Consider the following 56,088-nt stretch of genomic DNA (forward strand, 5'->3'; position numbering starts at 1 on the left):
CCAATCCCATCCTCAAGCCAAACCCAGAGACCACTAGATCAACGTCATAATTAAGTCATGTGAGGGCACATGACAAGACAACACACTGAAAGAAATAGAATCAGCTCAGAGAGGTTTTCCTTCAGTGATGGATTGATCCAGGCTAATAATCAATTTGAAGGTTTACCAGCAGTTCCCTTTCTCATTAAAATATTTTGTTTTGTTCCGTTAATACATACCACAATACAATTGTTCTCAGATGTCAATTATAACATAATACAATAATTAATATATTATAAATAATTTCTTTAAATTAACACAAAGTTACAAGAAAATTACTTCTTGCGAGTACAGCACAATTACAATTGAAGTTAAAGAATTCATTTTTAAGTACTACTGACTTAGAAATCCACAATGTCCAATAATAATGTACTGCTTAAATATCACAAGGTTGTATATTATTATAAATTTTTTTAGGTTGACAGTGATTATATCATACGTAAATGCATACAGAAACAATCCATAGTACGTGAAGTAATAATATGTATTTTTGTTCAATATCTAATTATAAGACGTATTATAACCTAAGCTGGCTCTCACATCTAAACCCGCCTCGTCTGCCGCACAGACATAAATCAAAACTTCCAAGAACGTCGATACGGTGTTGCATATGAAAACCACACAGATCTACCTAGCGACAGTCGCATGTAACCTTCGAAACGTATAGATATTTGGATCAGCGATCGGCGAGCCGGTATATTGGTTTTTATGCATCGTGGCTCGACTCGCAGTCCGAGAAGCGTGCAACTTGTCGATTGCAACAGATGTTTTTTTTTTTAATTAAACAGTCGCATTCGAACAATCTACGGTGCTCCATTTGGCAACGTGTGTTTTGTGAATAACGATGATGTCACATCGACGTATTCGATACGTTGCAGTCGAGACGAGTTTTGATGTGAGAGCCGGATAAGACTTCGGTTTACCTTCTACCATATAGGCAGAGACTTTTGAGATTAGATGAGTTTAAAACGACAAATGGAAATTATATTATTACAAAATGATCAAAAATACTATTTTATACAGTTGGCTATAATACTTTAAAATAAGGAATGGAAGAATGCAGAAACAAGTTCCGACATATAGAGACGATACACATTGATGTGTAAGCGCGCTACCGCTATATTATATTATGTTAAAACGGAGCTAGCAGCACCGGTGTGAATTCAAATGAAACTTTTTTAATGACCGTAAAATATATTATTAAATGAGATGTGTTTTATTACATTAACTGAACTAATGCATTGCATGCCTTACCGATGTATAATTATGTTGGTAATGGTAAGTACTAAGTTTTTGATAAAAGTAACATACAACCTTGTAGCATTGAAGCAGTGGCTAATTGAATTATACTTAAGTTTCTAGAAAAAATCCCAGCAAATATGATGCAATCAGTGGTCATGTTATTACATTATTTATAAGTAAGTATAAATATGTGGACATCAATATTAGTTTACAAACACACTATACCCGTTGTATTTCAAAAAGCTTCACATCCGTGTCGTACCAAATCGGGGGCTCCACATTTCTGTAAAAAAAAAAAAATTAAATATACATATTTCTATACATTATATAACACATTTTCTTTGTGTGTGTGTTCTGTGAGCTGGTAGATTAAAGCTCTAACAAAATTTACACATTTACCAGACACAATGATTATATCATTACATAATACAGTAATACCCCGACTTACGCGAACTCGGAGTTACGCGGTTCTTGATTTTTCAAATATGAGACGGAAACAACGCCAGAAACTGATAATGTCACTCGTGTGATAGAAGAAGTTGTTAATCTTGCCAGGCAACTAGATTTGGAAGTCAATGGTGATGATGTCAACGAGCTGTTAGATTCAGATAGTCAGGAGTTGATAATCGATGAGCTCATAGAGATGCATGAGCAAAACATCACTAATACTTCCGACACCCAGTTCCACCAGAAAAGCACATGACAATTACAAACTTGACAGAAGGTTTCAGCTCAATTGAAAAGAACTTAACAATTTTAGAAAACAGACTCCAACAAAGAACTCGTTATAGCTACTAAGCAAGGAATAAAAAAAACTACATATGAGACGTCTAATAACAAAAAGCGACAAGTCCACAATTCAATATTTTCAGGGAAACAACGTTTTTATGTTTCAAGCTACAATTATTTGTTTTAACGTGAGATTATTTTTTCCATTGTATTTTATGTCGAAATTAGAACCAAATGGCAATTTGTTTCAGCTGATAAACTCTTAAATGTAATAAATATAGGCAAAATAAAATTGGACGTATCGCTACTTGTACCTCACTTTTTAATTTATTCCGCATAAGGCACATATTTCCATCGCACTGTCATGAGTTTACCAGATGCTACAGCATGGGAGATGCCCTTTTCAATATTGAACGTTCCCTTATTGGTTGACTTAAATACGCGCGTAATCAACAAAGCTTTAAATAATATGAAACACGGACTTGGCGCTTTTTGTAATAAATCGAGACTTAAAATATTTTTTTTCATAGGGTTATGTCGCGTTTTGGAATTTATAGATCAATACATATTGTGTAAAATTATACAAAGAATACGTGCAAATTTTTTTATCGATTTTGACCAAATGTAGACTTAGACGCCTCATATTAGCTTTCCTACTAAGAAATTCTGCGAAAAAAAAAGAAGATATTGTGTTGTCAGACAAATTTGTTACATTTTATGAAGCCATCGGTAACGAAATAATTTTTTTACGTAACTATTTTTTAAATATGTAGTACATATTAATAAGTACAAAGAACTGCAATTTTATTAAATATTTTTCTTCAAAACTAGTGTTTTTGTCAGTCCTTGGTCCCAATTAAAACAAATTTATATGTATTTATATGCAAAGTTGTACCTACTACGACTTACGCCAATTCGAATTAAGTGATTTTCATCGGACCCACCTATCATGTAACTTCATAGTATTACTGTACACACTGCGACAAACTGGCATATATTTTTTAATAATCATTGTTTGTCAATGATCATATGTATGCCAATATGCTCACAGTGTGTTAAAATGTTATGAATGTATATTATGAGCGCATTTTGTATGTATCAATGAGATATGTAAGTTCCCAGTTTTGTAACTATTTAAAAAAGCTATAGATTAATTAAACATCATACCTGAGGTATATCACTCCCCACATATAGGTGCGGAACCAAGTTGTGGTTCCGGTGTTTGCCTGGTATTTCCTGATGAGGATGGGATGAGGCACTGGAAGCAAGCCCACCAGCGTTCCATGCTGCAGGAACTTCAAGATCTCACTTTCATCAGTCAAGCCCCTATTTAACAGCAACAATAAGCATTCCATTAATTTTGATAATCATTTTTGTCATTGATAAATATCAGTATGGTCGTCAGCCCATACAAATGAAGATTGACCCGGTATTGTCGAAAAACAAAAGTTTTTTGACTGATTCTGACTCAGTTGGGCAAACGACGCCATCTTGGTAAAATGGAGGCTAAAAACGGTTTTTGGGTAATATTTCAATAACCGTTATTCTTACAGAATTTTTATTCTGAGATGAAATAAAGATCGTTAAATCCTTCATAAAAAATGAATCACACATATTTTTGGTAAGTTAAATGGTTTTACCACAATTTCAGAAATTAGTGTTAGCATTTACATAGCTGTTATCTCATTTTTTCGATTTATGTTATTAATACATTGCTAGATGAGGACCTCCCATAGCTCAACCTACTCTTCTCGGTTCTATGTTCTTCGCTGCCACGTAATTCTACCGAACCTTAATATTTCATCAATTCAGTGTACCTTTGGCAGCCAACTGGATCATCGTATTCGTTCACCGACCGCCCTGTATATGAGCTATGTGTCTGCCCAATCATCATTAAAGGATTTTGGCGTAGTTCTGTCAATGTGTGTCTATTATTATTCCAATTATTGCTTTATACCAAAGCTAATTTCATCTATCAAGACCAATGGGACAGAGAGAGAGAGCAATAAAACACGATGTCTTGCGGTGGTAATAAAATGATTCGACGATGACTCACTTATCGATGCAAATCTTCTCAACCTGAGGCACGAGAACCTGCAGCAGTCTCATGATGGTCTGCAGAGGAAGCTTGCTTCTCCAAGAGTGCACCCAGTCGGCTGAAGGGGACCAGCTGGAGCCGGAGGCACTCTTCGTGGCGGGGACGCGAGAACCATCGGGGCCGGCCACTCGAATACTGCCACGCTACAATCGCAATCAACGATATGACATAAGAGTAAACTAGCTATAATGTTTTAAATGTGAATTTAACCGCTCCAAATATTGTGACATAGGGCCAAATGCAAAGCTGTCAACATTAAGTAAAACTAACTAACGCGCACTAAGCCGGCTCACACATCAGAACTCGCCTCATGCGCCGCATGTCGAATTCGTCGATGTGACGTCATCGTCATCCACATAATAAACGTTGTCAAATGGAGCTTCGCAGATTGGTCGAATGCGACTGAAAAACATCTATGTTGCAAAGCGACTCCACGAACATGTTGGACGCCGATAAAGCCGACCGCGTGCCTGCGCAAAGAGCTCGACTCGGCAATTTTGGCCATTCGTATCTAGACTTCACTGTTCGCCGGTGGCCGTTCTGCTGCGATAAATGATGCACTGTGCATTGATATAAGCCTAATTGACGGATGAATCCAATATTTTCGCCTTCTACTTAAATTTCTGCTGTACCGATACATAATAAACGCTGTTACAGCGTCTGATGACATATTTGCGTAATGGCGGCTGGCCAGAGTACTTATTATTTTGACGTCTCGAGAAGCGAGTGTCGCTTATAGATGTACGCGTTCGTCACACGCAACAATTTTTCGCGCGTCTCGGAACTCGGTCGCGGCGAACGAGGCGAGTTTTGATCTGAGAGCCGACTTATGTATAAAACCACTCATGGTAATTTCAAGGCAGGATTTCGTAGTATTTTATATTTTGTATACAATGCGCTGTTATTCTGTAATGGAAAAAAATCACTTTATTTTCAGGTTTATTTATTACATAGTAAAAGTAACATTTTAATTACCTGTGCAACTGATCTTTGGAAGTGCTGCACCGGTTTGGGGCACTCCATTGTCTGCTCGGCTGTCTCTAAAGAATTCTTCGAAGAAACCTTGTCATTTTCACCATTACTTTCGAGAGATAGTTGCGCCAACCCCTAGAAACAACAAAACTATTATTTACACAATAATAAACAAAAATTTTAAATCGTGTGCCTAAAGAATATGTTTAGATTACGCAATTCTATCTGCGCAAATGTTCAGATATTGTAACCTCTCCTACTCTACATGACATCACTTCCTAAGAAGGGAAGGATCTGATATAAAGTCACAAAATATTTTTTTATAATACTAATCATTTTCAATGAATTTGTTTCTTTAACAAATAGTGGTGGAGGGTGTAATTTAATTATGCAGGGAGGTAAAAGATTATGTGATGTAGTGTAACGATGGGAAGACGGGGGATAAAAAAAATAGCAAAAAACGTGTGATGACATTTATGGACGACTCCCAGTTATCTTCCACTCGGTAGAGAGCCGCCAAGCACTTCTAGTGGTCGGTGACTACAGAAACAACAAACAAATTCCGTATGGTTGATAACCCACCAACACATTTACTCGCAAACGATTTTACCAATAAAACACCATATTACCACACAGTAGAAAAGTACACACATAGAAAAGGGTTAAAGAGCCCTGAAAACAGTGGTGGGATGAATTTACATACCAAATTATTTTTCTAATGTAAACCCCGGTTCGGATTAGTCAAGTAATTATTTTATTCAGTGGCGAGTAATTTAGTAAAATCATTTAGTCGATTCAATCCATTTTGTTCTAATTTTTCGGTGGAGTAACACCCCCACCACCTCTCACTAAATACCAAACAAGCCACAAGACAAGCCTGAACATATTGTTATCTTTAGTCAAGTTCATTAGTTGTCGTAGAATTTCTTCCTCCAATTCTTCTGATAAAGCCATTACAAATGAAATTATTAACTTATTTATTTTTGCTTTGTTACGTTGTGTTCTGTTCATTTTGACACGTCACTCACTAATGTACTGTGTTCGGACACTTTTCAGTTACTAAATCATTTAGTGGTAACTAAACCATTCACCACTCGCCTAAACTACTCAACTAATCTGAACCGGCCTTAAGTAATGTACCTACAGTAATGAGGGTTAATTGTTTTCTACTTAAAAAGAAGTACTGGGGGTCATTTTTCATAGTTCAATACTTTTGAGTGTACAAATAAACATCTATCGGAATTTTTTGAAACTTTTAAATAATATATATTTGCACGAGGAATGAATTTTAAATATTTACAGCCATATTGTATCAAATTAGCTCCAAATTATAATATAAACTTAAAAAAAACTAAAAGCTTTGTTGAACTAACCGTTTCATCTTCTCCGTCCCCCCCTGATCTCTGACCTTCGTTGATTGTGAGGAGCTCTGCTTCATCCGGTTGAATGACAAGAGGAATGGAAGGTCCGACATCCAAAATCAGCTGCGTGGAAGGATGCGCCGACTCTCTTTCGGTCATCTGTCCGATTGCTGTTGGATTTGATGAAATTACAATTTGACACTTAAAGATTTCGAAGGACTAACTTTCATTTACAAAATTTGCAGTCGATTTCCACAACTATCGTATGTATTGTGTACTATTTATTTTCAAGAAAGTATGTATAATGTGTTCAGACACTTTTTACATAGCATAAAATATGTCTAATGAATAAAATAAATCGTTATGTATTCGAAAGATAGATAATATTTCCGTGAATATGTAGTAATTAAACGCTTTTCTCGAATATTCCTTTATTTATCAAATATACAGGTTGTTTTTAAAGCTATGTCAAACGATCTAAATATTGAAGAAATAAAACCAGTGCGGCTATTCTTAACAGTCATCACTTTAGCACCTTTCCGTTATTTTCATTGGTCCAAATTAACATGGAAGGCACAATAATTGGTAAATTCGTAATATGTAGACATGTCGGTCAAATTCGGGAATGTTCATGCTGGCGGATATGCTCGAACTCAAGAATTTTGTATTGACACAGACATATCAACATAACCTACAATTTTATTAGTCATGTCATTGCAATTACAGCGCAAATGTAATTGCAGTAAAACAAATATATTACTACTAGCTGCTACTAGCCACTCGATATTTGACAGCTCGAGGGAACTATAAATTAAGACGGCGGCCGTGACGTAATCATATTTCAAAACAGTCGGATCTTGCATCTCAATTTGTAAAATTGACGTACCCTGTCTCGCTCTAATCGTATGTGAATGTATTAAGTAACCGCCTGAATACGTAAAGTGATAAATGTAATATATCTATCACATGTAGCTCTTTTTGGATGTTAAGCGATATGTTAGAATAGCCTTGCAGTAATCATCTTTTTTTTAACTTACTATATCGTAAAAATATTAAACTATTTATTATTTGATTTACAATTTAAATTAGTTCGTTCATACATAAATTATTACAATTCATCAGAATTATTTCCATAACAAGTGTTCCTTCACAAGAATTTTATCAGATTCGTCAGTCATGCTAACACCTAGCTCAGAGGTAGAACGTCAACTCTGAGTCAGATTTTTTCATGCATTTGATTGCAATTATAATAGGAAACATACAAAAAAATACTGAAAAACTCTATGCTTGCACTCGAAAAAAAAAAGCATTTTAATGAATATTTTGTCCCAGCACAGAAATTATGAATGGAAAATATAATTAGTGGATAAAAATCATAATTTGGGAAAAGGGATGTAAATGTCAGTGTGTTGAGTTTTTATATGATAATAACAATAGATACAACTAAATACACGCTGTTTCAAAAGGAGGTAAGCCACAAATGTCAAATTATTATTTAATTTTGTGATAAAACGTGTATTAATTTCATCCTCGTAAAAAAATCCTCATTGATGACATTCATTCATCATTCAAGCAACATTTTACGGCAAGGATAAAGGTGGTAAGCGTTTTACGGCAAAAACGTATGAAAATATTCTGATTTGGGGGACAATATTCAAATAATAAAAAATAAATAAAACAATGAACTCTCGAATACTCTAAAGATGTAAAATAATTTTACCGGTAAATACAGAGTAAATACAACAAGGGCCCAATGCATAGAATGTCAATATTTTATAATTTTTGAATTGACATACAATGTTACTAATAAAATATGTGATATGAAAAATGTACAATATAAATTTAATGATTATAAATTAGTAGTTGATAATTAATTCCAACATTAAATATTAAATATTGGCTTTATCAGTGATTAATTAGCATGGATACAGTATACCTACAGTGTCTTCTCATTTGTATATTTTTTTATTGATATGGCAATGAAATTCATTCATAATTAAAATATCGTCTGTTTACATATGGGATGCTGACATAATAAATTATGTATCACGGTTACAGTATGCATACATACAGTATTCGTATATTTTAATATTAACATGGCAATGAAATTCAGAAATTATTAAGATGTCTGTTTACATAATAGATGTCAATAGTGTGAATAATCTAATATGTTGTATTTAATACGGCCAGTATTTCGTGTTTGCGTATATAATCAGTATACAAAATAATTTGTCTTTTTTTTCAGAAAAAACGTTAAAAACTGTATTGATATAATTTCTGCTTAAAATATGACATTTTTGTCGGATTTATAGGTCAAATTGCGTGTGCACATTCATTTTCCATTAAGAGCGTACTGCAGTGACTTCAGGTGCGACGAAATTTCTCACTAGTCGCCAATCGGAGACCGACAGTCGAGGTGTCGATTTGTTTTGTCATGGCGTCGGATGAAAATATTCTTAAATCGTGTAAAGATGACTAAAAAACTTTACGTATGTACTTAAAAAAAAAAACATGTCAATGAATATACTATTATTATTAGTAATATAACAATAAACATAACATTAAATGGACACATGCTGGATTTTTATGACAAATTATATTTCATTCGGCACGCGTCATTTGCACAATCCGCGCATCGCCTAGACACGATCTTTTTAGACCATGCCTCAACTGAAGTATAGCCTTAAGCATTTATTACTCGAAAAACAGCTGTTAATGTTTCGTGATTAGTGATCTATGCAACTGGGCCTAAGTCTTTGTGGTAAATACATAATAAGGGATGAATATTATATAACAATAATATGTATAGTGCATGACTAGCTCAATAAAATTAATTTGGACTAATTATTTCTGTGCTACAAATTAAATAAAGAAAACATTATGAATTAGTAAATGTGATAGAAACATGGCATACTTTTACAGTTCCTGTATGTAAAGGATGCCTGTTTCGATATGATTCTGTAACCTTGGGCACATCCTTCCGAAAGATAAACACAAAAAAACAAAAAAATTAACAAAAAAATATTTATATACCTACTAAATTATTATTCAAAGAATATGAAAAACTCAGATAAGAATTGTAAAGCATAGTGATTATTAGATCTATATACACAATCTGGTTGGTCATATAAAATTTTAATCAGGGCACACATAATGTTTCCCAGAATAAAACCCTAAACAATATTATATTTTTCAATAAAAAGAATGCTACATTTTTAAATCTCCAATAAATTCAGTCTTGAATAAAAAATAATTTAATTAAAATTATCGGAGTATCTAACAATTTAAATTTGGAGTAATCCTGACAGCATCCGTTGGTAATATTGATTTAATTTAGATTACCAAGATGGTAGCATTCTTGATGGAATTTGAAATCATCAGATAGCGTAGTTATCAGATATTATTCACAAGCGATACACTTGGGTCAGCACCTAGTAACAGAAAGATGTGTGATCGAATCTCACTCGGTTTTTAGATTACTCTAGGATTTTTCAAGAGATAGATAAGGTTGAGGTTAAATTATGTATTTTAAATAACCGAAACCATAAAATTTATGGTAATAATAAATAATTATAATTGTGTATTTTATTTATTGTATTTGTATGTCTTTAGTTATCTTGATATTATCTCGAAATCCAAATTTTCCACCTAGTGGACGATGCGTGCACACATTATTCCGCGTTTACTAATTTGACGGTATAATTAATGATATAAAATGACCTGGTGTCTCAGGTAGGGTGACTTCGAGAGTCCCAGGTTCAGCAGGCTGAGCAGGTCTGGAGCCCTCCATGGTGGGCTCGTCGCTGCTCTCTCCCCCCTTGGTCTCCCTGCGGGTGTCGCGGCCCTCGTCAGCGTTATCGCAGCGGGCGGCCCTCACAGACTTCCGCGTGGATCCCGAAGTGGAAGTCTGCTGCATGGACTTGCGGATGGAGGCGTGGTCGTGCGGCAGATTGGCAAGATTGTGGAATACGCTGCGCTTTCTGATGATGGTATACACTAGATTTGAGTTGCCTGCGGAAATGTAACGGATTCAAGCTTAATAACCAGTCAGCATTTTGGATACATTACTTAACATAATATAAATTAAGGGTATTAAAGCATTTTGTTAGTTTTTTCCTGTTTTGAAGAAAGTGTGTACCTTTTAAACATGATTAACCGGTTCTATGCCCTTCAACGAGTTTTCTCGCTCTATGAGGGCAGGCCGCACATATAAATTTTGCGATTTAACTCGTCCGACTTTAAACTCAAATTACTAGCCACTGTCGCAATTAGTATGTCACTCCGTAGCATATTGGATAAATGCGACGTTTGGGGCGTTTACCCGTGGAGATGCAGGGTTCGATTCCCAGCCGGGGTGGCTTACTTTTTTCAAAAAAGATTTTTTCTATTGGTTATAATATACTCTTTCAGAAAGTGTTTTTCTAAATTATATATGTTCAATAATCAGAATGATAAATTCTTAAATCTTGTGAATTATTCATTTCAATAATAGAAATAGTTAATTATAAATATTCTTTAAATTAAAACTTCATACTTTGTAGTTTTAGATGTATGAATGTTCTGAATAAAATATTAGAACCGATATAAAAATATTTTTTTATTATTAGAAAATAAATATTTTTGAACAATTAAATTTAGCTCTAAATTGCAAAATTTGAATGAATTTGGCTAATAAAATAATATTTAGGAAAAGTAAATTACCCGTTGCAAATATAGACGCTCTACCAACTAGACCACTGACGGTACAATTAATATATACCTACCACAGATAAAAAGTATTATCTTCAAAAATATAGCATTATGAAATATACTTGGAAGTCAAACAAAATCAAATAAAGAAAAGAAATTAAAAAAGTTTTTAAAAATGAAATCGTAAAGCAAAATATGCACAACATACCATCAAACTGATATTGAATGATATTATTGAACATCTCGAGGAGGAAGAATACGAGATGATGATTAGCAGGCGAAGAGAAGAGGAACCACGGAGTGCTGAACGCTTCCAGTAAATGGAGCAGCTTCGTGCTCGCCACCATAGATAATGTCTTCAAATACGGTGAGACTGCAACAAATAGATTGATTATAAAAAATAATTTCATATGTGCATATACCAAAGAGAGAGCAAGCTATGGGTAAATTTACAAAGAGGCGAAGTGACTGCAGTTCAAAAGATTGCAGCAAAATAGAGAGGCTTAGAACCAGGAGGATGGCACCCATGCCGTATCTCCAACAAAATTACAGACAAGCGAGCTCACCAATATTTACTTTGTCCAAGAGATTGAAATATATACGTGCATGGGAAACCACGCTGATTCGGCGTCTGATCGCATTTTTGATGCAATGGCGCTTCATTTTATTGACGACTTTGATATTTCGAGAGGTTGCAATCGACATTGTCGCTAGGCTCATGTGTGCGCGGCCGGATGAATCTGACCTATAAGGTTTGATTTATGGCCGTGTCGCAGACGGGGTGATGTATATGTGCGAGCCGGCTAAAATGTCAGTAAATCAGATGCTCAGTTTAAATCTCACTCTCCGTTCCCTGTGGTCGCAGTTATACACTGTCTGATTAAAGTCCACTGCTCGTCAGAATAATTGCGACCAGTATTGAAAACACAAACCCTTAAAATTAAACTTACGTTTGGTGGCTCTCTGCCTATTGGAAAGTAGCCCGAGTAGAGAAGGTTATAACGCATATTTACCATTCACTAAAATAGTGAGCAGGCAATCGAACAGAGGCTGAAGCCGTTGATGTCCCGTCGTGATGATCTTGTGAAAGACTGTGACAAGTAAATCGGCATGCGTGCCCGTGAAGACAGGAATGTCCATTGGGATGGTGGCAGTGTATGGTTTATTCAGCCGGACACCGAAGTTGCGTTCCCCGGACAGTAACAGCAGAATGAATACACCGATGTGCATTAATCCCACGCGAGCTAAAATAAAAAATGACATCCATGAATGTAAAAATGTAGATTAATATTAATGTAAAACATAATTTGAAGAAGAAAATTTGTTTAACATATGAAATAATTGTGCAACAAATTGTGCAACTTGATTTATTGTTACATCTGTAAGAATTGAATTGACAGCACAAAGAACTAGCGACATCTATAAATATCGACCAGAGGTTTTTAGATCACGTTATTCAGCTGAATTTAGTTTCGAGTTCTCTGAGTGACCAATTCGGTAGCTTCAATCGTATCCGAAAAATGCTCCACCGTATTTGAAACAGTACTCTTGCAAATTATTACAGTGCAAACTGTGACGCACGTCCGGAGAGAACATAGAGAGGATAGGCGTGCCATATGTCTAAACTCTACCTGGTCGATATATAAAAATGGTTTCACTTACATTGATCAGCTCTCGAATCGTTGAGGTGGTAAAGAATTGGAACCAGTATCTCTAATACATCGCTACTCTTTAAAACGTAGTATAAAAATTTCTGCAAACAAAACATTTAAATCATGTATATATTAATAATGGGAATCGAAAACATACATTCAGTAATCATATCAGTAAAATTAAAAAACATATATGTATAATAATTAATGAGAAGGATGACTCTGGTCTTGGTGTTTCGTGGTTTTTAATTTCAATTTTACCACGTTTTTCTTAGCTCGTATTCTTATTTGTCCGGTGGTTGTTTATCCAGTACAAATCTTGCAATCGATTTTTAACTAACTTCCCGAACTAGCTGGACATTTGAAACTTTTAGAATATATCAGAACACGATGCCAATGCATTCTTTTAATACTTTTAGCCATCTTTAAGTAGAATTGAATTATTTTTAGTTAATTCTGTTTTGTATGAAAAGTCATTTCGGAAGAAATCCGTAATCCAATCCACTATTATTGGTTGCTAAGGGGGTGGTCTTAGCAACTAAATTATTAATAAATACATGCGTAACTATGGAAATCAAAATGACATTTCAGTATTCTATATTTGTTTGTTTGTTGCAAAATAGCAAAAAAATGATTTGTTGACAATTGCCTTATTTGTCCTAAATTATTAATACATAGAATTGTCAAGTTTATATGATTCAACAGAAAATGGTATATAAAAAGTTCTTTTTATCTTGTAATTATTTAATTCTTCATTTGTTGATAATTCAATTAATACTACTTTGTGTAATTCAACCCAAATCTGGAATATATTGTAATGATGCCATCATTAGTGTCTACTTATTTCCCCTGAAGCCGGTAACTCCCCAAATCCCTCCTGTACCCAGAGGGGAGTGGTAGCGGTAAATTGTGGTTTGGTGTATTTAGCTTCTTATCTATTTACAATAATTGATACGGTCTGTCTTACCATTGACAGTTACTGTTGGAATTACATTATAACGTAATATCAAGTTATAAATTTTAGTTACGTATACAAATTATAAATTTACAGTAGAACCTCGTTAATAAGAACACGGATAATTCTAAATTCATCGTAATTCGAAATTTTCGCGAAAAAAAAGTCCCTTGAACATTATTTTCATATAAAACCATACCTTTAATTTCAAATTTCCTGGCATATAAAAATATTCAATAAATCGTAATAAATTACAGTATTTCATGAGCCAGTCATTGCAAATTGTGACAGACTTTTCTTAAAACATCATAAATTACTTATTTTAAGGTAATAAAAATAATTCTGACATTCTATCCCATTAACACACACGGAACCGGAAATGTGGTAGACACATCTATGATCGTAAACGATATTGATGAATATCAAAAAAAAAAAAAAAAATTACCTACATTTCATAATTCGTAATTCGAATTTTTTTTCGTTTTTCGGTCCCGTGGAATTCGTATTAACGAGGTTTTACTATAATACACTGTTTGATTGTAAAAGAGGAAACACGTGAGACTATTTTATGACGCTCGATCGAATCTGTACCCATGGCTTTCAAAGAAAGGAATATGCAGTAATATCTACCTTGTTATAGTCACACATCTTCCAGAAGAGAACAAGGAGTTCCTGGTGGAACTGAACCTTCTTGGCAGAGTTCGGCAGGTAAGTCTGCGCCAGCGGATTGTTCAGGAGCCGCGTCACTCCTCTTAAGATAAATGCAAAGTCTTCGTCTCTATGTATCCGGGATAAGTAGTTTATGAATAAGTTATCTGGGACGGACGACTGCAAAAATAAAAGATTTCTACTTCAATAATAATTATTTAAAGTAATACTTTAGACCAGTGGTATTCAAAGTGAGTGCGAGCAATCAGTAGGCTGTTAAATAATAATTTCATACAATCTTAATTCAATGCATTAATTGCCTATGCTTTAGTGGTTGTTTTCTTTAAGCGATAACCAAATTGCTCTTTCCATCTGTATCCTACTAGCTGCACGAGATCTAATGTCACATCTTCACCTTAGATATGATACAAGACTAAATAGTCTACTTTCTTATCTCCTCGTTACTTTTAAAGTCATCACATAACCAGTATCTGTAACAAGCACCTGTTCTCGGATCCAAAGTATATGGTAGTGGCAAAGGGTGGAGGTAAGCTGTTGAGATCCGACATAAATAGTGCACACTAAACTTTGTCAGTCATAATTATTTCTTTTCATTGAACTAAGAGTCCAAATTGTAGATGGTGTTGGTTAGTTTTTAAATTCAATTAAAACCTGCGTAAACAAAGCCATAATAGATAATAGTCAACACATATTTCATAGATATAAGAATTTTTTTATCAATTGTGGTTTGGTTTGGCAGGGGTAACACCATCTGCAATAATTGATACTCGTAATTCATACTGACAAAGTGTATACAATTTTTGTCAGATCGCTCATTTTTTTAAAAAAAAAAAAAAAAATAATACCAAAAAGAAAAGAAGCAATTTGTTTTCATAGTTCAAAGAAAACTGACAAAGTTTAGTGTGCACTATTTATGTCGGATCTCAACAACCTACCTCCACCCTTCACCATTAATATATGGTCAATCTAAGTATTCATAATACCATTTGAAACGATCAATTTTAAACAATTATTATCACGGTTATATTTCCAAATTAAGAAGAATCAAAACAAATACATAATATTTGATGATGGTACCTCGTCTCCGTCCACCCCTCCGCAGCTGGTGTCGTGATCGAGGGTGACGATGAGGATCTGTAGAGCGATGTCCACCAGTGGCTCCAACGAGTCTTGGAAGAGCAGGTGATTGTACGGCAAGCCTAAACCTACTGGATCATATGCGCACACTGTGTTTAAAAGTGACGTGAACATTGGTAACGCATGCCGGTTTTCAGGACAAGTGAGATACCTGAAACATGGAAAAAATAACATTTGTTAGATCCACCCATTGGACACCCTGACAAAACTGCCCGGATATTGCCACCCAGACATTACCGCCCAGACATTGCCGCCAAACCAAATGCGTCAGTACCAGTACTTATCAATACCGCTCGGACAAATCTGCCTAGACACACCCGCCCGCAAAAAATAAAAAAATACAGTCGAACTTGGTTATTACGAGGAAGATGGGACCGACTGAATTTGCTCATTATAAGCGTTACTCGTTATATCAGAAAATAGGTATTTTTAAATGAGCGGTCACATAACACAAAAATACACAATGAGAATTTTTCCCCGAAACAAGCATGGCATTCATAAACTACAAAAGAAGTTGTTCATTGTAATGAACGCTGGTAGGTACCTACTTACTTTACAAACCTTAGATTTTTTTTTCAACTATATGCGTGGATACATTTTCTATCTTGTCGGCGAAAACACCAATTAGGTAAGTACTTACGACACTTAACTAGCGTTATAAACGTAATCCGAACCCGGCGGCATCCTGTCCGGTCGGATTTTATTGCAGGGTCGAAATGTTTTTAAACAATCGACACATTAATTAACATTTTTGATGATATTTTAGCTCGGTATATCCGATAAGGAGCTTGTTATAAAAGTGAATAAATGCATGGAGAAAATCATTAACCAAAATGTCAACGAATGTTTCCTCGTTACATCAGAGATCTCGCTATATCCGTGATCGTAATAACTGAGCTCGACTGAATATAAAACGAGTGCTTTTTTGGTTTTTCGAATTGCGTATTGATAGAAATTTACATACCTACCTATGATAATCAGTGTAATTTGAGATTTAATCCGTTGCAGCTGTTTTAGAGTAATAACTTAAAATCATCAGCTTTTAAAACTTGGTTAATGCCTTTGTATGGTAGTATTTCTAATTTAGAATATTTAAGAAGGTAAGCACACAATATTTAAATTTAATTTTAAATAATTTATATTTTTTTAATATCTTTATTCGTATGTTTTTTGTATTTATAAAAATTGTCTCATTTCTATATTGTTGTGGTGACAATGTCTTTGCGGTTTTGTCCCCCCACTCATTGATGTATGGACATTTATGAAAAATAAAATAACTGAAATTTTAGTCTTCCAGAATCATACAATGTTATAAACATTTTTATATCAATATTCACTTTTTACTGTTATTTCTGTGGAAAGACACGATATTGAGAGAAATAACAATAGCTAATTAAGTGATAATGTCTTTGTGAAAACAAGATGACTTACGCTATCCATTTATTAGGCTGGTGTGTGATGTCAGCTGAAGGGCGGTACATAGCCTCGCTGAAGCAGGCCAGCAGCAAACGGAGGAGCTCAGAGCGACGAGCGTCAAGCGGTGGAACTCGGGGAGGCGACGAGGCAAATCCAACACCTGCCTCCCAAATGTACTCGCAACTGTCCAACGCCGATAGCTCTTCCGCTTTGTCCTGAAATATTCAACAGAATCAAAGTTTAATTCAAATGTTTTCCATTAACCCTAATGGCAGTATGGCTCTACACGTATAACCACACTTTAATATTACAAAAAAAGTATGTCTGTACTAGTAAAGCAACGCGTTCTGTGTTGTCAGATTTTTCATGCCACTTTCCTAATTTCAATTAAAATAATATTATTTCCACAGATATAGGTACTACTACAATTACCAATCAATAAGTTTAGAAAGTTATAATAATAACATATATTTTAAGTGGAAAAAAAAAATATGTCATATTGTTCATGTCTCTTTTAATTTTGATTGAATTATTTGTATTTATTCAAATATAAGTATGTAGCAGTCAATGACTTCGGGCCTTGTCAGCATTATTTCGACAGTGTAAGAATTAGCAAGTCATTTAAACTATCGCACAATCGTCGCATCTACAGTCAGCATATTCTACTCTATTATTCAATGGGATTGAAACATTCGAAGTGCAATAATGCAGAGGCCAGCGGATTTCTCAATTGCAAACTTCATCAACAATGACTCGTAATTTACCGAATATTCATGCATATAATTAGCAGGTCATAGTTGAAGAGTCAGTCAGTCTAAATACTTATTAGTATCAATCTTAATCTCGGTCCGATCAGTAAGTTTCATGTCAGTCGCTCAGCATTCTATTCCACCGAGCTCGGACCTCGGAACAGTATCATAAGTATTGTAACATACTCTTGTACTGACTGTTTACGCTGCAAATAAAACTCGTTCCTCCATCCATCGGAGCAACCACCAAATCTCGACTTCTTATCCTTCCCACTCTCCATCGACACCTCCTGGTCATCTCCAATCACAGCGGTCTCGTCCCACAACCACGAGACCCGTCAAAAGTATAATAAATACAGATAATTATTACAAAATATGCTCTATAAAAACTTAAGAACCGCTGACATTACAAGTACTCGTAGCTCAGTACGTAAGACGCTGGTCTTTCATCTGGGAGCTCCGGATTCGATCCCAGTGAGGTCACACAATATATTTATCTGATTTTCTCAAAGCCTGTGTGTCTGTGATTGTTTCACTTATATTACTGATTACACAACTGTCACTGGGCACCATGGCCTGTTGATGTTTTAATAATTACAAGATAAAAAGAACTTTTTATATAAGTTTTTAAATTTTCTGTTGAATCATATAAACTTGACTTGCTAGCTTAAACGATCAAAAAAATATGTACTTGATAGAAATAATACTGAAATGTCATTTTGATTTCCATAGTAACGCACGTATATATTAATAATTTAGTTGCTAGGACCATCCGCTTAGCAACCAATAATGGTGTCGAAATAACTTTTCATACAAAACAGAATTAACTGAAAATGAATTCAATTCTACGTAAAAATGGCTAAAAGTATTAAAAAAAAATGCATTGGCATCGTGTTCTGATATATTCTAAAAGTTTCAAAGGTCTAGCTAGTCGGGAAGTTAGTTAAAAATCGATTGCAAGATTTGTACCGGACAAAGAACCACCGGACAAATAAGAATACGAGCTAAGAAAAACGTTGTAAAAATACAGGCGGCCCTCGACTTTCGCACGCAATTGGTTCCTGAAAATGTGTTCGAAAGTAGAGGCACCTAATGTAAAAAAAAATGCATGGAAGCGCACAGTTTTGCATTATCAACAAAAATCTAAAGCGAAACTCTAGCGAAAATAGAACATTCGAAAATCGAGGGCCGCCTGAATATATATATATATGTTTTGAATCGTCATCAATAAAGAGAATATCTTTTTTTTAACTACACTTAAGTACAGGTGCTGAAAAAATAGTTCACTAATAAATAGGTTTTGGAGTACCTCCGAAACATACCTTCTTGCAGGATTCAAACCTGCACCTTTTGGGTTTCAGCCAATGTGCTTTACAAGCTAGCTCCATTTAATCATAGTATCCGGAAATTTTCTGCAATAGCCACGTGTTCAGCGGATAAGTGAGGCGTGAAAAACCACTAAAATACTTTTATATGTATTACCTACCAACACTATAATATATTACATGTAATACAATATAGATTCTGATAAAATCGATGGTCAGTGGCCGAACACACCTCTGTTCCCGTGATCACCTGGACACTATGACTAATTGTACGAAATATAACAAGATAGAATATGTTAAACTTTTTAATATGGGCATTGTAATACTTACAGGTCCAGATCTACGACTGCTGACTACGGTGAAATCTGGGCAGAATAATAAGTCCTATGAACAAATAAAAAAAATCAGTGATTAGAATATATACAATCATTATTGATAGTTCCGGAGAGGCAAAGAGACATGGGTCATATATATATATGCATATTTGAGACGTTAGAGCATATTTGAGACATTGGTGCATATTTCATAAATGAATGCATATTTTAGAGCTTTTGAATTTATAATTTTAGTTTTTTTTAATTATTTTATCGACTAAGTTAGTAAGGTAGATAGTTTAGATGCACTTGCATTTTTAATGCCATCTCAGAGCTGTGGATTTATCAGAAAAGGTGAAGTCAACTCGGGCACTTTTATTTAAAGTTTGCCCAAACACCTCTGTGGACGTTTAGAGATCGTTTTCTGTATATAAACAAAATACTGACAGATACCTATGCGGAAAAATTTAATGCCAGAGCATAATATTGAAAAAAAAATTGTGGATAATTTTTTTTCGGGCAAATAACAGAAAATAGTGTGTCGTTTTTGTTTTTTAAGTTATGTTTGGTTTACATTGCATTTAATTATTTGTACTTGTGAAAAAGCTATTTTGAAAATTGTAATAATTGATTAACTTTATATTCATTCTTTGTGTTTTTTTGTTCTACTATCGTATTATGTAGAAAAATTATTAACTACTTGTTCGATTTTTTGTCAGTAATATTGGGTAAAGTGGGTATTTACAATTTTTCTCACAAAAATGACAATTTTTAACTGCATATTTCTTCGGTTTTAGTGCATATTTTATTGATTTTAAATGCATACGTGCATGCATATAATCATGTTTTTTATTGCATATAAATCCGCCCCCTAGTAATGACACATAATCAGGCAGAACACGTACCCTGAACGTCGCAATAGTCAATGTTTTCGATTTTTTCAATCAAAATGTTTATTAATGTTATTAATTATTATACTTATTGTTTATTACACAGTAAACTCCCGATTATCCGTGTGCGGATTATCCATGCAAGATACGGTGTATACAATGATATAATAGCTTTCAGGAAAATGCGAACTGATATTACAAAATTATTAAAAGGTTCCTGCAAACAAACAAAAATCAAAGATTTTCTTAACACAGTTAGTGCTCAAAACACGCCTGGCGTGTGGCCATTAGATACATATACATTCACTACTAACCAGTTAATTACCACATTTAATTATCATGCAAATTGCTACACGACAGGAGTGTCTTGAGCACTGACCGAGTTATGGTAATTAACTGGTCAGCAGTGACTGTGTGTTAATAAATAAAGAGTATTAAACGTGTTAAAATAATTGTCTGCTTTAGAAATGTATATGTACAATTTTAAAAAGAAAAAACCATAGTTCGGATTATCTGTATTTTTTGTTTATCCATGCCGCCTCTCCTCACCATTAGTCCAGATAATCGGGAGTCTACTGTATTTATATATATATATGAACATTATTTAAATGAGAGCATAGAATAATATATCGTATCACAATTAATAATCCGATGGGACTTGAACCTGTAACCACTGGATTCGTACAAATGTGCTTTTTCAATTAAGCTACAAGCATCCTACTTAATTACAACGAATTTAACTAGTAGTTCTTACATGAAATGCTTATTTCGGTTATTAGTTGGTTACCGCTTATCTGCTCACTAGTGGATATATGCATGAGATATTTCCAAATTATGTATGTTCAATATAATATAGAATGTTACATTCTCAAATCCTGTGAATTATTCGTTCAATAAAAGAAATAGTTTATTATATTATTTAATAAATAATACAGTTAAAAATTAACGCAGGTTCTAAATTTGGTCATCATTATTTAAATATTGCATCTTAAATTTTATTTTATTGGTAAGAGATAAGGTATAAAAGGCCAGTCTGTTTCTTCAAACAAATCTGGTGTAGGTAATAGTTTTAGTTTTTAAAAAACACAATATTTAATGGCATTGGTGACATTATATACTTACACAAATAGCATTAATAAGAGACTGAGCCAAAGGCATGGACTGATTATCTTCATTCTCTGTAGAAGCAGCCGGCAACGATGACCAGAAGAAGCCTCTCCAATCGTCATCCTCAAATATATACGGCAACACTCGTGTCAACAATCTTATGCAGTTTAAAGCTGAAAGAACAATAAGATTTCCATCACAGACTGGCAGAAATTTTCATGTGTCACACGTAAAAAACTACGTATTCACTTCAATAAATTATTGTAGCAGAAATACGCTGGATTTGGCGGTGTTTAAATTACATACATAGGTAGGAGTCCTATCTCTGATCTAAGAAACATTACTGAACGTAAACAATATGAATTTGAGTGTTTACCTGTCTGTTGCTCATGCTGGGTCCTGCAACTGCTGTCGACGGCTTTCACCAGCTTCTCGACAGCCTTGTAGCAGAGCGTCGCGAGATTCGAAGGGGCCTGTTCCCGCAGGGCTCGAATCTCCGGTGCGGGCACCAGGGTGAAGACATCTTGCACATTTGTGACGTTCTCGGACCAGAATTGATCCCAGAATGTATCATCGCCGGCGTCAATAGGCTAGTGTAACAAATAACCGGCAAATTAAACACAATTCGGCGCTCGAAACCGAATACATTGCATCAAATCCATGTTATCGGATTCCCATATTGATAAGTGTAAATGTGTGGGAGTATGAATTAAATTTGTGTGTTTACCTGTGTTTTCGATGTCAGTTGAACGACTGCCTTTCGGAAGTTCAATTTTGTATCCGCATTTCCCATTCCGCAGTCTTTTTGATTAAAAACTTACCTATTAATTATTTTACTTAATCTGACAATGCATTTCATAAAGTACAACTATTTCGACGTAAAGTACTCATAGACAATGCAGAAATTTTATTATGACATTGAACATCTGTTTTTCTTATTGCAATATCAAAAATATAACGACCTACCTACCTACTTTGCAATAAATAATTGTACGAACAAGATAGGTATTAAGTTTTTAAATGCCTTTGTTAAAATAAATCCAGGGTTTCAAGTAATATTTCATAGCTCTTCTGTAAAGGAAAGAGTTTTTATAAGTAGATTTTTTGAATATATTTACAACTGTCTTATATTTTATGAACCATAATAATATTATTATTCGAATTTGACTTTGAAGTCGGATAGGGTTTGCTCTTTCTTCTTCGCGTGAGGTTATATTCTACTAATTTATTCTCCTTTTTCTTGTCGTTGGTCATTCCTCCGTTTTTATTTACTGGTCATACCCGCGCGTCCATTTTTTTATGTATGGAGTTTGGCATCCCTTTGTCTTCTTCATTCTGGATTTGACTTTCTTATTGTTTACATGTCGCGTCTGACAGTTCATTCTAACTATCAAAAAAATTAACTTGGACGAACGTTAAGTGATAGTTAAGTGAACGTTAAGTGATCAGTGTTTATGGCGCAACATCTGAATGACCGTGAGGAGGATATTCTAAAAGCAATGGACACCAGACGGCGAAGCAGAACTGTTACAGGAGAAAAAGTTCAACGTACGAGCGTCGATTAAGCTGCTGATGTTTGAGGTATCCTCGTTACGTACCTTATTTCAGCAGGGGGACCGGCAAGGAGTGGCACAACGCCCAAAAAAACAATTCTTGGCGGCCCCTGCGGTCGTAGAGTTAGGTCTAAATGACAAGTTTTGTCGGTGCGACCACTCGTCATCAGCTAACCATCTGACGGAGAGGACCATCGCGGCCCCCCAGAATGCGATGTTTTCCCAACGGGACAGCTTCTGGAAGGGTATGCAAGGGTTAGTGGATTGGGCAACAAATTCTCAAAACATCATAACAGCGATGAGCCTGTACCAAAAAATCGAAGAGGGTTTTGGGGACAAGGCATAATAAAATTTGCGAGAACATGACTCAGATCCTTACCGAAAGGATACTTTCACTCGGGAGGCACTATCAAGGATTCCTCCGAGCTGAGAGTCCCGGAAGGCCCTCGAACTGACATTATGGCCGGGGTACTCCCAAGGGGCGACGTCCTGTGGAAAGGGAGTTCTCCATCGGAGGTACGGGCTCCACCAGGGATCCATACTCTAAGCGAAGGTGACCGCATCTGGACGACCAACAACATTGGGGGCCGCCTAAGATACTTTCGGGGAGTCTGGATGGCGTAGTGTAACCCCCCCCCCCCAAAATTGTTAAAAATAATAGCCGTAGCCCGCATACCTTTTGTGTGGAAGTCCTTCTTTACTTTTACGGAAAGAATTTCAAACGCAACAATCAGCAGAGGTCACTCTCGAGATCGAGGACTTAAAGAACTCAGGGGTTCTAGAAGAAACGGGTCAAACCCCCAGTTTTTCTCTCAACCCTGTTTCTGATCAAGAAAGAAAACCGGACGCTATGCCCTGTTTTCAACCGAAAGCGTTTGAATGCGTTCCTACAGCCAAAGCCATTCAAACTAATTCACCATTACGAGGTTCCAGCCGTCTTACAAACAGAAGACTGGCTAGTAATAATAGATCTAAGCCAGGCGTACCTCCAGGTACCAATGGCTTCTCAGCATCGTCGATTCGTTCGACTAGCCTACCAAGGGGAGCTCCTACAATTCACGTGTCTCCCGTTCGTGCTGCCAGCCGCTCCGATTATGTTGGCATCCTTGACTAGAGGTGGGAAAACTGGTCGATTTTGAAGACTAAGTATACTTACTACCACTATAAAAAAATACTTACTAAAAAACTAAAACTTAACTCCATATTAGTATTTTAAATATCGGCTTCAATAGAATCGCTAAAAATACTGTGAGCTGGGGTTTTCAAAATGTCCCATTTATCATAAAATTTTAAACACATTTTAAATTTATGAGTCGTTTTTCTGTTCGGTTATAATATTCTTGTTAACATAATGAAGAACAATGATTTTTTTATTGTAAACTGCGTCACCTCAGTCACCTCACCACATTTCTGAGGGAATAATATGCTGCTACAGAAAATTTATGACCTATTCCCATACATAAGATGATGTCATTCGCATGCATAGACTAATAAATCAAAATATAATTGTATTCGAGTGCTACCTCGCTCGCGTGCGTTTAATGTTAATAGTATTGAAAGTCTACCAACTAGCCAGCGAAACTCGCAATGATATCATAACAAGTTTTTTTGGAACAAGTTTATCGGGCCACACGTACCTACTGAGTATGGGTAGTTTCATCCGATACTTGAGTACACAAACTGGTGACAGTATTTCCAACTCACCTCTATCCCTGACCAATTGGGTCGCCGAACGCCTACGAAAGAATGGCTGAATATATTCACTTACCTAGACGACTTCTTAGTAGCCAACCAATCCGAGAAACAGTCTCGGTTCAGGTGGAATACAGGATAACCTTCCTACAGTCTTTAGGGTGGTTAATAAATATTAAAAGATCCTGTCTGAACCGAAGCCAACAATGAGGGTTCCTGGACACCACGTAGGACATACACAACAAGCGGAGGTTTCTGTTGCCGGAGAAGTGTGTAGCACTCCGTCACCATCTGCTAATGCAGGTACAAAAAGGCAGTTGGTCCCTCAGGCAGGCACATGTTCAATCTCTTCCGGGGCGACTTAACTTCGCATCCTACCTCTACGAGGAAGGTTGCATTGCCGACGGCTACAACGCTCCAGTCATCAATATGGCCGAGGTCCCATCCTCGCCAATTGATGACAATCCCACCACAGGCCCAACGGGACATCATGTGGTAGCTCTAGGCGATAGGATCCTCAGAGTTGACACAACGCAGGTACAAAAAGGCAGTAGGTCCTCAGACAGGCACATATCCAATCCCTTCTGGGGCGACTCAACTTTTTTTTTTCCTTGATGCCTTTATGGATACCTCGCATTTACTATCGAGGTTTCTTAAGAATTTTGGCACGCAAACTACTCTACTTGATGCTAGTTAAATGAAAATTGTGCCGGCTGAGAGAATATGCCTTATTGAAAACTGTTCTTCTACCCGCATCGGGTATTGCTAATTTGAATTCGGCCAGGGCCTATGAAACCGCCTTACAAAAACCCTGGAAAATTCTTAGTAGCGCAAGGCGGAGGTGATTCTGATGAATATTTTGTCGTATTCATTGGGAACTGAGGACAGCGATTTGTAGTCGAGTTTTTTCCCGTGGTAAAAGAAATGTCGCTTAGGACTGATATTCTGAGCATATACTTATCCTATCTTATATGATTGCAGTCACTGGGTCTGAAAGGCATGAATCATCTTTACATGTCACCATTTATTATTTTTATTCTTTTTATTACATCAATACAGAAATTAAAAAGTGCATCTCTTCCGGCCTCGTTTGCCATGGTCCCCGGAAGGTCTCGAATGTTCGCATCTGCCATCTGTAATAAAAAGTTCAGGTTGTGCCGCTCCTTGCTAAAGATTTGACAATCTAGGAGTAAATGTAGGACGTCCTGGTCGCTTCCATCGTCGCATGGACACTTTCCATCAGATGTTATTTTAAACCGGTGCAGGTATGCTCGCATGACTCCATGAGCTGTAAGAATCTGAGTCATCTCAAAACACAGCCCCTTATGCACCCTGACGTCTCGTGCTGCTAAAATTGAAGGTAAAAACTTTCGGGTCAACTCCCCTGTCGATAAGTTTATGTATCGTGAGTTCCATTCGTTTTTCACCATATCTGAAATTGTAATTTTCGCGTTGCTTAGAAGAAATTTGTCATAAGCTATCGCGGTCTTGGGTTCAGAGGCACCATGCCAAGCCAATTTGTCAGCTCTTTCATTTCCTTCTATCCCGGTGTGTCCCCTTATCCACTTGAAGTGCACCTCGGGGTGGCGCCGTCTCAGTATTGCGGACTCGCTGTGAATAGAAAAGACAATCGGACTAGTAGACAAGGGATCTCCAATTGCTTGGATTGAGCTTTTGGAGTCCGAATAAATACAAATACTATGGTTTTCGGTGAGCTTTCGTTGGATTGGATCTGATGGCATAGAGTTCGGCCTGCATTACCGTACAATAGCTAGCAAGGCGGTACTTACGAGCCGCTATCTCACCGCCATTAATGTATGCCACAAACCCTGCACCAGTACCGCCATCAATTTTGCTCCCATCCGTGAAAATCGGCATGTTATTGCATTCGTTGCTTTCAAACGTTGCAGGATAAGAAACCACTTCAGAAAATAGTCTAGCCGGGTGTGGTAGCCTTCTATAGTCCACCGGTTTTTCGTAAAGCCTGTCGTCAGGCAGAAAACCTGCGAGGCCCTCCTCGCCCTTCTTAGCTCTGTAAATGAGAGCGATTTGTTTTAAACGTAAATCTAGAGGCATAAGTCCTACTAGAGCTTACGTTGAATTGAGCGAAGCCGTTCGGTAAGTTCTGCATATTCGTATCGCTAGTGCTCGCTGAACCGTATTGAGTTTTTTCGCTATGTTTTTTTCCGTTTGGCAGCTTCATACCATATGCTGGCCGCATACGTGATCATAGGCTCAATAGCACAAGTGTAGAGAATTCGAAGAGCTTCAGAAGATACACCCCATGTGGGTTTGGCCATTCTTGCTAGTTTGAGCGAAGTCACTGCTGCTCTTTTGCAGATGCTGTCCGCGTGTTTTGACCAATTTAGTTTGTCATCCATTGCTACACCTAAAAGTTTAAAATCCCTAGAAAATGATAGAGGTTTCCCATTCATCACCAGCGAAGGCGGAGAGACGCGCCTCTTAGTAAAGAATAAGGCCTTCGTTTTCTCCGCGGAGAAAGACAGTTTGACCTTCCTTCTCCAGGCCTCGACGCTCTCCAGCACGCTGTTAGTCATGGTTTCTAGAGAACCAAGTTCTTTGGATTCCATAATCAGCAATACATCATCAGCAAAGGCCTGTGCGTGTACACCTTCGGGAAACGGCATAGAGAGAAGATCGTCGAGAACTATGTTCCACAGTACAGGGCCGCAAGACGAACCTTGTATGCATCCCTTTGATGTCTCTTTGGTAGCAGATGCTCCAGCATATTCGACGAAGACTTCTCGGTCGGATAGATAGTTTTTGATGAGCCTGGAAATTTTAGCTGGACAATTTTTAGATTTCAACTGTTGAAGAAGATATGGCCACCATGCGTTGTCAAACGCGTCTTTGATATCAAGAGATACTGCCACTACGAGCTGACCACCGTGGTTAGCCCCCCGGATTCTATCAATTGCTGCATGAAGCGCGTCTTCAGTACTCTTTTGAGGGGTGAAACCGTACTGGTATTCGCTGAGCATATGTTTAGTCTGAAGTTTCCAGGAAACTCGATTAATAAATAATTTTTCGAGTACTTTACCGAACACGGGGAGCAATCCGATGGGCCGATATGACGAGATGTTAGCGTAGTCGTCCTTTCCCGGTTTGGGAATGACCACCACTCTAGCTACCTTCCAGATTTTTGGAAAATGACCAATTCACAAACAAGCATTATAAAGAGCGACAACTATGCTAGGAACAGTTAAGAATGAATTGAGACAGATATCCGCCGTGAAGCTGTCGTGTTCCGGAGCTTTAGCTGGATTGAACAGCCTCATTGTTCTTTCGACCTCCTCGAGAGTGAAGTTCTCGTCGTCATCTTCCTCTGAAGGAATCAAGGCGGCATTTCGGATCAATGTCTGTTGCTCCGTTTCGTTTGCAATACTGTCGTCTGGAAAAAAATACGCAAGAAGAGCCTCTGCAGATTCGAGAGCCGAAGAGGTCATGCGACCGTTGATTGTCAGAGTTTCAGGCGGTTTGAACGCCTTACTTTTGAGCAATCTCTGAAGACTAAACCATACATTCTCTTTTCCCTGAGCCGAGCAATGGCTCTTCCAGCTTTCTAATTTCGCTTCCGCAATCGAAGTTTCATACTTATTCTTTGCGGCTTCAAAAATCTGTTGAGTGAACCGCCGTCGAACCACGCCTGAATTTCGAAATTTTGTCCTTGCTACCCTAAAAGCCGTCTTCAGTGTATCCAGTTTCGGACTCCACCATGGATTACTTTTTCTTTGGAATCCTTCGCCCGAAGAGCGCACCATCGTGCTCTCGCATGCCGACTCGTTCGCCAATGACCATTCTTTGACAATGTTTTCGAGCTCATGTGCGTCTGTGACGCTATCCAAGCTATCTACAGTGATACCGCGATCCTGAATCACGGAAATAAGTGCAAGCCCAAAATCTATCCAGTTAGCCTTGGACGTCTTAAACAAACCTGGTCGCTGTTGATTGACATTTGAAGTTTTGTTTGCAGCGTAGCTATCTGCGGCTTGTAATGAAAAAACAATCGTATTGTGGTCGTATCCCAACGCTGCATCACGACATACTCTCCAATTTTCAACTCTGGTGAGCAGAGCGTTGGAACACGCAGTAATATCATTATAGCTTTCCAGCTTACGAGTTCCTCTGATCGTTTCAAACGTTGGGATAGAACCCTCGTTTAATACGTTTAGGGGGCGACTCAACTTCACATCCTACCTCCACGAGGAAGGTTGTATTGCCGACGTCTACAACGCCCCAGTCATCAATATGGCCGAGGTCCCATCCTCGCTAATTGATGACAATCCCACCACGGGCCCAACAGGACATCATGTGGTGGCTCCAGGTGATAGGCTCCTCAGAGTTGACACACATCAATCACTTCCTGACGACAGACGTAGCCGACACAGGCTAGCGAGCCCAACTGAATGAACACCACCTATCAGGTATGTGGGAACAAGACCAGTTAGCATGGCAAGGCATTCCAAAAGGAAGGAAATGTTGCAATTCAATCTCAGGTACAATCAGATCTGCTTCTGCAGACAGACAACAAAATAGTGGTGGCATACATCAACAACGAGGGCGGCACAAAACCTGTCACCCTCCTAAACCTATGCCGACAGATACTAGTATTTACCAGTCGAGCCAACATCACGTTTACTGCACAATATTTCCGCAGAAATTACAACTGCGTGGCAGATCATCTCTCCCGCAGACAACTCATTCCCGAATGGCACCTCATCAACACCGCAACCACCCCCCCTGTTTCAAAGATAGGGGTTTCCCGAGGTGGATTTATTCGCAAGCGAAACAACACATGTCATTGCAACGTATGTGTCACGAGACGTTACAGACAGTGGCGCGCTGTTTCACGACGCCTTCAGCCGAGTGTAGGACTTCAGACTGGCGTGGATATTTCCCCCACCAAACATACTTTCACGAGTCCTAGCGCACCTGAACTCATCAAAAGGGAAGTACTTACTAGTGGCACCGAGCTGGAAACAATGCTTTTGGGGAGTGAACTTACGAAAAAGGGCGATAGTACCTGCTTATAGAATGCCTCACCCACATACGACACTAGTAGGTATGGAGACTAACCGTCCACCTCCAAGGACCCAGGACCTGTCCTTTTAACTATGGATAATTTCGGGTGGGGTGGAAATAACATCAAATTGAATGGTGGAAGAAAGGGCACTCCTTATTTCCAGATGGCGTCCTTCGACTCTAAAAACTTACAAACCAGTTTGAAACAAATGGAAGACAATGACATGGGTAACATGAACCTAATGGATCATAATACTGGCGTCCTAAGCGAAAGAGCAGTATCTCATTTTTTTTGCGTTTTCTGGTTTTTGTTGCCTTAGGTACATTCAGGGGGCTCCCAATCTATTTTCCTAAGCGATATAGCCGCATCTAATTTTAAATAGGTATTATACGCTAATTAAATATGGCGTATCTCAAAATCACAATGAAATCCTAAGCGCAATAGCAGTATCTCAATTTCCTAAGCGGTTTAGTAGTATCTCTGAGATACGTCCTTTTCGCTTACCATTATGACCGGCAAAGCTCACAATATTTCGCTAGCGACAATGCCATCATTGTTGGCTTGACGTTTCGGCGTGTATTATTGTGGGTTTGACAAGGGCGTGTTTTTATCAAAAATATATCAAGAATGTATTCAAGAGCGATGAAAATGATGATTATGTGTCTTTTAGGAATTAAGTAAGACAGTAATTCAAATACAATGAATTTAATTTTATGGAAAAATGTACCTATGTGAGGTTATTTCAATCACTTGTCGACATTTATATTCTTTTATACTGTAATATTATCAGCTATTGTAAAGAATAATTCAGCTGTTGCTGAAACGATTTTTGTTTTCAGTTCGGTACATGTTCAAACACGCGCGTTTAGGTTTGTCAACTTATGGCTACGGCCGTATGTTGTAGCTTAACCACTGGGAAATGCCAATAGAAATGGCGTATTTCAAAAAAATACTACCTTATTCTTATATGTCAATAATTATTATAAAACAATCATTATTCGTAGGAAGTTTATCACATTTGAATGGTCAAAGACATAGCTTATAATCAGTATCTCTATAATTATCTTCAAATGTGTGAATAGTGCCCATTTTTCGAATAATAAAATGACTAATTCTTGTCAAATTTGGGATCACAGAGATTATAAGTAAATATTTCACTATATAATGTTAATATTAATTTTACTTATGATAGAGAGGTTTAAAAGAATACTATTTTATGTATAAAAATACTTTATGGAGTCATCAAATGTTAAAAATAAATATAAAAGATAATAAGGCTTCAAAATTATATAAACAGTTTCGTTTAAGGAATGTCCAGGCTTATGCTCTTAAAATACCATAAAATCATTTTGACCTACGTGGCGCACGTGGGCCATTAAGTGTGGACTAACGTCATTTCAGAAACTGTTAAATGTTCGGAACCTGATGTTGATCAAGAGGCAATGCAGAACAATTTGGGTGGGTATGGTTTCGGAAATGCCTCAATATTATGTCCGTATTTTATAGTGTATTTTTATTAGATAAAGGCCAAGCAATAAAATAATAACATTACGTATTATAATACGTGATTTTATTATTCCAGACCAACGTGGATATAATGTGAAACTATTTTTGGGGAGGCCGCCAGTTAGTCCTGCTACTGCTACTCCGACTATGTATGATGCTACTTCGTCGAATCAAACAGAATCTTCAATAAATTATGTTATAGTTGAAAAACCTTCATTATTATTATAACTTGAGCCAGTTAATCCAGTCAGTTCTAATAACACTGTCACCGAAGATATTCCACAAATATTTATATTGGATGAGGGTGAGATCAGTGAGAATAATGGCACAGGTGAAATTGTTAGTGAGCGTGAACGCAACAGTGATGTCCTTCACACAAAAAGGGATTAATTAGAAAGAGGAAAAAATTTGATTTGTCTTTAAAAGAACGAAAAAAAACAAAAGTTGCAATCAATAGCAGAAAGGCATGCGGTAAAAAAAGGTTGTGATAATGAAAAATGTGCACATAAGTGCACTGAAATGATATCTGAAGAAAGGCGGCATTTTCATAACAAAGAATTTTGGGAAAAAGATAGTTCTACGACAAGAAAATCTTTCATATTAGGTACATCATGTTACCAATGTTCCTGTCAAGCAAAATGACAGTTAGCAGTGTGTGTGCTGAGAACAATTTTAGAAGAAATACCACTTTTAACTCATTTAGTGCTGACAACGCGACTGGCGCGTTTGCATTAGTTGGCTTTTAGATATAATTAACATGATATTTAAATGTGGTAATTAATTAGTAATTATACTTTAAAAGATGAGAGTGGAATTTCTCATCGGTTTGTAAAACATTTTTTATAAAGTGACAAAGTCCTTCATACATCTTTAAAAAGTATTTCTAATTTTGTAAATATTAATTTGTACGAAAGTATGAAAGGAATGCTAGTTTTTGAAAATAATTGTAAGTTTTCCTACAGTGTCATAAAGGCATAGGTCGTATCTATTATTTCGAAACCAAATTTACTAAGCAAAATGGACTTATCTCATTTATTAGCTTAAATTTTTAATTTTAAATTAAAATAATTAACCCATAGCAGTTAGATAAGTGTGCGAAGAGGTATTATATCGCATATAAACATCAAATAAGAATTTATAAAGTGGTGCGGTTTGTATTTTTACAAAATTGCTCATAGTCAAAAGTTAACATTCTTGAGATAATGCTCTTTCGCTTAGGACGGCAGAATAGCCCTCAACCAATGAAATTGGCCAGATACCTAGGCTACATGGAGGGTTTGTCGTACAACACCATCCTGGTGCATAAAGTCAGCCATAGCCACATTTTGCAAACCGATTATCATTGTAGATATCAGCATCAACGTGGTAGTACAACACAATATGTTACAGGCAATTTCGGTACATAAAACGAAACCCGTCAAACCACCGGTTTGGGATCCAGGACGAGTGGTAGATCATCTTAGGAAAATAACACCGGTGGAGTACAACCTATTCGAAACGTCTCGCAGGACAGCTACCTACTTGGCTGCTTCTCGCATCGGGACGAAGAGTTCATGACCTTACACTACTCAGTAATAGTAGACAATGGATTAGTGGATAAAAGTGACCACATAATTGTATGGCCAATGTTTGGCGCAAATAGAGATACCGCCAAGCATCGTCAATCGGAATGGAAGCTGAGCGCTTCCACGTGTCAAAACATCGACCCAGTATTCTGGTTACGAAAACTCGTCTGCATGTCAAACCCAAGGAGAGGGGAAGGTGGGGATATTTCGGAATTATTTATATTTTCAAGAGGATCACCAAAACCAGCCACCAGGACAGTTATAGGGAATTGGATAAGGTCAGTACTGTTGGAAGCAGGCACCCAATAGATGATATCTTAAAGAGAGGTAACTGGCGTAGTGAATCGACATTTCACGACAACTACCAGAGAACGATGGACACACCACCATCAGAAGGGGAAAAGAACCCATTAACTTCTCTATTCAACCATATACATTGAAAGTCACGATGGTCTATACCTCGTCAATGAATCATTGTCACATACAGGAATTTGGCATACCCAACAACAAACAGATATCTCAAGGGCTTCAAAGTCAAATTCGAATAATGAAAGGAGTTTTACCTACCAATAAAACTCTTTTTATTCATGTTGACTTTGAAGTCCAGGTAACTTCTACCTGGTTCCTTGAGTCATATCATAATGAAGACAAAGGGATCCCAAACTCCATACATAAAAAAATGGACGCGCGGGTATGACCAGTAAATAAAAACGGAGGAATGACCAACGACAAGAAAAAGGAAAATAAATTAGTAGAATATAACCTCACGTGAAGAAGAAAGAGCAAACCCTATCTCAAGGACTTCAGAGTCAACATGAATAATAAGAGTTTTATTGGTAGGTAAAACTCCTTTCATTAAGTACCTAGGTACCTACCTAAACAATTATGGTAGGTAGGTACATTTTTTTGTAAATTAAATTTGAATGGAACGTTATTTGATTGTTTTTTGTTTCCAAAACTATTACGTAAAACCAATGGTATCAGATTCTTTTGGCAGTGCAGGCAATGTGTTTGTATCTATCGTTCGTTTCAAATTGATACATTCGTCGTGACCACAATATCAGATAAATAAATAATATTAATTTCCTCTAGATAGGTAGGTACCTATAATTTACTCAGTCATGTTAGGAATTATTATCTCTATTTTCTCATAATGGGTACCTAGGTAGGTAACAAACGAGCTTCTTAATGCAAGATAATTAACTTTTTTAAAGAAAGTACTATTGAACTCTATTTATTATTTTAAACAAATTCAGTGGCCGAACAGCGCCTAGGTCAAAGAGATTGGACTCCTCTTCCAATCTCTTTGGCCTAGGTACTATATTTTATTTAATAGATAATAAAATTTATATTTGCCATAGACATGAGTGACAATCATAGACACAATGGCGATAATCTATGGATATTGTCTATGGTTGATCCCTTGCGTCACGATATCTTCAGATTTGGATTGATAAAAATTATATTCAGCGAAAATGGCCGCAATAGTTCGAGGGGCTCGTGCTGTTTTATTCCGACTACCGCAATCAATTCGGGCGCCGGTAACTCGGTTACCGTGTGTCATAGCCCAACAGAAATCTTTTAGTAGCAACGTACTTTATCCTAGTCGCCAATCACAGTCTATTTTATCAATTCAGGTATGTCAAGTAGTCCCATACATTTGTTGTAAAAATACACACGTTATATTGTTTTTTGACAGATTAATATATTATGAATTTTAACTACATAATTTCAACTGTAGCTTCACTGTTTTTTGGAGTAGGCTGTAGAATTTGCATGTATTTTTGACATTGTTAAAATACATAGTAAACGTTGCATAACATACCAGCCTGTCTGATAAACTCGATCGTATTTAGGTTGCTAAACGTCAATCGAGGAATTTCGCCGAGAAAAAAGGCGAAGACGTTTTGAAGCTTATCCAAGACAGGGTGTTGAAAGTTTGCGCAGCCTATGACCGAATAACCGCCGATAAGGTATACTCGCTACATTATTATTTTGATCTTTTTTAGGATGTTAATGCCACCCCTAGCCGTCTATACAGCGGCGGAGCCCCCAATTCGCTCGAGCTGATCACAAACAGGGTGCTCCTCGTATTGAAACTGTATGACAAAGTCGATGCCACCAAGGTATAATAAAAATCAATATTTTAGGTTATGTTACTATCATAATGATGCCTTCACGTTAGAGATGGCAACTTAATTATCGATAATAATTGGGTGGCGTTACGCAGAAAAGAATGAGTCCACATTAAACTCAAATTTAGATGATGAGGTTTAAACATAAAATGTACTGGGTCTGTTTTGAAAGAACACGAAAAAATCATATCACGATTCCCATAAGCCAGCGATTTCCCAAGGCACGTAAAGTTAAACACAATTATTAATGTAGCCACAGGTTTGTAGTTTGCAAACGCATAGTTTATAAAACGGCCGCTAGTTATAAGCTACACAAAAAAAAATTGGGGACTAATTTTATAATACCTCACTTCTATACTATTGTGAAGCGCGGTGGCTATCTCATAAAAAAATAAAATGGTCAACTACTTAATAATGTTGAAATTTGAGGCAAATTTGCTTAGAAACGACAATTTTGTTGTTGAACTTGTTCTAAAAAGACAAAGTGAAGGCATTCATAAAAAATTGGAGCTCTGGAAATCAAAATTACAAAAAAATAAGTTCGCCATGTTTCCACTTTTAAATAATTATATCTGCGCTAGATACCTATTGATGCAAACAAAAATCTATTTAGTGAGTTCTTGGATAGTTTGCTAATGCACTTTTCACATTATTTTATTAATAGTAAAAAAAAGTCGCCTGCGCTGCTTTGTTTCAGGGCTATTAAATATTTTAAATGTGGTTGTGCGTTACAATTTGATGTTACCTGTATGATGATTGATATACTTAAATGAAAACTCCCGTGCATAATTTAGGAAACACTACTTTAGAGCACCACATTGCCCTTAACCTCAGTGATAGGTAGGTCGGCCCGCCAGAGATCCTAGTCTGGGGGCCCGCTTCAGGATGTGGGACCCATGGTAGAATCCAATTGTCGATGAACGGTGATGTCTTTGGATTGACCACTATTGAAAAGGAAGAATTGGTAGAATTATGCGATAATTCATTGAAACAAAAACCCTAGTTCAATTTTGTAAAGAATAATAATATTATAATACTTTGCTAAGAAAAGCAATGCAAGATGCAAGTAAAGTACTGCTACCATTCGTAACATCTTTTTTTTTCTTTCTGCATTAGCTGCAATGAAAATTCAAATATCGATCCCGTTTAGTAGAAAAAGAGCACCTTGTGCTAATAAACAATCACATTCAACGCAAGAAAAACAAATTAAAAATGAATATAACAGCCTTGTTTATTTTTTTTCATTTTTGTATTAGTACATTTTTGACTATTTAAAAAGGTGTCTGTATTATTTAATGAAATAAAGGGGGGAGGCGCCAAGATTAGATGTTTTTAAAAGGGAGGCGTAGTAACAAAGTTTGCAAACCACTGATCTAGAGTCTGTATTCTATAAACTGGCGTACACGTCACACGGAAAGCATTGTGCCATCGCATTCAACTGTTGCAAGTTTTCCATGGGTGGGAACGAGATGGATGCTGAAGCGGGGGGTAACCGGCACGCCAGCTTATAGAAGACAGACTCTAACAACCTACGATAAATAATAATTAGGGAATACTAGTGGGGAAAAAAATATCAGTTTATAAATTATCTAAAATTATGCCATTAAATCATACATAATTTTAGATATTTTTTATCTATTATGGTTTGGTTAGGCAGGGCTTAATGAATTTTAAAAAACTAACACCTGCAATTTGTATTCTTAGTTCAATGAAAACAAATAAGTATGACTAACAAAGGTTAGTGTGTACTATTTATGTTGGATCTTAAAAGCCTTCCTCCACCCCTCGTCTCTGCTGTCTCGTACTTTCCTACGGCTCCTGAATGTAATCCAATATTTGATTGCCGTATTTTTGTCACCGATTTATAGTATTTCAGCAAAAAATATAGTATTCGTTTCGAATGGCCCAATACTTTTCTGCCTTTTCAAAAAATTACACCCAAGGTGATTAACGAGAGCTTTTTTTTTTAGCTATCTCAATCAACTTTACTCCTGTGTTTCATCTATTGCCAACTTTTTTCCAAAATTTCAAAATAATTATAGTATTTTCAGACTTTCATATCGTACATAGTACGGTTGGCAACACTGTCGATTGACAATTAAGATTTATGTAATTCAGTAATTTTAAACTCTTTCGCAGCTGACAGTCAACTCGCACTTCATCAATGACCTAGGATTGGATTCACTCGATCACGTGGAAGTGATCATGGCCATGGAAGATGAGTTTGGATTCGAGATTCCTGACACTGATGCGGAGAGACTGGTCAAGCCAGCCGACATCATCCGGTACGTGGCTGACAGAGGAGACGTCTATGAGTGAGAAGAAGTCGAGGAGAGCCGTCTGTTACGTTATCTTAAGTCTTCGCATCTCGGCCGCGTTAGGGGGATAGAGCTCCATCTGTTATCTGCATTTTCTGCCATAATTACGATCTACACGTGTACTGTTGTATAATAAAATGTATAAATTTAATAAAACCACAATGAAACCTGCCCCGTTGCCAAGGCGGCGACGGGGAGGGTAAAAATAAAATACCAGTTTTAGTCATTATTTGTTTTTACATTTATTTAAACGGTATTCTTGACGTAACTAATAAATATACATAAAAAGATTTAAATAATATACAGGGAGTGTCCGACAGGTCGACGATTTAAAATGATCACAAACAGACGTCACTCGCGAATCGATAAATGCAACACGAACATATAAGTTACGGGACAAGGGGCCGACGGCGCGGAGAACGTTCGACAGTCAAAGGGACACAATTTTCTAACAGACGGCGACAGGCGCCGGAGGAACTCGGCTAATCCCGCCTGAGCGCCCAGCACAGCAGGGTCCGCAGGCAGCGAAGGGGGAGAGGGAGGGCGACAGGGGCGGCGGCGGTCAGCGGTTATCTGCGAGAGCGCCAGCGCGCCCGCAACTGTCTCCTCGAGCCCGAGCTGCGCAGTCGCCGCCCACCATCCGCCCCTGTATCCAACCCACCACGCTCCATTTTTTGCACACGCACCACAGGCTGCAAGTCCATGCCACTGTGCCCTGCCTCCCCGTTTTTTAGGTCCACTGTTACAGTCGGCTCCCGCTCCGATGACAGCCGGTCGCTAAGTGTCCTTTCCGCACACTCCCACTGCTTCAGGTCCACATTCACATTGTTGGAATAGTTTTCATCATCCCCATTCTCACTCCCCTCCGTGTCTGTAAGCCGCGACGCGGACGGGGCATCAGTATCACCAGTAGAGGAGGCGGCGCACCCGTCAGTGGCCTCTGTGGCGCAGTCCGAGTCTACCTCGGGTGGCGACGGGGGACCCCGAGAGCCACAGAGACCGCGGCGGGGGCTCGTCTCACGGGACCCAGGAGCGCTCGCATTTTCCTTCTTAATTTTTCTTTTGCTGGGCCACCCCGTTTTGTTTTTCTTCTTGAACTTGCATCCCCTCCTCTTGGGGCCGTTGTCGCGAATCTCAGCGGCGGCATCCTCAATCGTCCGACAGCCCTCATACGTTTCTAGCAGACCGATCACGTCAGGGGCGGACGCACCCCGCCCAAATTTGACTGCTTCATCATCCACGGGTGCATCGAATTCCTCCTCTTCGTCGTAGACGCAAGACATGAGCAGGCGCAGCCGCTCTGATATATCAGCCACAGCCGAAGGGATCTTAGCAGCAAGGGGAGTGTCGCTGGAGACGTCCTCCTCAGCAATGGAGGGCAGCGACTTGGAGTCCTCGGAGCCGCTGAGCTTGCTCCTTTTTCGATATCCCAAGCCCCCAAGGATGGCGAGGGTGGAAGCGTGCTCACGGGGTGACTTTCTTGAATTTTTTCCATCCGGAACGATCACTGGTTCCACCTTAATCTTTCTTTTCTTCATGCCTCTGGTGCCGTAGTGCCGGAGGGGCCCCGGCTCGCTTCCGGCCTTGGCCATCCGCCCAAGGATGCAGCAGTCGGGTTTCAAAGGAGGCAATTCCCCCATTTCATAGGGGAGAATTGGCGGCTTACTGTAATATCCTACAAACAAAAATACCATATTAGACCGTACTCATTGGAGACAATCAGGTCAATCGCCGTTACAGGATGCAGGAAATATTGAAAATCAAACATCATTTTATGTTACATAGTCAGATATATTTTAAAAGAATTATTAGATTTTCTAAGTCTATTTTTATTTAAATTTGTCAAAATAGTGACCAATTCGGTAGATGTGAGTTGTTTGAGAGAGTAAAAAATATATAGTTGAGTTCAATCTTCTAAATAATATCTTAAAGTGTTTATTATATTTCGCTCCATTTTTAGTATATCCATCTTTCTTTTATCATACATTTGTCATTTTGTACAAAAAAAAACTATTAAACATGTTTTCTTCATTTAACTTTAACTGATATACATACAAAGATAACGTATAACATAATAAACAGTAAAAAAATTCAATACCCACAAATAGTTAAAGGATTTATTTGAATTAAATGAATAATAAATGAGTTATATCAATTTTGACCGCAAAATCAAACTTTCCGATGGGTGAGGGGCCGTGCATAGATGGAAATCGCATGTAGGTAATTTTGTACCATGTGGCATACATTACTAGACTTCTGATTTTTGTTCATATCGTATACGCTTCCTGAAAATGTATTTCCATGAACAGAAATCGTAAACTTAATACGTATGTTACACAGTAAAAAACCACAAGATCATTTTTCACCTCTAAATTATAGCAAAAATTATGTATCAAGAAATTTTAATCTATTTGTCCTATAGGTTTTCATACCTAATATTTTTAAAAGAAGTAAAAGAGAGATCCAGAGACTAGTACAGCGCGGTGTAGAGAGGTGCATGCTGGGCATAACTTAAAAGGACAAAAAACGGAATGATTGAATAAGAAAACAGACAAGGGTTTGTGATGTAATAAGAGTCCGCTAAAAACCTAAAATGGAAATGGGCTGGGCACAGCTTGGAGAAGGGACAATTGCTGGATTAGTCATCCAGAGGTACAAAACGTCCGCAAGTTAGAACTAGAGGCCGCTGGCTCGATTTGATGAAATGGTTAAGTTCTACGGAAGTACGTGGCAACGTAATGCACAGGACCGAGAGAAGTGGGATCAGCTTGGAGAGGCCATTATCCAGTAGTGCACACGAGCATTGTCATGCTGTATGATTCGACAGGCCGATGTTGATAACCATGTGAGCCATTATCGAAAGCAACAATCTCAAAGAACAAACGCCTTCCAATTTAGTTGCAAACGGAAACAGATTTTTTTTGAACAAACAATGTTGAGTCAACTCTGTATGCATGTATTTTGGGAATTGAACTAAACCGGCTAGATAATGTTGATGAGTTACGTTTGTATGTCGAAAGGGGCTGAACCATTCCACACTTAAAATATATGAACAGAAAAATGGATACCTTAGACAGAAAAGGTCATAGACACTGACAAAAATCTGTAGGAATCACACAAATCGCAATATAGGTAAATTCTGTACAATATAGGTAGACTCTGATGGATGTTGCCAAAATCAGCTATGAGAATTGAATTAATGTTCATATTGAATCTAATAAAATTGGAGACCGTATAGTATAAGGTCATCTCTTTCCGATAAGAAAACTCACAGCGAACTGTGCCACGGTGAAATGTTTTACATACAATTTACATGTAACCAATATATATGTATTTATGTTTATTACGAAAGAATAAAAATTTTATGCGTGATGCAGACATGTCTCTAATAGCTAATCCTATGTAACATACTAAAAATCGGAGAAAAGGACTCACCAAGATAATCTGTAATACTTTTAAACATCCGTTTCCCTCGGTCCTGCCTAGTGAATGTGTCGTACCAAGGTTCGCTCTCGGGCACACGTTCAAAGGTATAGGTGAGGTTCTCGACGCGCGGGGACGCCTTCAAGCGGCCATCTTCCCACTTCAGACACTTGTCTTTGGGCGGCAGGACCTCTGCGTCCACCGCCACCACTTCAGTCTTCTCTTTACCGTCGGGGGAAACTGAATCGCTCTGCAGTCTTGATTCGACCGTCGCCCGTCTTCTGGAATTTCTTCTGCCGTTCTCCGACCCATAGCCATCCTGCGAAGCGTCATCCGATTGATTGTCGTCAGAGCGGCACCGTTGCGCTGCACCGTTGGAATTAAACCGAGGCGAACCTCCTCTCGAGTCAGTTTCGTCATCACTATCGCTGTCGTCTTTCTTGGGGAACATGAAATTCTCCGCTTCATCGCTCAGAACAGAGAGCTCTGATCGCCGCACCCGTCTGAATTTGACAACTAGACCCGATGCAGAGTCTCCATTACATGAAGGCTGATCGCCGAGCGCAGGGCCACAGTCCTTGGGAGGGAAGGTGTTACTAGAGCGAAGTTTCGTGCTCATTCTAACGACTTTGTAATACGGCCGGTCAGCAGGAGGGCGAGGGGCGTCGGGGCTCGGTGGTCTTTGCCAACGGATGGCGCGTGGTCGCTTGCCTCGGTGTGAGTCTTCAGTTTTGCCGTTGAATCGACTGCAGTCGGTTCGTGGGCTGACAGATCCGTTCCGAATGGCGTCCCGCCTAACAGACTCTCTGGGCGACGCTTTAGGAGTATACTCTTGATCCGCAACAGGTGTTCCTTTGGATCGCAGGTAGTGGCCCCGTTCGCTGAGAGCGGGCGACATTTGCGGGCCAGCCAAAGAGTCCACCGCTCCGTTACACACCACCTTTAGCTGTTTTCGCGAATCAGAGGGGGTTTCTGGTTCGACCTTAATGTTTCTCAGAGATCTTCTCTCCTCAGGGGCTATATCCAGTGGTCGGTTGGTTTTGAGGAAAGTGTGAACGTCGGCGGCGGCTCCTATGAGGGTGTCCAGTGAGAGGAAGTTGGAACAGTTCTTAACGAAGTTGAGGTGCGCATCGGAACGTTCGTGATCTGCCAACACGGAGTAGTCCACCCGACAAATCTCACAATAGCCGCCTTGCTTCGGAAGAATGTCGACTCTCTCCTTGGTGCGCGGTTTTGGCTTCCGTGTCATTCTAAAACATAATTAAAAGCCAATGAAAGATAGGATAGTTTTACATAAATAAATTCAAAGGGTTCCAATCCTACCCCATATATTTTGTCAACCTATCATATTTGAAGTTAAAAGTTCAGTACTCTCTCAGTAATCCGCCACTCGAAAAACCAGACAAGTGTCCAATTAGTGAAAACAGCGGATTATAATTTTGTATGTCCCGGTTGCATTGGAGCACGGCATAATTGTGATACTTTTTTCGCGATGAACGTACGTTTTACAAAGGAGAAGTTTCCAAAATAAACCCGTCTCATCTGCGTTGTATACTTGTACGCGGCGGAGGACTACTGAATATGACAATCGAATACCGGCGAATTATAGAGCTTGATCTTGTGCTTTCAACTAGTAAAAATAACGGCGGATTATAGTAGTTGTCGGATAATCGAGCGGCGGATTACTGAGAGTGTACTCTATATGAATTGAGCATAACAATAATTATTTATCGAATTGACTGTTTCAGTAAACATAAAATTGTATTTAGTATGTATGTAAATATTGCAGTGTAATTCAAACATGAGTCCTTATTTTTCAGCCTCATTTTTGGTTAAAAAAAGATATCAAAGAATGCAGCAATTATAGAAGTATGTACTTAATACAGCATACAATTCTGAAACGCGGTGTATTGTCGGCTACATGCTGCCAGTGTGACTCTCGACCGAATAGAGATGAACCTCACCTTCTATTAGGAAAAATATTCTTCAACGTCTTTGGGCCGATTATATTTCTTGCAAAGCCGTATAAATCGGTAAAATATGATAAGCGCAGAAATAAATTACTTACCTAGTCTTATTAGTGGTGGAGGATTGGGCTGCGGCGGTTTGGTTATTGTTCAATACAAAATCACCGGTGACGCCTTTTGGATTAGATTTATTTTTGGCCTTGCTCTGCGGACGGCGTTTCTTCTCTCCCTTTAATGAGACCCCCTCCGGAGGCATAAACGGACACCCTGTGTGCTCCCCTGTCAAGTTTATGCCCGGCCACACGGGGAACTCCTTGTAAACGGCGCGGGTTTTTCTGCACATAACAAATTATAATATAATTTTGTATCACATTTTTTAAAGTGCTGTAAAGTCGAAAATTAAAAATTACAGGTAAGTAAGTTAGTGGTCTAATTCTTCACAGCTTGTCCGGGCAAGTATTGATCATAATAGCCAAGAAATTGACTCATAATATTTGTACTGATCAAAGAGGAAAACGCAGAGCTCCTCCAGATGGGCGAACCAAATCAAAAGTAGGTACTATAGATTATTTGCTGACAGGCTGCAAGCTACTGAATGCTGAAATAGATGGCCAAATCAAAACAGTTACGTTTTACAGTAATATGGTTGCAGCGAAGAAAGGGTTCCTTGAGCAATCTGTATAATTTGTAGGAAAGTTATCTGTATCATTGTAATTAGGGAATCCAATCCCGAGCCAAAATTTTGATCCCGGGATATCAGGATAACAATTTGACTATCCCAGGATGTGCATTTTCTTCCATATACAAATAGCATTGATAAAGTCGGTCAAAAATGTCTAGAAAAACGAAAGTAAAACAGTATTTTTATTTATTTAAGAAAATATAACATTCACAAAATTAGGCTTAGAAACAAGTGCCTGACTGCACGCCCGTGGCACTGGCGGTTAGACACCATTCGCGTGCCAGAATGTCAGTGGTGTAAATGAACGTATTTTTCTGATGTTCTCACGATTGCGTAACAACAAAAAATGGTTATTTATTATCCGACGATTCCCCCTGTGACATGTGCAAGTACATACACTTTACTAACATAATTTTGTACACATAGTAAAAAAAAATCAATCCCGAAGGTTTCAGGATTATGTTTACTAATCCCAGGATTCATAGGTATCGAAAATTGTCCGGGATCCCGGGATTGGATTCCTTAATTAATGCTCTATCGTTCCTCATTATTGCATTATTAAATACCTATGTTCTAAAATTTAAATCAAAATTTTATCAGGTTTCATAAGATACACATAGCATTTTTTACACTAAATTTAATGTTATATTTTTGGCTCTTCTAGAGCGGGAAGTCGTAAATTTTCTCTTCACAAGATTCGAATTCTCTGGATGAGAAATCTCGATCACAACCTCTAATTGCTTGGGAAATATTCAATGTGCGACATAGGTACATTTAGATTTTCAAGCCAGAGACGTAGTTTGATAGTGATACATATACATGAGACCCACATTAGCATTATTACGTATGCGCACAGTGAATCGGGGAAGAATAATATTTACCTATCAATAGACTCGAACTTGATGAAGGCCCCCTTTAAAATTCTCTCCTCGGAATCAATTCTTTTGTAGGCGACTGCGCATACTTTTCCCAAAAATTCTTTAACCTAAAAAAAATACAAAATTTATAACACGCATACGAGTTTACGGCATTGTTTACGCAACACTGCATAGAATAAACAAATATTATTTAGATGAACAGTTATGAAGCAATGAAATCGATTTTCATAATTAATGATACAATTCTTGAGCATTTCCACTGTTGGAAAAAATTGGCATTTAAATCTCAAAAATGAAAAAAATGCTGAGCCTGTTTTTGCCGTGTACCTTCATATGTGAACAATGTTTTACATTCCCGTCGGAAAACAACATTTATGGGACAATTGTATCAGAACATGTTAAGGGGGATGCTTATACTATCAGAGGCGAAAAGAGACACCTAACGGAAAAATACGAAGCTTGCAATTTGAGATTTTTTTTGATAATTTACAATTTCAACTGTAGTAATTAATAAATATGTATATGAAAACACTAAAAAGATTTTTTATTTTTTTTTAAATTTAAAGATAATCTGGCAATTGTAAAAAAATGTAATAAAATGTGAATTCGTTGCATGGTCAAATCTTATTATTACAATATATTTTATGGCCATATTTATTATTAAAATTTAGTTTATTAAGTTTTAGATTTTATGTGGTGTAGATTTTTGACTAATTCATCGTTTTAATATTTTTTATATATATTTTAAAAAACATCGATTTAAAAAAAAATATAAATGTGTATAACTTTAAATCCTTTTTATTCATATCAAATTTTATTTTAGGCATGGTCAAAATATTGAAGCTCGAGTTGATATAAATAAAAAGGATTTCAAGTTATACACATTTATATTTTTATAAAAATCGATGTTTTTTAAAATATATATAAAAAATATTAAAACGATGAATTAGTCAAAAATCTACACCACATAAAATTTAAAACTTAATAAACTAAATTTTAATGATAATTATGACCATAAAATATAATGCAATAATAAGATTTGACCCTGCAACGAATTCACATTTTATTATATTTTTTTACAATTGTAAGTTTATCTTTAAGTTTAAAAAAAAATAAAAAATCTTTTTAATTTTTTCAGATACATATTTATTAAATAATACAGTTGAAATTGTAAATTATCAAAAAAAAATCTCAAATTGCAAGCTTCGTATATTTCCGCTAGGTTCTCTGCTGGCATGCGTCTCCCCCTTAAATGTACAATGAACAGATGTATCTTGCTGTGGACTAGGTATATAAGACATCCATACATTTAAAACAATTATAAATACATTGTATGTCCAAATAGGATATTTGAGAAGATATTATTGTCTCATTGAAACACCTAACGTAATGTCGGTTAAGCCATTGATTTTCAATTCGATTCTTTCAAATACACTCTTCTTCAATGTCTCCCCGGTGAAATGCTAGCAGTCGGTAAAGCAGAGGGCATGTGTTTGCAAAGTAGCAGAGAGGAGAACTCACTCGCTGCAGGGTCAACACGGGAATGTTGAAGAGGTGCGCTTGTTGGATGAGGTCGCTGAGGTGCGGCTGTGGCTGCGGCAGTCGGCGCACGCACTCCAGCATCGCATCTGCTCGCCTCCAGCTGCTTCCGCCGCCCCCTCCCCCTCGCACTCCCACTCCCACCTGCCCCTAATAACACATACCATTACTGATTGAGGCACTGATGATATACGTGCAACGTGAGCCGAGTGAATCGACTTCAAAGTCAAATGTGCAATTGTAAATATTCTTTATTGCCGTTGCATGAAAAAATATTGTTGTTTATCAATGTGTTGTGAAAACTGCTCCTAACTCATTTTTTAAATATGTCACTACCAATCGTTAAATCCTAGCACGTTACTTGAGGCTACTTTTTGCAAACACGGCTCGTTGAATGACATTTTATAAAGAAATTACACTTAGAGGCCATCCATAGAGTGAAACCGTATGCGGTTTAGAACCATGTGCCATACATACTAAATATATTTTTACAAAGTTTGGAAGTGTAAGTGTATGGTATAAACGGACACGATCAGATGCTTATATACTTTGTAAAAATATATTTCCATGAACAGAAATCATAAGTTTAGTATGGCATACAGTTCTAAACCGCATATGGTTTCAGTCTATGGATGGCCTCTTAAGGTGACGCATCAGTGAAACGCCAAATAATTTCCAACTGTAGGCGCGACGAAATTTTGGACTCGCTGCCATTCACTGAGAGAATCTCGAGCTAGAAGCACGTCACTTTGCTGCGTGATGGCGACGGGTCAATTAATTCTAAAATCGTGTAAAGATGACTAAAAACGTTACCCATTTACTTTGAAAAGAAAACATGTCAATGAATATATTATTATTGTTACTAATAGAACAATAAACAGAACATAAAATGAACGTATGTTGGATTTATATGAAAAATAATATTTCGTTTGACAGGTGTCATTTGCACCCGCGACCCGCAGTCCGCGCATCGCCTAGCAACGATCTTTTTAGACCGTGCCTCAACTAATGCATGGCCTTAAAAGGAATTTTTATACAGCAGCCTCAACCCGGCTATAAAACATACAAAATAAAGTGAAACTTTCAAAGGTGGCTGATTTCACAATCATTTAATTTGAAATATGGTTCGTTTCACATTAGCCAATAGTTCAGTTTTTGGATCATGTGGCTAACATTTTAGTCGTTTGTCATTTGGTTGCATACTTACATAGGCGGTTTAATCCAAAATTTTATGATTCAAACAATGTAAATAGATTCTTTATTAATATTGAAATGAATAAGTTTTGCATTGTTTTCTATTTGAAATATATTACACTACAAATGAACTAAAAAATCAAAAATTGCTTTTCAATGCAAAATATGTTTTGAGAACGAGCCGTGTTTGCAAATAATAGCCTCAATTATCCACTACAGAAATCGCAAATTGAAGTGACCACACATCAACTACTTAACACAATGCTAAATTGAGTAAAATCGGGAAGTTTGAGAAGCTCTTGCCCACCCCCCCTCTGCGCAAACCCAGCGACAACGGGTATTCCTGACATACTAACAATATGAATTTTCATCAATTTCAAAGCCTCAATAGCTTTGTCATTGACATACTGCCATCATATGAATACATACATAGTAATTTGGTAACAGCTTGAAAATGAGCATTAAAAATAATTTTTTGTAAGCGCTGTTAAAAAACGGTGTTTACTACTGCATAAGTATAAGTGATTTCATGTTTAGTTTAATAGCCCGTGTATACGTGCATGAAAGGCTTCTGAATTTTCAAATAGTGGCGAACATGCTGGATAAAATGCAAACTACACAGCGTGCAGAGCATTTTGACATTTACCAATTGTCACAACCTGTCAAATAGCACCATACGATGACAATATTATCCCGTTTATACGTGCATGGATTTACTGCTGACGGTATGTATTATCGCAGACAAAACAATATAATCCTTTAAGTTGCAAGATTACATGCATGAATCAAAAAAAGTTCAGAAGCTTCTGAATTTTCAGCCCCTCAGTTAAAAAAATGGTAAATATAAAATAGTATTGTTACCTTGTCAGGGTTAGGCGAAGCAGAGTGACTGGCGGCAAAGGGGGAGCCCCGAACGGAAGGAGGTCCATTGCCGGCTGTCAGTGCAATGTCGCATTTCGGCCGGTCGGTTACAACATGCGTCACTGACTTTACCAGAAATACTTCCACACGCTGAAAAATACCACATATAAATTTTAGATGGTTATATTATACAACACCTCTTCATTCACCACGTATCACCGGTTCCATGACAAAACAGAACAACGATAAATATAACTGTGACCTTTCAGGAAAAATATAAATTTAATATTTAGATTGTCCTATCTCTATTATGTTGATAGATTTAATAGCACAGATTTTCAATACGCCATAATAAATCAAATTATATACCTAATTTCTGCATTCCTAATCGCTAGAAAGCCTCAAATAAACGCGACTTAACTCAGTGTTGCCGGCAAGCTTAGGATGTCTCATCTTAATCAATATAATACGTTCAAAATGATTGGGTGACTAGGTACAACGAAATAATGGCCTAATCTAACCTAAATAGATTCCACAAAAATTAATGTTTCATTTTTGCCCTGACTGTTCTGTTTTGTCCTGTTATCGTATCACCACATATCTAATTGAAAAGGGAGATGAGCAGGTCACATCGCTGGACAAATTTCATCCAACAGTTGTACCTGACAGATTTAAGACCTAAAGGGTGACAAAGATCCCCCTATAAAATGGAGTATGCGAGGGAGAATCGCAATGAATAAAATTACAATTTCGCAGCAGTAAGAGATATGGAAAGACAGAAACATCTTATCGCTTACTAAAATTTATCGCATACAAAGATTAGCATTTTCCAGTGAAATACAGTGGTATGCTCAGGATTTTGCACCAACGAATCTATCCTTGGAGAGCTAAGGATAAATAACAGATTCTGTCTGAGGGTGGGGAGGGACTGACGCGTGTAGAAACTGATTGGCAGCGTAAACTGTAAGGCGCTTAGCACATACAAAATCATCTTGTCTGCGACATAGCCATGAATCAAAGCTCGTAGGAATTTATCAACTTTCACCCACGTGCACAGCCCCGACAGTGATGTGTCGCGGCCTCCTGTCGAAACGGATAAACTTCATTGTACACCTGACAAAGAAGCAGTGATTTGTATTGAAGAAATATTGCATGCATTCATTAGAAACATGTCAATGCATAGTGTTTGAAGGATATTTCTCAACCTGAAATGTCATTTCATTATGATTGTCATTAATCGTTATTTTTGCTCTCTAGTGATCTGACATTGAGATGTCCTCTGCAGTTGTGCAGCGATGATGTGTAGGTACTACTGTACCAGCTTGGAAGGCAGTACATTCAGTTACATGCCGTTTTGCACCTGAGACAAGTTTGTATCTGAGAGCCGGGTAAAAGAGAGAACACCCACATGCTGGATCAATCAATTCAAGAATATGGCAGGTTCTTCATTGATATCGGCAATCGGTTCAGATGAGTCCAATACTGTAGGAGAATCGTGTACATAATAAGACTTGCTCATGAAAAAGAGAGAGCTCAGATGTAGATATCTATAATCCGGAGATATCTTATATTATTCCGGATTTAGGATTCGACGCATGTCATTTTTTCTGAATTGATTAATCCCAAAAAAGAAACATGTTAACTGTAAATTTGACCATAAGTGTGATTCGAACACGCAACACATTGTACAAAAATATATGAGTATTTTAGCATCTGCTCCACGCTGGATTCAAGTAGAATACAAAGGATATATTAATAATCAAAAGGACCGAAAAGAATCAGAGAAGTTAAATATGTGGACAAATTTTGTATGTAAACCAATTTATTCATTGTAAATAATGTTGTCAGAGATGACGTCATGTATACCTTACTTTGAAATTTTTCTACCTACCAAGGTGTGTGAAATGAAAATATTCCAACAAATCCTGTACAGTCGAAGGATTTGCCCAATAGTGTTGTGCAACATTTTATACCTAGCTTTAAAAATGCAATTTTTATTTTATAAATTTATTTAATTTTTGCATATTAGAATAGTATTGTATTAAACCTCAAAATGTTTGTCGATAAGGGTTTGAATAAGATATATTTAAGAATAGTTAAATACACACAAATAGTAAAAATTGAATTATTTTGAGCCGTCAAAACAAAAAAGAAAGAAAATCAATGATTGATAAATAAATATGTAACATAGGTATCTTAATAATAATGTTTGCACAAAAAAATATAACAATTTTTATGTATGTGAAATTATTTTATTGCAGCACAATTGAATTAGTAAATGATTTTCAAATAATTATAAGTAGTAAATAAACAAACACAAATTAAAATGTGTCCCGTTGAGAGTATTCAGTACAACTTTGCACTCATGAGTTATTTATGGAAATTTAATTTGGCTATCATCACACTGTTATGAATCCCATCAAACACCATCTGTCAATAATAATTTTGATATGAAGCCATCAATATTTTTTTCATATGGCAATTTGGAGCAGAGGTTAATAAACTAGTGACAGTAAAGAATATTAGACTAGTATTAATTAATTTTATATTAGACATCTCTAATAATATTAATAATTTCTAACTATATATATAAGCAATATTTTTTAATTAATCAGTAAAAAATACATGAGATATGTATAGATTTTATAAAATTCATTTTAAATAGTGAGTATGACAATGTAGTACTTATGTGAAGGGAATTTAATTTTTCTGATATTGATCAAGGCTATACGTATTTACTAAATTAAAACATCTACATATTTTATACAAAAATTTAAAGATTTATTCTATAAAAAGGGTACGTGACGTAAACATTTATTATAATTCTGAATAAAGCTGTCAAAAATATTTAAATGTATTCGTTCTATAATATTAAATAGAAAAACACGGCGATATGGTAAAATGGCCCTTATCGTAACGGCGCGTAGAGATTATTTTTCCGATGCCGAATTAAACTGTCAAAGAAAACTAATTTAAACTGTCAAAAGGCAGGCGACGTAAATGCTTACGACAACTGCGAGTGCAGTACGAATAGAAATAAGCGGATCGCATCGGAATATGCAACGGCGATGCATAGAAAAGCGAGCGCCTATGAGAAAATGCACGCTAATTACATTCAGACTGACCTAAAATGACATAAACACAAGGGCAAAAACGCTTGGGTGGGGATATTCAAAACAATACCGACTAAAAACACACTCCTAAAGAAACACTGAACACTTGACCCGACAATTTAAACGAACCGCACACGTATATGGAACCGAGGTGTGGTAAAATCGTTCACAAGCGCGGAACACGAACCGTGCGCTCGAGTTATCACAGAAATAAGTAAGTATATGTAGTTTGTGGGTCGGTATGCAGCCTTTGTAAGTATCACAGCAATTCTAATGGAAAACGGGAAAAGTTCGGACATTCGGTAAGAAAGGTCGATACACCGACTACACCTACCTGTGGGGAACGTTTCAGCGGTGAAAATAGTACAGTATATCCGATTAAACCGATTAAAACAGCTCGATGGCCAAACAACAAACACAAATCTGTCACAAAATGGAGATAGCTTAATAAATTGTTCTGAATTTGACCACCCGGCGCTGTGAGCATCTGGCGAGCTGCGCATGCGCACTGGCCACTAAGCAGCGCCGGTTCGTTGGCCAACGCGAGCGGCGACTGCATCATTCATCGGAGCTTGAAGCTTGAATATTACTTCATACATAAATTGGCGCGAAAACAAAAAACTTTACTCACCCCGCCGAACTTTTTAATCTGGTTTTCTAGTGTCTTCGAGGTGTTACTGTTTTTGATATCCAAATAAAAATTGTATTTCTCGAGCAGTTTTAAAGCCTTCGACGCTGAAAACAAAGTCTTTCGTGAAAACGTAATAATGTACTCAAAATAATGACGTCGATTGTAAAAGTCATCATAATACTTCACAACATCGGGTCACTTTGTACCTTCGGCTCTATTCTTGCTGTGAAATGTTTTACATGGCGATACCATCACTAAACACTGGCGCGTCACCCGTTTTTCCTTGCCAAATTACAAATGCAATGCATAATAATAATTAATTTGGGGTGATTTTGAGATTACAGGTACAGTTCCAAATATAACCAGCAAAAATTATGTTCCTTTGACATTTAAAATGTTGCCCATATTTGTATGATAAACGGCTTATTGCATGGTATTGAAACTGATATGAATAATATTCGCAGATCACCAAACTTGCAAAATTAAATTTACATCAGCGAGTCACAAAACTGAACACGGCAAATAAAACAATAATCCTTCACTTGACCGGCGACACACGTCGCCATATTGAAATGTAATAATAAATCACCAGGATTGCCAACACGCTAAAACTACAAATGCTGAATATTATTTTAATTTCATGTTGATGCTTAAAAAAAACAATATAATTAATTTAAATAGGTATGTAATTTTATAAATTTAATTTAAATATTCTTCACTCATTGTGAGACATAACTACCTACTATCATCAAAAATAAAATTATATTATCCAATGCTTTCAGTTTTCAAATTATGAAAGAGGGATGATAAATCAATTTTCAGATATCTGGATATCTTAATAATTATTGTGACCACATGGACTTTGTAATAGTTAAAAATAAATTATTAAAACACCTTCCAATAATTAATCTCTCTTCTATTATATTCGACCCCCTGAATAGTTGAGCCATTTGCTAAATTCCAACCCTCGAAAAATATGTGTCAAAGAAATAATAGGATAGTATGTGAAAAACTTAAGAAGAAAACCTACTTATATAGAATAGAGTGGAGCCACTTATTCAAAGGTCAATCTTGAAAGTTTTCCAAAAACATCCATGACTTCTCAAAGTTCTCCAAGCCTAAAATTTGGTTTAATGTCAATGACATCACATGGGGGTAGGCAGACCATACATTGCACAGGGGCATTACATTTTAAAGGGTGGCGAATGAAGGAACGAATACCTACAAATATTACAACTTTTGAAAGTAGTGGTGGTTTTCACATACATTTCATACCATTCATCCGAGTGCGATGAAACTTTTGTCACTTGTTGTCCTCACACCCGCGAAGGTTTCTGAATTAGTACATCCATATTTTTCTTCTATTCGTATGCGTTCCTATACCATTCATCCGATTGCGATGAAACTTTTGTCACTTGTGCGCACACCCGCGAAAGTTTCTGAATTAGAAAAACCATCGTCTTCTTCTATTCATATGCGTTCCTATACCATTCATCCGATTGCGATGAAACTTTTGTCCTCACACCCGCGAAGGTTTCTGAATTAGTACATCCATATTTTTCTTCTATTCGTATGCGTTCCTATACCATTCATCCGATTGCGATGAAACTTTTGTCACTTGTGCGCACACCCGCAAAGGTTACTGAATTAGAAAAACCATCTTCTTCTTCTATTCACATGCGTTCCTATACCATTAATCCGATTGCGATGAAATTTTTGTCAGTTGTTGTGCGCACACCCGCGAAGGTTTCAGAATTAGTACAACCATCTTCTTCTTCTTGTTCTATTCGTATGCGTTCCTATACCATTCAACCGATTACGATGAAACTTTTGTCAGTTGTGCGCACACCCGCGAAGTTTTCTGAATTAGTACAACCATCTTCTTCTATTCATATGCGTATTGGTTTTTAAAAATCAATTAAACACTGCCTAACCAAACCATAATAGTTTTGGTATATTTTGGGGGATATGACAAAATTGTGCATACTTTATCATTCCTACTTATTTGTTTTCGTTGGATTAAGAAGACATATTGTTACAAATATTGTTGGTTCATTTTTTAAATTCATTAAGCCTGCCTAAACCAAATTATAATACCTAAAAAATATTATTCTATATATAAAAAGTTATGTATGATTTAATTGCATAATTTTAGATATTTTATTGATAGACGAGTACTTTTTGACTATTATCTATTATGGCTTAGTTTTCGCAGGGTTTAATTGAATTTTAAAAACTAACAACACCATCTGCAAATTGTAGTCTTATTTCAATGAAAACAAATACATATGACTGACAAAGTTTAGTGTGCATCATTTATAGGGGATCTTAACAGCCTACCTCCACCCTTCGTCACTGGTATGTAGGCTTAGAAAGAAAAACAAATTATGTATACATTTAATGTAAGTTTAATTCATTAAAATATAAAACATTACATTTAATTACTATAATATTTTAACTAAACCTAACATCACTGTGCAGTCCACACCATTAAATAGTAGTTATTACATCCCGATTTGTCGGAGGTGGGATAGTCTAGCGTTGCCATCTCGGTGTTGAGACAATTGAACAAAAGAATAAAATGTTTTAGGAAATACACCGACAATATAATTTATTCTTCACTCTTTTCGTTCAGTCGGCTAATGTCCAGATGGCAATTCTTTAGTTGTCTCGACGCCGAGACGGTAACGTCAAATCGTCTCAGACCCCGATCTGTCAATCTTTCTTATTAAATATAACATTTCAAATAATTAACAATAATAATAATGTATAAATAATAAATTATAAAATAGTTAAACTTGATTTGATTCAATATAATTTAATGAAAGTTAAATGTAATTTTCTGATAGATAAAGTAGTAAACAACACATTTGAGTCTCTGAACTTTACTCATATGAGACATCAAGCAATTGAAAACATTTTTTTTTTAAATCATTCACTCCAATGAGGTTTGATTTTTCACTGTGCTAATAGAGACATTCCTACAAACGGGAATCGTATCGCAAACCCAATATAATACCTCATTATCTTCAAACTAATCAGTCGATACCTCATTGGCTGCATATTGTTTAATACCAATACATCGTACTTTTCGAACTGTTAGAAAATGTGTATGCATCAAATCTATAAAAATTTAGCTAAACGCATTTCCTATAATATAATAAATCAATAGTAGTTCACTCCATATATATATATATACAGAAAAAGTAAGCAGCAATATCACTGAAGTATCCATTTATTTTGATCTTAAAAAAGTATACTAAAATATTAACAAAAATGATATGTCGAAGGTTTCTTCTAACCTTTGCTAAAACTAAACAAAATAAAAAACAAACATCTTTTGCAAAAAAAATATTTGACAGATATTGGAAACAGACAATTCATTTTATGTATTCGGTTAGTTTATAGAATTTCATTAAAAAAAATTATCTTTATTGCTTGATTTTTGTTGATCTTTTAGATATCATGAACTATGTTAATTCGATCGTGTTATATTAGTTATCGAGTGTTGTTTTTACAAAACTGAGAAAGGGTTTTTTAAAGTCTTTATTGGAATATGTATTGAAATTTTTACAACGTTTTTCTTAGGTCGTATTCTTATTTGTCTGGTACAAACCTTGCAATCGATTTTTAACTAACTTCCCGACTATCTAGGCATTTGAAACTTTTAGAATATATCAACACGATGCCAATGCATTTTTTTAGTAGCAAGTAGAATTGAATTCATTTTTAGTTAATACTGTTTTGTATGAAAAGTTATTTCGATACCATTATTGGTTGCTAGGGGGTCCTAGCAACTAAATTATTATTGTGCGTTACTATGGAAATCAATATTAAATGACATTTCATTATTCAGTATTTCTATCAAGTACATATTTTTTTGATCGTTTAAGCTAGTCAAGTCAAGTTTATATGATTCAACAGAAAATGTTGTATATAAAAAGTTCTTTTTATCTTGAAATTATTATTATTTAATTCAACAGTTATAATATGAAACAGCAGTGTTTTAAATATTTTTTTTCTTCATAATACATTATTATGTAGGTTGATGTACAAATACATAGCACATTCCAATTAGAGACCTACAAACTTATCTGGAGAATGGCCAAAAATGGAACTACGAACTACCATAGGACGCCATACTGAAAAACGTCATTTGAATGTCAGATTTTGCCAGTTACGAGTCGTGATTGGGTAGTTTTCGACAGTGGCTCCCCCATCTCATTCTCCAGATAAGTTTGTAGGTCTGTATTGGCTTGTAAACTCTCTGGTGTTGACAGCATAAATAATCATTGTAAGTATGGAAGTCCGCGGTGAGTAAGGATATTTTTTTAATAACATAACATTATAGAATTAACAATATTGAGGTAAAAGTAATATCTTGAAACATTTGATTAGGTACGTAGAATAAATTATTAATAACATAACATTTTGATCCATCAATTTTTGGCAAGCAATTACAATCATCACAATTAATTTAATAAAAAATTAAGTTGGGACATCATCGTACTTCTGAAACTATTTCCATTATATATAGCGCAACATCTATATTCTGGCCAACACGCAGTGGCGAAGGGTGGAGGTAGGCTGTGGAGATCCAACATAAAGAGTGAATTTGTCAGTCATATTATTATTTGTTTTCA

At 36.8% G+C, this 56,088-nt stretch overlaps 3 protein-coding genes across 5 annotated transcripts; 1 reads left to right on the forward strand and 2 right to left on the reverse strand.

Annotated features, from left to right (window-relative positions):
* Positions 1-454: 454 nt before the first annotated feature.
* LOC147073605 (protein HID1) lies at positions 455-22,224 on the reverse strand. Its single transcript, XM_085944883.1, has 16 exons — positions 22,072-22,224; positions 21,721-21,934; positions 21,360-21,517; positions 19,364-19,417; positions 16,975-17,174; positions 15,484-15,694; positions 14,368-14,565; positions 12,793-12,883; positions 12,144-12,374; positions 11,339-11,503; positions 10,162-10,452; positions 6,454-6,611; positions 5,084-5,215; positions 4,067-4,251; positions 3,178-3,336; positions 455-1,564 (listed from the first exon to the last, which is right to left on the reverse strand). The coding sequence occupies exons 1-16, from the start codon at positions 22,135-22,137 to the stop codon at positions 1,501-1,503; spliced, it is 2,577 nt and encodes an 858-aa protein (XP_085801009.1). The 5' UTR covers positions 22,138-22,224; the 3' UTR covers positions 455-1,500.
* Positions 22,225-34,124: 11,900 nt separating this feature from the next.
* Positions 34,125-37,384, forward strand: ND-ACP (NADH dehydrogenase (ubiquinone) acyl carrier protein). 2 transcript variants are annotated; one of them, XM_085944899.1, is made up of 3 exons: positions 34,125-34,341; positions 34,561-34,677; positions 36,979-37,384. In XM_085944899.1, exons 1-3 carry the CDS (start codon positions 34,180-34,182, stop codon positions 37,156-37,158), a joined length of 459 nt encoding a protein of 152 aa, XP_085801025.1. In that variant the 5' UTR covers positions 34,125-34,179; the 3' UTR covers positions 37,159-37,384. The 2 variants fall into 2 exon arrangements, with proteins under 2 accessions (XP_085801025.1, XP_085801024.1); XM_085944898.1 differs by lacking the exon at positions 34,561-34,677 and adding an exon at positions 34,714-34,830.
* On the reverse strand, positions 37,379-52,024 carry LOC147073607 (uncharacterized). 2 transcript variants are annotated; one of them, XM_085944882.1, is made up of 8 exons: positions 51,652-52,024; positions 51,446-51,549; positions 47,702-47,851; positions 45,629-45,796; positions 44,111-44,214; positions 42,649-42,882; positions 40,593-41,830; positions 37,379-38,832 (listed from the first exon to the last, which is right to left on the reverse strand). In XM_085944882.1, the coding sequence occupies exons 1-8, from the start codon at positions 51,695-51,697 to the stop codon at positions 37,727-37,729; spliced, it is 3,150 nt and encodes a 1,049-aa protein (XP_085801008.1). In that variant the 5' UTR covers positions 51,698-52,024; the 3' UTR covers positions 37,379-37,726. The 2 variants fall into 2 exon arrangements, with proteins under 2 accessions (XP_085801008.1, XP_085801007.1); XM_085944881.1 differs by lacking the exons at positions 51,446-51,549; positions 51,652-52,024 and adding an exon at positions 51,149-51,426.
* Between the last annotated feature and the right edge of the window lie 4,064 nt (positions 52,025-56,088).

The sequence above is a fragment of the Rhyacophila brunnea genome, unplaced genomic scaffold (assembly GCF_057557595.1).
Source record: "Rhyacophila brunnea isolate RB1 unplaced genomic scaffold, BYU_Rbru_1.0 scaffold_17, whole genome shotgun sequence".
NCBI lineage: Eukaryota > Metazoa > Arthropoda > Insecta > Trichoptera > Rhyacophilidae > Rhyacophila > Rhyacophila brunnea.

Excerpts from the sequence above, each read along its gene's own strand:
- LOC147073605 (XM_085944883.1), bottom strand. The coding sequence starts at position 22,137 with ATGGGAAATGCGGATACAAAATTGAACTTCCGAAAGGCAGTCGTTCAA. Across the intron at positions 14,566-15,483 it reads GAGGGGTGGACGGAGACGAG|TCGTCCGTCCCAGATAACTT; the intron begins GTACCATCATCA and ends TTATTTTTGCAG. Across the intron at positions 12,884-14,367 it reads AGATGTGTGACTATAACAAG|AAATTTTTATACTACGTTTT; the intron begins GTAGATATTACT and ends TTTTGTTTGCAG.
- ND-ACP (XM_085944899.1), top strand. The coding sequence starts at position 34,180 with ATGGCCGCAATAGTTCGAGGGGCTCGTGCTGTTTTATTCCGACTACCG. Across the intron at positions 34,342-34,560 it reads AGTCTATTTTATCAATTCAG|GTTGCTAAACGTCAATCGAG; the intron begins GTATGTCAAGTA and ends GATCGTATTTAG. Across the intron at positions 34,678-36,978 it reads ACCGAATAACCGCCGATAAG|CTGACAGTCAACTCGCACTT; the intron begins GTATACTCGCTA and ends ACTCTTTCGCAG.
- LOC147073607 (XM_085944881.1), bottom strand. The coding sequence starts at position 51,376 with ATGATGCAGTCGCCGCTCGCGTTGGCCAACGAACCGGCGCTGCTTAGT. Across the intron at positions 47,852-51,148 it reads CGCTGAAACGTTCCCCACAG|CGTGTGGAAGTATTTCTGGT; the intron begins GTAGGTGTAGTC and ends GGTATTTTTCAG. Across the intron at positions 45,797-47,701 it reads CTTCGCCTAACCCTGACAAG|GGGCAGGTGGGAGTGGGAGT; the intron begins GTAACAATACTA and ends ATGTGTTATTAG.